The sequence below is a fragment of the Gossypium hirsutum genome, chromosome D07 (genome assembly GCF_007990345.1).
Source record: "Gossypium hirsutum isolate 1008001.06 chromosome D07, Gossypium_hirsutum_v2.1, whole genome shotgun sequence".
In the NCBI taxonomy this organism is placed as follows: Eukaryota; Viridiplantae; Streptophyta; class Magnoliopsida; order Malvales; family Malvaceae; genus Gossypium; species Gossypium hirsutum.
Window position 1 is genome coordinate 40,061,816 of NC_053443.1, and position 72,089 is coordinate 40,133,904.

At 34.5% G+C, this 72,089-nt stretch overlaps 1 long non-coding RNA gene across 2 annotated transcripts; it reads right to left on the reverse strand.

Moving 5' to 3' along the window:
* Nucleotides 1-44,672: 44,672 nt before the first annotated feature.
* On the reverse strand, nt 44,673-49,934 carry LOC121219077 (uncharacterized). 2 transcript variants are annotated; one of them, XR_005915671.1, is made up of 7 exons: nt 49,577-49,934; nt 49,406-49,471; nt 49,232-49,308; nt 45,953-47,479; nt 45,755-45,826; nt 45,624-45,661; nt 44,673-44,822 (listed from the first exon to the last, which is right to left on the reverse strand). It is a non-coding gene; the product is annotated as an uncharacterized lncRNA (long non-coding RNA). The 2 variants fall into 2 exon arrangements; XR_005915670.1 differs by having other exon boundaries at nt 45,953-49,308.
* Between the last annotated feature and the right edge of the window lie 22,155 nt (nt 49,935-72,089).

A 72,089-nucleotide genomic window follows, 5' to 3' on the forward strand; every position in this document is an offset into this window, starting at 1 on the left:
CTGCCTTTAAGGTAGACTTTACCTTCCATGATTCAACTAGCCCTTTTAGCATAAATAGCACAAATTATGATAGTGATTAACCATTCCATACCAAATGATTATAACATTATGCTCAAACATATATAAGCCATTTTCGCATGGCTATATACATTAACCAAAAAATTCTTCCGCCACTAGTCTATTTTATACATGCCATAAGACAATCCGAAACGTAGCAGTACCAAACAGTGGATAGTGATAGTGTGACTAGTTGCTGACGATCCCCGAGCCTGTAGCTTCGCAATGAGATCTATAAAATAGAGGAAACAGAGTAAACGGAGTAAGCATTACAATGCTTAGTAAGTTTTAAGCAGTGTCAACAGATAACAATCAAATTATAACATAGTTGTTCGTATTTTTATTTCACTCTTCCTTCGGGCATACCATCCCTTTACCGAATCTGCACATCTCATCATATACAATAGGCAGAAAAACTTCCACATAAAAGTGAGCTCATGTGACATAGATATATCGTATGATTTCACATCACCTCCCACACTGATCCGATGTCACATAATCATAGGAATAGTCTCATAGATTGCTCTCGTATGCATCACATAACTACCTTATGATTTAGTGCAAATCAAGCTCACATATAAACTTGGAGTACATACCTGTTTAACCTTTCGCATTGAATATATTTATAAGCAATTCTTATTACGAAGTCTTACCCGGACATAATCTCCACACGAAGTTATCGGGACTTACCCGGACAAAATCCCCACACGTAGTCATCAGGTCTTTAGAGCTCGGATATAGTACAAGCACGAAGCTTAAGGACATTAATCAGTGATAATATTCTCGCATAAAGCCTGTGGGGTTTTAACCCAGATATAGTACTGACACAAATGCCCTTCGGGACTTATCACATTTATACACTTTCACATCCATCACGTTGGCCACTCGGCCCTGTCACATTTATATACACTTCCACATTCATCACATCGGCCATTAGGCCTTATCACATATATACACTTTCACATTCATCACATCGGCCATTAGGCCCTATCACATATATACACTTTCACATTCATCACATCGGCCATTAGGCCTTATCACATATATACACTTTCACATTCATCACATCGGCCATTAGGCCCTATCACATATATATACACTTTCACATTCATCACATCGGCCATTAGGCCTTATCACATATATATACACTTTCACATTCATCACATCGGCCATTAGGCCTTATCACATATATACACTTTCACATTCATCACATCGGCCATTAGGTCTTATCACATATATATACACTTTCACATTCATCACATCGGCCATTAGGCCTTATCACATATATACACTTTCACATTCATCACATCGGCCATTAGGCCTTATCATCATTTCATATTCGAATACTCATAAACTTACAATATCACGATTTAGAATTCAAGTATGGGTTTAATCAATAGCTTATGAGCAACTAAAATAAGTTTATCAAGGTTCACAACATAATCTCAAATTCAGCACAAGCTGTTTTTCCTGAGCAATAGTCACTAAATTATTTATAACTGGAGCTACAAAACTCCAAATCACTTTCCGTTAATTTTTCCTGAATATAGACTCGTATATCTTCCATCCATAAAATTTCCAGAATTTTATGTTTGGCCAATCAATACCAGATTTTTCTTAAAGTTTCCCCTGTTTCACTGTTTGACTAATCTGACCACTCTTCACTACGAATCAAATTTCTCATTTTACAGAATTCAAAATGTGTTGTATTTGATTTCATTTGAAACTAGACTCATTAAGCTTTAATTTCAGGTCTCATTCAGCCTCTAATTCAAATCCATAAATTTATGGTGATTTTCTAAAGTCACGTTACTGCTGCTGTCCTAAGCAGACTATTTCAAATTACCCTTGAATTCCCAAGCTCAAACACTTAAGAACTTACCATTTGAGCTTAGAACATATCATGGCCACATCATATCTTATTAAATCAACTCATCATGCCCCTTTATAATTGAATTTACTCAACGTTTAATCACTTAAAACTTACCTCGGAAGTTGCCAAACGATTACGACGGCTCTTCGATCACTTTTTTCCTTTCCCTTATCCAACTTTGATCCTCTAGTCTCTTGAGCTTAATCTCAAGAACCACCTTGGCCGAACTTCCCCTCTTCTTCTTCCTTCCATTCGGCCATGTTGAACAACAAAGGAAGAATTTTGTTTTTCCTCCCCTTTCTCTAGTCACGGCAATGGGGAGTAAGGGGGAGACAACTTTGTTTTCATCACCCCTCCCTTTTCATTACTTAATTACTAACCCTTTATTTATTCTTTCTAACATAACACACTAAGCCAACATGTTCCCAACATGTTTCCACCCATAGCATGGCCGGCCACTAGCTCAAATTTTGTGTAATTTGACATGCAAACCCATCATTTTCATAACAGGCATTAATAGGCCACTTCACATTTGCCTAGCACATTTCTAAATTTTCTCACATAAGTCCTATTTAATAAAATTCACTTACAATTAACAAAATTCAAACATGAAATTTTCACACATGCATATATACATATAATAAGCATCAAATATGACAGCTAATTATTTTTATGACTCGGTTTAGCGGTCCCGAAACCACTTCCCGACTAGGGTCAATTTTGGGCTGTCACATTTCCAACTCCTCTTAGAACCCTTAACCACTAAAGCAGACATACCTTTGTGCACAGTTTTCTAACTGTTCCCTTGCTCAAGGCCCAATACTTCTAGGCCCAAATTCTGGGGTGTTACACATATCTACAGAAATCATCAGTGAAAGTAATGAAGTACTGAAATCCATCTCTGGCTTGCGTGTTCATTGGTCCACATACATCAGTATGTATTAGGCCCAATAAATCATTATCTCGCTCACTTTTACCAGTAAAATGAGCTTTAGTCATTTTTCCCAATAAGTAAGATTCACATACTTTAATTTGTTCGAAAATAAATGAATCCAAGAAACCGTCTTTATGGAGTTTGGATATGCGTTTCTCACTTATGTGGCCTAAACGACAATGCCAAAGATAAGTTTGATTTGAGTCATTTATTTTAGATCTTTTAGCATTTATGGGATTAAATTGATCTAAAATATAGAGGCCATTTACCAATTTTGCTGAACCATAGAAAACATTATTGACATAAAAGGAACAACAATTATTCTTAATTATTATCTAAAAACTAATTTTCTCTAAACAAGAAATTTAAATAATGTTCTTAGTTAAACTGGGCACAAAATAACAATCCTCTAAACATAAAACATGTCCACCAGGAAAATACAAAGTATATGTTCCTACAGCTAATGCAACAACTCTTGCTGCATTTCCAACTTATAGGTACACATCTTCTCTAGCCAAAGTCCTACTCTTTTGCATTCCCTGTACAAAAGTACAACTATGAGAATCACAACCAGTATCTAATACCCAAGAAGTAGTAGTTGATAAATTAGTATCAATAACAGAAATACCTTAAGCAGATACTCCGCTTGCTTTAGCCTTATTAACTTCCTCAAGATAGACAGGGCAGTTTTTTTTCCGATGTCCAGTCATACCACAATGGAAGCAGTTTCCTTCCTTAGCCACCCCTCCTTTGGGATTCAGTGCAACCTTTCCATTTTTAGATTTGGGCCTGCCTTCGCCTTTGGGCTTTGTCTTAACTTTAGCTTTACCCTTGCCTTGGTTATTACGGACCATCAGAATGGGCTTGGGTCTAGTGTTTTTCATGTTACCTTTAGCAGTTCGCAACATGCTGAGTAACTGTGGCAGAGTCTATTCAATTTCATTCATATTGAAATTGAGAACAAATTGGCTATAGTTATCAGACAATGATTGCAGAATAACATTAGTGGCCAACTCTTGGCTCAGTGGAAATCCAAGTTTAGACAGGCTTTCAATATAACCTATCATCCTAAGAACATGAGGTCCTACTAGGCTTTTTTTTGCCAGCTTACATTGGAAAAGGGCCTTAGAGGTATCAAACCTCTTTTTTCGTGCTTACCCTTGATAAAGTTCTTTCAGGTGCTCGATCATATCATAAGTAACCATGTCCTCGTGTTGCTTTTGAAGCTTAAGATTCATAGTGGCAAGCATAAGACATCCAATGTCTACCATATTATCGAGATGCTTCTTGTAAACATCTCTATCAGCCCTAGAGGCATTAATAGGTGGTTCATTAGGAAGGGGTTGTTAAATGACATATAATTTCTGTTCTTATTTGAGGACAATTCTTGATGCGATCCCGGCTGCATCATGTTACGACACAACTCGATGCCACCAAGATTGGCCCAAACTCGAGGGGCCCAAATGCAAAATGAAGCTTTTAATTTTAGTTTGTCAATTTGGCTGCTGGAAAATAAGGACTTTGATTCATTAATTTTTAGTTATTTTAGTTTGTGTTTTTAATTATGTCATAGTTTGCACATCATTAATATGTGCTCTGCATTTAATAAAGTCATGCATTATGTAACTTTCATGTTAGTTAAGTTCGCATCATTAAATTAAGTCAAGTTAGTTTAATTATGTAACTTTCATGTTAGTTAAGTTTGCATTTCAAACCATGCATTTAAGCATCTTAGTTTAATAAATGAGTTGCTGGAAATTTATTCAACTCATCTTAGTTTAATTAATAAGTGTTATTGTTGAACTTTATTTAATAAGTGTTGCTCTTAATTAATCTAGTTACTAGGATTATTTATTGATGCATGAGTTTAAGTTTATGCTTCTTTAATTAACTAGTTGCTAGAATAATTGATGCATATGTTTAGCTCATTTATTTAAGTTAAGTATTTATCTTTGATATGTTTAATTAGTGTTTAAATATGTTTAATAAGTTCATCTTAATGTGTTTATTGCAGGTGTCTCTTTAGCTTATAACCGTTACAATTCAAGGCTGTTATAAATTAAATAAAGTGGTTGTTCAAGTCATTTTTAGTTACAAAGTAAAGGGGTTGTTACAAAGGAGGTTTATACATCATTTAAGGAGGTTTTAAGGAGCATTATATCATCTATTTAATTTTGGCAGCAACCTTTTAAACTACCAGCCTGTTTTTGCCATTTCAAAGGTTAATTCAAGCTTTCAGATACCATTAAGGACCTGGTTAATAAGTTGGTGTCTATTCGGCTGGCCAAAAGCTAACTCAAGAGTCATTTTTCAAGCAATTAAAGTCATTCATTCAGCTGAATTGAAGTGAATTCAAGAATGGAGTTATTTGGCTCAAGAATGTGAAATGACTTGAGTTTTATTTTAGTTTTTAAATGGCACATTAAGTTGAATGTTTGTGACCATTCGGCTAGCCCATTTTAGCACTATAAATAGATTAAATCAGCCTTTGTAAAGGGAATTTTGCTAAAGTTTTTGCCAATTTGTTTAATGAAACTTTGTTTCTGTGAGGTTAACTTCCTCTCCAATTTCGTACGAGTCTCGAGTGACTTATCTAGTGAGCTAGTGGTGTCATTCTGAACTTGTTTCTGAACTTATCACCAACCCTGGTGTGGCGCTCATCCATCTAAATATACCTTCGGTTCCTACTTTGCTAAGTAACGGGTCGAGGTACATCAACCTATTCCCAACTGTCACCTTAAACCATATAAGATTGGGGCGATACTCGTTATAGTATCGAATCTTTCTTGATTTTTAAGTTCTATTATTCATCTCCATCACTTACTTTTTCTATCCTACTACTTTGTTAAACCGAGCCCATCCAAAGTTATTCCATCTAAAATCCATCTATCTTTTAGCTTTCTTGAACTTATTCCAACATGCAATTCCATACTTAACCAAAATTCATCCATTTTCGAAACCGAACAAAACTTCCTCGTCGACGATCGGGCAACTCAAACACGACTCGACTCAACACTGAGGCGAATCGTATCAGTTCTCAAGGAAATTCAAACCATTCAAATTGTCTTTCTCAAGGACCAATCGCAATGAAAGTGACTTTGAGTTTGCAACTAAAATATATCTACAACAATGAAATATGCGAGTGAGTAAACTTACCAAGTTTATATTAATCATTAAAAGGAATTTATTAAATGATGCTCCCACTATTTTATTCAAAATTAATAACCCTCATATTTTAATTTCGGAAAGACTTTCTCGAAAGTTTTTCTACTGGGTTAGGATTCATATTTCACCTCTCTTTAGTCAGCTTTGGTTTTACTCTCAAGGTTATGGTTATTTAGGTAAGCAACAGTTGCTAATTACATCACATGTAACTTCTAAATATTGGGTGAACAACTCTTGTTCTAATCATCTTATGATTTATCCAAATTTCTTGCCTCTAGGTTTCTAATCCTATTAGAGTAACCTAGTTAAGTCACTAACCAATGTTTTAATTAGCGAATACCACTTGCTTATTCTTCGCGTTTAACCAAGATAGATACTACTACTTCACTTTAGCAGAACCTACATAGTATCGGTCGAGGCCTTAACGAGGGCAATAATTGGAATGTAATGTTGACTTAATATTTTGATTGACAAAATTTTATAAAGGTTTCATCTCACCAATTATGGTCTACTTTAATCCATTTAGTCCTTTAATTGATCTCATCATTTAATCTTGTTTATAGTTATCAAATTTTAACATACTTAAAATTTGACATGTTTTAGACATCCATAGCATCTAATATATGAATAAATAAAGTAGTAAATAAATGCAATAGTTTTAGCTCATAAACTAAGGTGGTTCCTCCCAAGCCAATGGAAGAACCAAAAGGAAACCTGAAGGTGTAAGCAGCTTCACAAGCTTCTTTTGTACTTTAGTTGGCCTATCTTTCTTCTCATCTAGCCCTCAACAACTCATGCAATTTACAATTTCTTCTTGGTTTACATACGAGGGAGTGAAATGAGAAGAGAAATACAAGAGAAAAATAGTAAGGCACGACATGTAGGTTGTATTTATAAGATTTACAACCTTTCCAAATAATAAAATAAATGGGTTATCGGGATATAACCATGCATTTCCAAACACTATGCAAATCAACCATAACATACAACATACTTGTAAAATAAAATATGTTATGTTTTATTCTTTAGTCGATTATTAAAAATAGAACAGTGGTAAATCTGGGGATCTGTGAGGGCTGTAAAGGCTCGAGGGCTAACTAGGATTACTGGAACAACTATTGTTCCCTTTCAAAAATTCCATTAAGTTAATGGTTAACTTCAATGAAAACCCCACTGCTCCTAAACATATTCGTTAACCCTTAATAAACAGTGTATTAACCAACTGTAATTTTCGTTAAACAGATTACATGCATCACATATACATATAACAAATTGAACACATCAAGACGAGCAACATGCATATTATACAATTGCATCAACCATTGAATTTAATCCCAAATCTGTATCGTACAAGTGGCTCTAATACCACTGTTGGGTCGTCGGGACGCCCTGTGGCACAACTGAAAAATTATTTCGGTGATCCAAACTAGGAATTCATTCACGAAGAATGAATCGAAAATAAAAGGTTTGGAAAATATACCTTTCGTACTCTAAAAAATAGGAAGGAACCACTGCTATTTTAATCCCATTTACACGCTGCCGATCCAAAGCCACAACAGAATCGTCTCGGCCTCTACGTAGTCTGCTTTATTGCGAACGAACGAACAAAAACTCTCACTGAATATTTCAAAGGGTTTTTCCAAAAAGAAAAGCGGCAACTAGACCTAGGTTCTTTTCTTTTTGTGGTGAATGTTGGTTAAACACTCTTCTACACCCTAGAGTTTTATTTTATGATTCCTAATGTTGGTTAAACACTGTTCTGCATGCTAGGATTTTATTTTATGATTCCTTTCTTTTTATTTAATATTCCTTAAATAATAAAATGAAATCCCCTTTTTGGTGCCATAATATATATGAAAATATCACAGTGTAATATCCTTTCCAAAAGGATATTAATTTCCATATATATTTTATGTTTGACAGAAATTAATTATTATAATACTTTATTTTAATAATTTCGATAAACATATCATAATTAATATTTTATATGCATCAAATTCATACATTTATTTTAATTATGCTCTCTTTTCTTTTATAGAGAATTTGTGCATATATTGTGTTTATTATTTAACTGTCAAATTAAATTAATTCAATAGTTAATATAATTCTCGTGACAGTTAAATTTAATACCAAGTGTGTTTAGATTCTGTTCATTTCAACCGTAGGGTTTGATCGTGTAGGCTCTTGTAATATTTGTCGTAATACTAGAACACTTCTAACGTTATAAGAAATGAGTGGTATCTAGCAATGTATCATCACTACCCAAGTTACAAGAAGTCATGGTTCAACATAACCTTTGTGTGATAAATGTTCATGTATTCTATCTTTTTGTCCTTTATATCTCGATTGGACACAAATCATGGAATAGTCACACTTGTAAAGTCCAATCTCATGTTTCTTGATACCCGAAGTAGACTATAATAAACAAATAATTGTAATATCTCATATTAACTTATTTGAGCATGACCATGCATTTGTAGTCTCACTTCATCAAGTGGCCTAAGATATTGCTCCCACTATGTAGGAGGGACAAATCCTATCTTGATCAAGCATATCCTCCTACATAGATTGTGGCATACCTAATATCAGTCTTTATAGTAAACTTGTTACAGTAGACGTTTGATTGTATCAAAATATACGACTCACTATGTTGGGACAATGATGATCTCAAGTCTAAGGATCATATACATAGTTATCACTATGAGTAATGTTGTGATTATTATATAATAATCCAAGAAACATACTCATAATGGGTCAATCCAATATGTCATTCTCTAACATATACTCATGTATTGATTTTGACATCCTTATGTTAATACCAACACTTTGTCATCAATCAATTACATATTAGTCTTAATGCATTATTATTGTACAAGCCCACAATAATACTCGACTAAAGACCTTTTAAGAATAATTATATTATTCTCAGGACATTATTATAAAAGATTTTATTTATATACACAGAAAAGAAACTGAAATAATAATGGCAATACCTCATATTAATAAACAAGGTAGAACAAGTATGTTATTACAATCATCTCATTATTGGTCTTTAGGCATAATTTAACATCTGTATCATCCTAAGAGTGAGTGAGGGCATTCAAGAATTTGATGGGAGTTAACATCCACAACTCAAGTTACATAAACTTAGAAAGGGACTCCCAACACCAAAAGTTTCTTCTCCTATAGTTCCAACACTTCCTGCAATTCCTTTAGAGTCCGCCCAACCCATAGACTCCCCAATTCTGAATGTTGATCCTCCATTGGCTTAGGCCCCTAAAAAATTACCATTAAAACAACCAATGGTTCCCACCAGTTCTCAACCTCAACAACCTTCAACTATAATAAAAAAATAATTTCTTCCCATGGCGTGACTTTTATACAAAGGGCTATCATTTATTTCTTTGAATTCAATTTGTAAAATTAGTATCGTATGATACCTCATCAGTTGAAAGAGTCTCTCCGGTCTTACCTTTCATCCAATCTAGATTCGTCTCCCCTTTCACAAACGGTTAAGTTTGCATTGTCTCTATTTGTAAAGTATGGACTGTGGAGTGGAATCCTCTAAGAAATTGATCACATGATAAGGCCAAGGTTGCCAACTTAGAGGAGACAATTAAAGCTGGTAATCAAAAGATAGATGAGCTATGCTACAATGACCAAGTTCATAGGAGTAAACTTGAACATCTCGATTCTTGTATTATAGCCTGGAAAATTAAGTGTAAAGACATGAAGACCCGGTGCATACTATTGGAAAGAAAGGTTAAATCGTTAGAGGAGGGTGAAACTTTCAGGTGTAAAATGATATGTGATTTGTGTAAGTACACATGTCAGATCAAGTAATAAAGTGATATCGAGTTTGTCTCCATAGGGATCAGATTAGGTATAGAATTGGTCAAGTTAGTATAATAGAGTTCGAGTAATGTTATGTTATGGAAAAACTGGGTTAAGTATAAAGTGATTAAATAAGAATGGTGTGAAATGTATACTGAATAATATTGGTAAATGCTAGGGCAAAGAAAAAGTGAAAATGTAATGGCAATTACGAGAATAATTACGTGAATAATATCCAATGAATAAATAAATGACTAAGAATGCTCTGACAAAGCTACTACGGCAAAGATAAGGATTACGTGATGTTGAGTGGGAAGGTTGAGATTACTAAGAATCTACTTTTCCTATCAGTAATGCCTCAGCAAAAATCATACTTAACCTACTGCCCAGAAGAGTTCTAAAGAGACCTACTTCTTCTGAGTGGAGAAACCTTAAGTTACCTTACCTGTGTCTTAGGCCTTTAATATGGTACCCTACACTGTTCCCTTCTGTAGTAACACTTCTCTATGTCTAGAGTCTATTACAAGTATCTATCAAGTACTTGCCCACATCATTCAACCATAGTCTAACTAATCTAACCTTTTCAGAATTTAGATTAATTTAAGGGTATGCTATACAGTCGACTATGTCTAGGGATTACTAGCATACATTGTAAATAATAAAATAATTGAATGAAATAGTAAAATAACTCAGATTTATACTGCAACCATTAAAGATAGTTAAAGTTTCATCAAAGTAATCTCAACCTTATGAGATTTAACTCATAGGTTAGCAAATAAAATTCAACTCAAACATCGTTTTCATCACTGTAATTCACGAAGAAACAAATTAGACATAATGGAAAAACATCGGGAAGACAACGTTCGCTTGTCCAACCATATTCCAGCTATGCAGTATCTTGAGGTGGCTGAGAGGGGTTGCCTGCATCTTTCCGCTTCATGTCTCTATTGAGTCACTACCTTCTATTGTGGCTAAGGTTTTCTATCCACGATTCCACGTTCTAAGGTTCCCTCCTTTGCTTCTTTATAAATTTCTTTTTATTTCTTTTTCAAGATAATTCCAACAACTCTAAGATATATCTTCTCCTCTTTTCTGGATAGATTTATCTGGTTCAAGTAAAGTTGGGCTGAAACTAATATGCACTGAATGGTGCCTAGACACCTTCCTGGCATTACCTTGGCATATGAGCTGGCAATCAAACCACTTTTTTGCCTCGACAAAACTTCACTCCTTTATTTCTTGTTCCTTATCCTACACCTAGAAATATCACAAAATACAACCCTTCCACGAGCAATTAAAAGCACCTAATATTTAAATGTACCCAAGTTCCAATGCAATACTAAAAATACTAATAAAATGATCTAAAATCCAACTAGATGTACTTAAGTACATACAATTAACTAGGTCCAAAGGCATAAAGTATAACTCTTTTCAAGAGTTATCACACCCCCAAACCTGAGTTATTGCTTGTCCTCAAGCAAAATATGCATGCATGCATAAAAGCCAACATTTTTTTGCCAGCACACCAGACCAACTCATACTACCAAGCTATTTAAAGAACAACAAGTACATCAATTCTCAGTAATCTCCCTTTTTCCTAAAACTCATTCGAGTGTCAAAGGCTTGCTCACCAAATGTAGTGCAAATTTTTTTCCTTAACACATAATCTCCTAAGTACTCATGTATTTTCTCTTTTGGCCTATAACAACCATCTTCTAATTTACTTATTTCATTTATTACCTAAACATAAGTTACTTGCTTTAAGCCTACTTAGAATATGTTAATCATATTTATGGTTTTTTTAATCTTTTAAAATAGTATTGTTATTATTATTATTAGGGGATTTAGCATGTCATAAAATTCTTTGACTTGAAAATCATAGTGAAGCATACACCGAAATGCCGAGTACTCAATCATGTCACAATTTAAACTGAAAGTCACCCATGAAGCTCAACCTTTTGACTAAAAAGATGAATAGAGCATACAACTACCTCCTTAGCTACTTAGTCCTTTTTGCTACAGCAAAGTGCCCCTAATTTTATTTCCACGAAACACACTCTTGCTAAGACTCACCTTTCTAATCAACAACACGATGGAGCAAACAAAGTGATGCTGACCTACTTGGTAATCCTGAACATTGGAGTGCTTACTGTCCTTTATTAAATAATGCTATGGAAATATAACTAATGCTCGACTTTAAGATCCCTAAGTTCATTAAACGATACCTACTATATCCCTAAAAAACAATACACTAAGTATAAGACATCCTATTTTTTGGAATTAATTTTCAAGCATCTTAACCTAAGCTAAATTCACCCAGCCCACTGTCACATGTTCCAAGTATATCAAAAAATATAAACTTATCATCGAACATCATAAGTGTAAACTGTACTTCTTATAGACAAAATAGTACTTCGGTGGTTACAATGCAGTGGCAAAACAACCGTATTATATAAAGTGCAACCTAAATGCACAATATACCCCCAAACCCAAGGGATGCATTGTCCTCAAGATTATTAGGTTCAACCATGCTATCACAATCATCGAAGGACTCAGCATCAGAAGTCATTGCAAACTCTTCAGAAAGTAGTGTGCTTTGGTCATTATATTCTTCCTCAATTAGATCATCTAGCACATCAACAGTATGGCATTCTTCTTTGTCCTTGCATTGAATAGATTCAAAAACACTGAAGGTGACTTACTCATCATTAAGTCGCATGGTTAGTTCACCTTTGTAAACATCAATAAGAGTTCGGTCGATGCCTAAAAATGGTTGTCCCAAGATTATGGGAAGCTCATTGTCTGCCTCGCAGTCTATTATGATAAAATCAATCGAAAAAATGAATTCTTCCACATGAACTATGATACCTTTGATTTGCCCTTTAGGTTGAGCCAATGATCGATCGACTAATTGTAATGTCACTATTGTAGATTTCATGTGACCAATTCCTAACTTTCTGAAAGTAGATAGTGGCATTAGGTTAATGCTAGCTCCCAAGTCAAATAAAGTCTTTTCTAAATAATGATTGCCAATTGAACATGGGATGGTAAAGCTCCCAGGATCTTTCAATTTAGGGGGCAACTTGTTTATCAAAATAAACTACAACCTTCTGTGAGTGCAATAGTTTCAATATTAGTGAGCTTCTTCTTCTTGGACAAGAGGTCTTTCATAAATTTCCCATAACTCAGAATTTGTACCAGAGCGTCTACTAAAGGAATGTTGATCTGTAGTTGCTTCAGTGTGTCCAGGAACTACTGATACTGCTTGTCATGCTCATTCTTCCTGAATCTTTGTGGGAAAGGTAAAGGTAGAGATACATTTGCTTGTGCCGACACCTTTGATTGCGTCAACAGTTTCGAAGGTCAGACATTAGGCATATGAGTGACAATTTGTGGAACTTCTTTGTCTGATGCATCAACAAAATCTTCAGATTCAACCTTCTAACCAGTGATTACTGCATCTGTATCTTGCGGTGCTACAGTAGAGTCTATAAACAGTTCGCCAGTTTGTTTACCACTCCGAAGAGTGATAGCTTTACAATGTTCTTTCCCCCTCAGACTGGGATTTTTTGTGTCATTAGGTAATGAGCCTGGTGGTCGAGTATTTAGATTTGAAGCAAGTTGTCCTAATTGTGCCTCCAATACTCGAATGGAAATTGAATTCCCTTGTACGATATCTTCCGTGCGAGTAATATGCTCTCGCATTAACGCCTCAAGAGTTGCTAACGGGTCAAAAGTAGAAGCTTGAGTGTACGGTTGCTGTCGATGTTCTTGAACATGTTGATTTGGTATTGAAGAGTGTTGTGGCTGCATCAGATTTTGGTGTGGATGTGTCTGGCCTTGTTGTGGATGCATCTGAGTGTGCTGATTGTAGTTATGTTATTGTTGATTGTAATTCCCTTGTCTTGGATTATAATTGCCCTAAGTAGATGTATTCCCACATCTGAATGTAGCAGCATTTTGTCTAGCATTCTGAATTCCCTAAAACTATTGGTTGCATGCAGAGTTGTTGTAAGAGTTACCATAAGAATTGTTGCGGATGTTACTAATATAACAGGCATTCTATGCATGTTGTGGACAATCTTCATAGCTATGGTTGTCACTACAAATCTCACAACAAAAAGTAGGAACATCAACTTGCTGAGCGATTTGTATAGGTGCAACGCCACTAGTCCTTTGCATATTTTTAATCATGTTTGTGAGAGAAGAAACTTGAGCACTTAGTGCGGTTATTGCATCCAATTCAATAACTCTTGGAGTAGTTTTTGCTTGTGTAACTCTAGAGATAGGGTATTGATAATCATTCTGAGCAATTCTCTTAAGAATCCTCACAACATCATTATAAGTACAATCCAGTAGAGATCCATTGGTTGATGCATCGATAAGATTCCTTGTATGTGAATTCAGCCCATTATAAAAAATCTCAATTTTTGTTTCTGGTTGAATATCGTGCATGGGACAACGTCGAAGTAAAGATTTATAACGTTCCCATGTGGTGTTAAGATTTTCATCATCCAACTGATGATAAGTAGTAATATCATTTCAAAGACGAGCATTCACTGTTGATGAGTTAAATCGTAAAACAAATTGTGTTGCTAGTGCATTCTAAGAGTAATTGATCTGGTAGGTAGCCCAAAAAACCAAGTACTGTGATGACCCATTTTTTAAGGTTATCGAAATAGTGGTTTTGTAACCACAAATCTGATTTAAAGAGAAAATTATTATTAATTTTTATGAATTATCGAATGATTAGATATAAGTACTAGAGTGTTGATAAGAAATTTTATTGATTGTATGCCTAAATTGCCTATTAGGACTTAATTGCAAAAGTGAGTAAATATGAGTTTTAGATGATAAAGGATTTATTTAAAGTGCATAATCAAAGTAGAGGTCCTTAAAAAGTAATTAGACCATAAAATTTCCATGGAAAAAAATAGGCATGCATAGATAAAAATAACTAAAGTTTTAATGAAGGGTATTTTAGTCATTGAATAATAAAAAGAATAAAAAGGGAAAAAGATGACAAAAATATCATCTTCTCCAGAAAGCTTGCTGAAAAAATTTGAAGGACACCATAGCTAGGGTTTTCACACTTTCTCAAGCTCATAGTAAGTGATTCCAAGCCCCGTTTTTAATGTTCTTTACGTTTTTGAGATCCCGGTAGCTTAATTTAGCTTATTCTAGCAAGAATTCAACCTAGGGTTTATATTTGGAAAAATACCCATAGGTGAAAAGTGTTTATTTTGATGTTTTAAGGTATAATATGAAGTTAGAAATTATGTTAAGCAACTTTTGCTGGTCGATTTTAAGCGAAAACGGGTAAAACTCCATAATCGGTAAAATACCTAATGTTCATAAGTAGATGTTAGAGTGATAATTTGATGTTGTCATAGAAGAGAAAAATGTTCAGCATGTTGTAAAACATAAGAATAAGAGATGAAGTTTAATTTCTGAGCTTTGGGGAAAAAGTGTAATTATGTAAAAGTTTAGGAGTAAAATTATATTTTTCCAAAGTTTATGTAAAAGTATTAAATAAGTTAAATTTGCTATTATAGATCAAGAAGAACGAAATTTGAGGTTAAATCGAGGAAAGAATAAGATTGAAGACTAAGTGGTAGATTTGGCTATACTTGGTACCGAGGTAAGTTTACGATAAATAAATGCAATATTTTATAATTATTATTAATGCTGCTATTTTCCAGCAATTATTTATTTATTTTATGAATTTATTTGATGTTGACTAAAGTATGAGGCGATAGAGAATTGATATTAAAAAGTCCCGTTGAAACATAAGGAAGGTATTGGATACAAATGTCATGACATTTGGGTAAAGAGATCCCATGTAAGACCATGTCTGGGACATGGCACTGGCATCCTTGAGATCATGAGAGGTCCCATGTAAGACCATGTCTGGAACATGGTGTTGGCATCGAGACGAGAGCTCCCATCTGAGACCATGTCTGGGACATGGCGTTGGCATCGAGATGTGAGGTCCCCCGTAAGACCATGTCTAGGACATGGCATGGGCATCGATATGAGAACTCCCATGTAATACCATATCTGCGAGATGGCATCGGCAGTACATGAAACATCTCATGTAAGACCATGTCTGGGAAATTGCTTTGGCATGTTATTATCAGAAAGAGACTCAAGTATCCTTATTGTTGCAATGTGGCTTAACGGGCTAGTAAATAACTTATGTTCATGAAAGTTCAGTTAAAAGCATAAATGGCAAGTTCATGTGAGTTATAAGAGTTAAGAGTATATTATGTTACCATTGAAAATCAACGTTTCAGCAAGAGAAAAGTAAGTCATAATTATGAATTATCAAAGTAAAGAAGCAAGAGAACGAGTAAGGAAGTAAGTAAAAAGGAAATTAAAGATTATGTCACTTGAGTATTATTAATTGTGTTAAATGTTGCTATTTATTTACTTGTAAACTTACTAAGCATTATGCTTACTTTGTTTATTTTCTTTTTATATATCATTATTAATCAAAGGCGAGGATCCTAAAGACGTCGGAGATCGTCCACACTATCAATGACAACGACTCAGTATTTTATGATGAACTTTGTTTGAACTATGGCATGTATAGGGACTTACTTATTTTGAATGTTGTATTACGATTTTGCTAAAGAATGATGTGTAAATATCTAAAGATGAATGGCTTTCAAAATGGTTAAGTATGAAGGTTTTTGTTGTGATACATGTCTATGTGATAAATTATGCGTAGAAATCATGAAAGAGTAATAATTTGCAAAGAAACAGATTTCAAACAGTAGCAGTGACGTGATTTTGAAAAATCACTTAGGATAGTATAAAATGAATTAGAGGGTGTATAATGTATATAATGAAAGCTTGTTGAGTCTATTTTCATGGAAAAATAACGCTTTTGCAAAAGGAAGTTTATATTTTGAGATATGTGAATTTTGGTTAGACAGGGTCAGAACCGTTTTTGGAGTTTCTAAGTTTAGAAAATCACTAAAAATTGTACAAAAATATTTATGAGCTTTAATTTATATTTATAGATTCTTTATTGAGTCTATTTTCTGTAGAAACAAATTAGAACACCATATGAAAATCCTACAATGAGAAAAAAAATTTTAGTTGCAAGAGGGCAGGACAATCGGATGGTGAAATAGGGGAAACTTTAACTAATTAAATGTACTAATTGGCTAAACGAAAGATTTTGAAATATTTATGGTAAGAATATATATGAGTCTAGTTTCAGAAAAAATTTACGGATTTAAATTTCAAGTTTCGTAGGTCAAGTTATAAATGATTTAGTGACTGCTGCGCAAGCGGACAGTTTTATCATAGATAGTGAGATAAATTTTAAAAGCAAACTTTTATGCCCCGAACTAATAAGTTAAATAAAGTAATGCCTCGAGCTCGACTTCGGGAACGGCTTGGGTAAGGGGTGTTACATTTGTGGGTATCAGAGCAGGTTTAGGTGGTTCTCGGATCGAAATACTCAGTATGAGTAAGAGTTTACCTATACATGCCATACTTATATTTTGATAGTGTGACGACTCCTGACAATTTTGAAATGTTTTCTTTTATAGTTATGAATCCCGAACGAGTTGACACTGATAAAGTAGAGAGTAATGCTCCCGCTCCCGCGGAAGGGACGGTGCCACCAGATGTTAATGATAGTGAAAGGCCCATTGCAGTTAGTCAGGGAGGAGGGGCTCGAGAAGCCTTCGTCAAAGCTATGAATGATTGGTTTGCCGAGTTCGTTCATACAAATCCAGCTGTGAGACCTCCACCCCCTCATGATTTTTAGGTTCCCCAGGTAGCTTCCCCAACTGCAGGTATAGTTATCAGAGAGAGACCTCTAGTTGATAAGATTCAGAAACAAGGGGCTGAAGAGTTTTGGGCTACCAAAGACGATGCTGAGAAAGCTAAATTTTGGCTCGAAAATACTATCAGATTTTTTGAAAAATTATCTTGTACACCGGAAAAATGTATGAAGTGTGTTGTTTCACTTCTCCGAGATTCAGCCTATCATTGGTGTAAGACTCTCGTGTCTGTGGTATAGAGTGAGAGGGTTACCTGGGATTTCTTTCAGGACGAGTTTCGAAAGAAGTATATCAGCCAGAGATTTATAGATCAGAAAAGGAAAGAGTTTCTTGAGTTAAAACAAGGTAGGATGACTGTGACTGAATATAAGCGCGAATTTGTCAGACTTAGTAAATATGCCCGGGAGTTTGTGTCAACCGAAGCTAACATGTGCAAGAGATTTGAAGAAGGGCTTAATGATGATATTCGACTAGCAGTAGGTGTTTTAGAAATCAGAGAGTTTGTTCTTTTGGTAGAAAGAGCCTGTAAAGTAGAAGATTTGTTAAAAGAAAAAGAGAAGGGCAAAACTGAAGTTAAAGTGCAAGATACAAAGAAGAGGCAAATGAGTAAATCATTTCGGTCTACTTCTAAGAGGCCTAGAGAGCTCTCTAGTGGATCAAATTTTCCAGCTAGATATTCTAGCCGAAGTAGAGGCAGAAGATTTGAGGGTTCTAGAGCTCAAACCACTACAGTTGCAATACGGGCAGTACTCGACCTCCTAGGCCAGAATGTCCTCAATGTGGTAGACGCCATCCCGGAGAGTGCAGAGCAAGTGAAAATGTTTGTTTTAGATGTGGTGCACCAAATCACTTTATTCGGGATTGTCCCAAAACAGCTAAGAGAGAAGTTATACCTAGTGCGAGATCAGGAAATGCTTCTACCAGAGGTAGACCACAGAGAAACCCAGGAGTTGGAGCGGGTAATAGGGGTATGTCCAGAGACTCTGTAGTTAGATCAGATGTTAGAGCACCTGCAAGAACATATGTTATTCGTGCTCGGGAAGAGACATCCTCCCCTGATGTAATTACCGGTACATTTTCTCTCTATGATAATAATGTTATTGCATTAATTTATCCTGACTCTACACATTCATACATATGCACAAAATTATTATTTGTTAAAAATTTGTCTGTTGAACCTACTGAATTTATGGTTAAAGTCTCGAACACCTTGGGCCAGTTTGTGATGGTGGATAAAGTTTGTAAAAATTGTCCACCGATGGTAAAAGGTATTTGTTTTCCGGTTGACTTGATGTTATTGCCTTTTGATGAGTTTGATGTAATATTGGGCATGGATTGGTTAACTCAGCATGATGTAGTAGTAAACTGTGAACAAAAATATATTGTGCTGAAGTGCTAGAATGAAGAATTACTTTAGGTTAAATCTGATCAGACAGAGGAATTATCTGATGTGATTTCAGTTATGACAGCCCAAAGTCGTGTCAAAAAAGGGTATGATGCTTATTTGGCATATGTGTTGGATACTAAGGTATCTGAGTCAAAGATACAAGCAGTGCCAGTTGTATGTGAATTTTCTGATGTGTTTCCAGAGGAGTTACCGAGGTTGCCACCAAAAAGAGAAGTAGAATTTTCTATAGATCTGATTCGGGGAACTACCCCAATTTCCATAGCATCGGTCTCAAAGACACAGTTATAGGAGCTTGTTGATAGAGGTTTTGTTCGTCAAAGTCATTCACCCTAGTGTGCTCCAGTTTTGTTTGTGAAAAAGAAAGACGGGTCTCAAAGATTATGTATCGACTATTGGCAGCTCAGTAAGGTAACCATAAAGAATAAGTACTCGTTGCCCCAAATTGATGACTTATTTGATCAGCTGAAAGGTGCCACAGTATTCTCGAAGATTGATCTCCGATCGGGTTATTACCAGTTACGGGTAAAAGAACCAGATGTGCCAAAAACAGCTCTCAAAACCAGGTATGAGCATTATGAGTTTCTGGTTATGCCGTTTGGGCTGACTAATGCACCTGCAGTATTCATGGATTTGATGAACCCGATATTCAGACCGTATTTAGACATGTTTGTAGTAGTTTTCATTGATGATATTCTAGTCTATTCTCGAGATGAAAATGAGCATGCAGAACATTTGAGAATAGTGTTGTAAATTTTGCATGAAAAGAAGCTTTATGCTAAATTCAGTAAATGTGAATTTTGGCTTCGAGAGGTGGGTTTTCTCGGACATATTGTGTCTGCAAAAGGTATCAGGGTAGATTCGAATAAAATCTCAGCTATTGTCAATTGGAGTCAACCGAAGAATGTACCTGAGGTTAGAAGTTTCTTAGGTTTAGCTGGCTATTATCGGAGATTTGTACAAGGGTTTTCTATGATACCTTCTCTGATGACTCGTTTATTACAGAAAGATGTTAAGTTTGAATGGACAAATAAATGCCAGCAAAGTTTTGATCGATTGAAGAATTTGTTGACGAAAGCACCTGTGTTGGTACAGCCTGAATTGGGTAAATAATTTATTATTTATAGTGATGCATCATTAAATGGCTTAGGTTGTGTTTTGATGCAAGAAGATAAATTAATAGCTTATGCTTCAAGACAACTTAAGCCACATGAAAGAAATTACCCAGTACATAATCTCGAATTAGCTGCTATTGTGTTTGCATTAAAAATATGGCGACATTATTTGTATGGTGAAAAGTGTCATATTTATACTGACATAGAAAGATTTGAATTTGAGACCATGTATATGGCTTGAATTGATAAAGGATTATGATTTGATTATTGATTACCATCAGGGTAAGGCTAATGTTGTAGCTGATGCTTTGAGACGGAAATCTCTGTTTGCTTTACGAGCTATGAATGGCCGGTTATCACTGACTGATGATGGTTCAATCATAGTTGAAATGAGGGTTAAATCGATGTTTTCGTAAACAAATGTGTGAAGCACAGAAAAATGATGAGAAGTTACAGGCTAAACGGGTACATTGTGAATCTGGTAATGATTCAGAATTTCAGATTGGGACTGATGGTTGTTTATTATTTAGAGGTAGAGTATGTGTGCCGAAGGATACAGAGCTCATACAGAAGATTTTACACGAGGCCCATAGCGGTACTATGTCTGTACATCCGGGGAGTAATAAAATGTATAATGATATGAAAAGGATGTATTGGTGGCCAGGTATGAAACGGGATATCTCTGAGTTTGTATCAAAGTGTTTGGTATGTCAACAGGTTAAAGCTGAACATCAGGTGCCTTCGGGGTTACTTCATCGAATCACTATACCGGAATGGAAATGGGAAAAAATCACTATGGATTTTGTATTTGGGTTATCGATGTCTCCGAAGAAGAAAGATGTCATTTGGGTAATTGTTGACCGATTGACAAAGTCCGCGCACTTTATTCTGATATGTATGGATTATTCTTTAGATAAATTGGCTGAATTGTACATATCTGAGATTGTCCGACTACATGGAGTGCCTGTCTCCATCATATCAGATAGAGATCCCCGATTTATGTCTCGTTTCTGGGACAAATTACAAGAAGCTTTGGGTACTCAGTTACATTTCAGCACTGCATTTCATCCTCAAACAGATGACCAATCTGAGCGTGTAATTCAGTTATTGGAAGATATGCTCCGATGTTGTATATTGGGGTTTGAAGGTAATTGGGAAAGGTATCTACCTTTGATTGAATTTGCTTACAATAATAGTTATTAGTCTAGTATTAAAATGGCTCCGTATGAAGCTTTGTACGGTAGAAAATGTAGAACACCGTTGTATTGGATAGAGCTCAGTGAAAAGAAAATACATGGGGTTGATTTGATCTGGGAAATAGAAGAAAAAGTAAAACTAATTCGGGATAGTCTAAAAGTAGCCTCCAATCGTCAGAAGTCATATGCCGATCTTAAACAAAAAGAGATTGAATTTCAGTTGGGTGATAAAGTATTCCTAAAAGTGTCTCCTTGGAAGAAAGTACTTCGGTTCAGTTGAAATGGTAAATTGAGTCCAAGATTTATCAGGCCATATGAAATCATAGAAAGAATTAGACCGGTCGCTTATCGAATAGCATTACCACCGGAACTCAACAGAATTCATAATGTTTTTCATGTATCTATGCTATGAAGGTATCGATCAGATCCTTGACATATTATTTCTCCAACAGAAGTGGAGATTCAGCCGGATATGACTTATAGTGAAGAACCGGTTAAGATATTAGCACGGGAAACAAAGGATCTTAGAAATAAGAAGATAAATTTCATAAAAGTATTATGGAAAAAACACATGATTGAGGAAATGACATGGGAACCAGAAGAGGCAATGAGGAAACAGTATCCGAATCTCTTTACTAGTAAGATTTTCGAGGACAAAAATCCTTAAAGGGGGAGAGTTGTAATGGCCCAAATTTAAGGTTATCGGAATAGTGGTTTCATAACCACAAATCCTATTTAAAGAGAAAATTATAATTAATTTTTATGAAATATCGAGTGATTAGATATAAGTACTAGAGTATCGATAAGAAATTTTATTGATTGTGTGCCTAAATTGCCTATTAGGACTTAATTGCAAAAGTGGGTAAATATGAGTTTTAGATGATAAATGATTTATTTGAATTGCATAATCAAAGTAGAGGTCCTTTAAATAGTAATTAGACCATAAAATTTCCTAGGACAAAAATAGGCATGCATAGATAAAAATAACAAAAGTTTTAATGAAGGGTATTTTAGTCATTAAATAATAAAAAGACTAAAAAGGGAAAAAGATGGCAAAAATATCATCTTCTCCAAAAAGCTTGCTGCCAAAATTTGAAGGACACCTTAGCTAGGGTTTTCACACTTTCTCAAGCTCATAGTAAGTGATTGCAAACCTTGTTTTTAATGTTCTTTACGTTTTTGAGATCTCAGTAGCTTAATTTAGCTTATTCTAGCAATAATTTAACCTAGGGTTTATATTTGGAAAAATACCCATAGGTGAAAAGTGGTTATTTTGATGTTTTAAGGTATAATATGAAGCTAGAAATTATGTTAAACAACTTTTGCTAGTCGATTTTAAGCGAAAACGAGTAAAACTCCATAATCGGTAAAATACCTAATGTTCATAAGTAGATGTTAGAGTGAGAATTTGATTTGTCATAGAAGAGAAAAATGTTCAGCATGTTGTAAAACATAAGAATAAGAGATGAAGTTTAATTTTCGAGCTTTGAGGAAAAAGTGTAATTATGTAAAAGTTTAGGGGCAAAATTGTAATTTTTCTAAAGTTAGAGTCATGAATGTGAGTATTAAATAAGTTAAATTTGCTATTATAGATCAAGAAAAACAGAATTCGATGTTAGATCGAGGAAAGAATAAGATTGAAGACTAAGTGGTAGATTTGGCTATATTTGGTAACGAGGTAAGTTTACTATAAATAAATGTAATATTTTAATAATTATTATTAATGCTGCTATTTCTAGCAATTGTGTATTTTTTTTTATGAATTTATTTGATGTTGACACAAGTATGAGACGATAGAGAATTGATATTAAAATGTTCCGTTGAAACATAAGGAAGGTATTGGATATAAATGTCATGACATTTGGGTAAAGAGATCCCATGTAAGACCATGTCTTGGACATGACATTGGCATCCTTGAGATCATGAGAGGTGCCAGGTAAGACCATGTCTGGGACATGGCGTTGGCATCGAGACGAGAGGTCCCATGTAAGACCATGCCTGGGACATGGCGTTGGCACCGGGATGAGAGGTCCCCCGTAAGACCATGTCTGGGACATGGCATGGGCATCGATATGAGAACTCCCATGTAAGACCATGTTTGGGACATGGCATTGGCAGTACATGAAACATCCCATGTAAGACCATGTTTGGGACATGGCTTTGGCATGTTATTATAAGAAAGAGACCCAAGTATCCTTATTGTTACAATGTGGCTTAATGGGCTAGTAAATAACTTATGTTCATGAAAGTTCAGTTAAAAGCATAAATGGCAAGTTCAAGTGATTTATAAGAGTTAAGATTATATTGTGTTGCCATTGAAAATCAACGTTTCAATAAGAGAAAAGTAAGTCATAATTATGAGTTATCTAAGTAAACAAGCAAGAGAACGAGTAAGGAAGTAAGTAAAGAGGAAATTAAAGATTATGTCACTTGAGTATTATTAATTGTGTTAAATGTTTCTATTTATTTACTTGTAAACTTACTAAGCATTATGCTTACTTTGTTTATTTTCTTTTTATATAAAATTATTAATCAAAGTCGAGGATCCTAAACACGTCGGAGATCATCCACACTATCAACCACAACGACTCGGTATTTTATGATGAACTATGTTTGAACTATGGCATGTATAGGGACTTACTTATTTTGAATGTTGTATTATGATTTTGCTAAAGAATGATGTCTAAATATCTAAAGATGAATGATTGTCAAGATGGTTAAGTATGAAGGTGTTTGTTATTATACATGTCTATGTGATAAATTATGCGTAGAAATCGTGAAAGAGTAATAATTTGCAAAGAAACAGATTTCAAACAACAACAGTGACGTGATTTTGAAAAAGCACTTAGGATAGTATAAAATGAATTAGAGAGTGTATGATATATATAATGAAATATTGTCGAGTCTATTTTCATGGAAAAATAACGGCTTAGCAAAAGGAATTTTATATTTAGAGAGATGTGAATTTTGGTGAGACAGGGTCAGAACCGTTTTTGGAGTCCCCTATTCTGAGTTTATAAAATCACTAAAAATTGTAAAACAATATTTATGAGTTTTAATTTATATGTATAAATTACTTATTTAGTCTATTTTCTGTATAAACAAGTGAGAACACCATATGAAAATCCTACAATGAGAAAACTTGTTTTTAGTGGAAAGAGGTCAGGACAGTCGAGTGGTGAAATAGGGGAGACTTTAACTAATAAACTGTACTAATTGGCTGAACCAAAAATTCTGAAAAATTTATGGTAAGAAGACATATGAGTCTAGTTTTAGGGAAAATTTACAGATTTAAATTTCGAGTTCCGAATCTCAAGTTATAAATGATTTATTGACTACTGCACGAATGGACAACTTTATCATAGATAGTGAGATAAATTTTAAAAGCAAACTTTTATGCCCCGAACTAATAAGTTAAATAATGTAATGCCTCAAGCTCGACTTCGGCAGCGGTCTCGGGTAAGGGGTGTTATAAGTACGGGCTATTCCCTGTAAGGAATAAGGAAATAATTGCATCTTCAAGGCATTATCATGAACGCCTTGTCTACTAAAGGAAGCACAAATAAATAAAAAGGATTGAAGATGTTCTCTCGCATCTTCATGTGGCAGTCCAACATATTGTCTATTAGAGTTTAACATTTGAAACATTATTGGCTTGGGTTCAAAAATCCCAGCTTGGATTGATGTGCTAACAACTCTCGGTTGTAAATCATCCAAGACAGGTACTACAAAATCTCGTATAATCCTATTTTATATGTGAGCATCTCACGACAACAATGGGTTATTAACATTTTGCTGTTGCATCGGGGGTACAGCTGGATTGTCCCCTGGTAAAGCATATTCTTTATTTTCGAAGTTTACTTCGAACAGTCCTTTCAATTTCTTGATCTAAATCGGCAAGAAAATCTGACTTGCTTCGGGTCATAAAACACCTAAAATGAAGTTGAAGAAATAGCAACAAAGAAAAACCAGCTAGAGAATACTAAATGTTATATAGGGAAAATAAAGTGGAAAACACACAAAAACAAAAATAAAATTAAACAAACACCATCCTCGGCAACGACGCCAAAAACTTGATCGGCTATTTAACATACAGCAATAATGTGCAGGCGTACACTATCGATGCAAGTATAGTACACAGATGTGAGTCTATCAGATATCAATCCCACAGTGATGGTTGTCTTTTGTCTATTAATGTAACGCCCCAAATTTGGGCCTAGATGGAAATTGGTCTTGAGCGTGGGATCACATAAAATTTTTTTGTGTGCAAGAAAATGACATAAATGAACGTCTACTTCAGTGGTTAAGTAATTTAGGAAGATTTGGGAGTGTTGGAGAAGTCCTAGGTTCAAACTTGGGCTTTAGCAAAATTTTTAATTTTTTCTCTTAAGGGAATCTTGGCCTTAGCTTGAAGGCTTCATAAATATTTTTTTTGTGTAATTATGACACAAAAGAGCTTGTGGTCCAGTGGTAGGTGGCATGTTTCTAAAGCTAGGGGACTTGAGTTCAAGTCTTGGTTTGTGCAATAAGGGGATCAATTTTTGATACCTTGCACGGCTGGAGTTTGTGTTGCAGTAAAATTCTGATTGATGAGATGTTGGAGTGACATGTGGAGGATTTCAAGGATAGGATTGGAGGAGAGATTTTAGGAGGAAAACGGGGAGTTTGAGTTGTTGAAGGTTGTTGCCGAATTTGCTAAGGGAAAAATAGTATTCAGTTTTGGTCATTTCCTGAGTGTTGGTATTCTTTTCATTTGTTTAGTGGCCAAATATTGCATTTCTGGGAACTCTCTTCTTTGCTTTTGGTGCAACATGAGTTGCTATTTTGGTCTATTGTGTGAAAGTCGAACCTTCTTTTACCATTACAATTTGGTTTCTTTTCTCTATTAGCTGAATACCCCTTTTGTTTTCTTCAATCACTTCACTGTCAGTCGAATCTTTACTCATCTTTTTCTCTCTATTTCCTTTCCCTTCTCTTCCCATTTCAGTTAGCCTTGGCCAAATGTCCTGCTCATATCTTTTGTTTCATTGATTAGTTTTTGTTGGCCAAACTCACCATACCATCCTCTCTTTTTCTGTTTTTCGACTTCTTTATTACGTTTAAACCAAGTTTCTTCTTCTGCTAATCCTTAGGGTGGTTGCTTACTCTGCTTATTTTCTCTCTAAATCCCGATTGTTTTCGTACTCTCCCGGTGGTATATTGAGTAGGTAGGTGTTCAAAATTTCCCTCTCTTGTTCTCTATTACTGTGATATGTGTGCGAATCTGTTTCCTTCTATCTTTTCACTAAAAGCCAAATATTTCTTTCCTTCATGTTCTTTGATGGTCGAATGGTGATCCTTTCCTCTTGTTGTGGTGATCGATGGGTTAGGTGTTCCCAAGAAGTGAAGGGGTGAGAAGCTTACCAAGCCGTCGAGCTCCGTCCTTCTATTAATCGATTAAGTAAATCGGCAAGAGACATACAATTGTTCTTAGTCAGCGATCTAAAAGGAGTACATCGCGTGGTACTCAATCAAGGTTGGTAGTGATTATTGTTTGGGGATTAAGAGCTTTGAACAATAATATATGAAAGGTTGACTGTATGTGAAATGAATGTAGGTTGGGCGCTTGAGAAACATGGAACGGTTGCTTAAAGAGGTGTGTAATTGTACACCATAAAACATTACTGTCGTAAAGCCGAAAGTATGTGTAATCACATTGTCTCTTCAGTGAATCGGCAAAAGTCAAAAAGTCGAAAAGCCAGAAGTAAAGCGATTGAGGCCACATGGGCGTACGAACACTCGTGTGGTGAACCGAGCCCACGGAACGTGGTGTTACTATAGAGGCCACCACGAGCATTCTCGTACCCTTAGGCTGTTATAGGCTAAAATGGGTCGTGTTGGCCCAATGGGCTCGTGGGCCTCACATGAATAAAATCCATATTAAGTGACAAATATTGGTCTGGGCTATGTAGTTCATATAGTCATGACTAAATTTGGGCTAAATGGGCCGCACGAGCGTGTGGGCCCACTTAGGCCGAATATGGGTCTTGGGCCCATTTACACCATTATGACCATTTAGGTTATCTGTGTCGCTCGAGGCTACTGTAGACCTTCGAAAAGGTTGTTAAATGATCAAAATGCCCCTGTTGGAGAAAATTATTGTAATGCCCCTAAAGGGTAAATGACTATTTTACCCCTCGAGGGTAAATAACTGATTTGTGCTATGGTTTGATTAACTTAACTGTGAATGATATGACTGATTCTGAGCACGGCATACTACATACATGACATACTGCATGGGGTTGGGATCTTGTATTGGAGGAAGTGATTTATATGTGAGGGTCACACGGGTCGCATGAGACGACTGTGGACCCACCGTGGCTTTAAGCAGATTATGTGATTGGCAGCTCTGCTACAATATTGGTTAGTGCTACAACCGGTGATACATAAGGAGTGCAGGGTTGGACAGGAGACGGAGTGCAGGGTTGGTTTGGGTATTTACACATTGCATATACTGATTCTGATATTGAGATGGGCTTAGGCCCATATATATGTTATATGTGCCATTCGATATGGGCTAAGGCCCAACCGAGGTTGATGGGGGCTAAGGCCCATTTGCCATCATTACTGTATTGGGCTAAGGCCTACACTATACTTTTACTGTTAAGGGCTCAGGCTTAGACTGATTTTGTTTCTTTAATAAGGGGTTTACACATTGAGCTTTCGTAAACTCGCCTCGTTTTTAACCTTTCAGGTAATCCCCAACATTTGACAGTTCGGAGCTGCGTGGGACTCAGAGAGGGCCACACAACTACACTTGTTTTATTCTGTTTTGCTCATTTACTTAAGCAATTTGATTTTGATTCAGGTTGTAATAATGCCTCTATAATTTCTGGATTTTAAATTTGAGATTTTATGTGATTGTGATTTATATCTGCTAGAAGTAGAACACGATTTTCCAAAATAATAGCTATTTTCTAACATTATGTTTCCGCACCTCAATTTTTAAATATCACATTTTCATAGATCATTTGCTTTAAATTAAGCTTTCTTTAACAATAAGGGTTTGAAGGTAATAACTTTTTAATTAACAACGATTGAAAATAAACAAATGCAAACTGAGGTTTTATACAAGTTTTAAATGGAAAAAAGTTTGAAATTTCATGAAGGGTCTTTAATGAAAACACAGTTTTCGAAAAACACTTCAATGTGACACACCAAATTCGGGCCTAACTTCTTGGCCGGGTTTTGGGTGTTACATTTAATGTTGGTGCAATAACTAGATAGGAACGAGATATATTATGAGGATAGTTGTCAGAGCAACAACTTGAACACAATAAAATAAAATATGCTAATGATAAACTGGGATCCCCAACATGAATCTTCAGTAGAATATTAAGTGCCCACAAGGTATAAAAGGATATGTGATTGTTGACGCAATAAATTTCAATGTATATCTTACCAAGCGTCACTCCTTTATTTAATCTGAGACTTAAACATGCACATTAACCCCACCTTCCAATGATGGCAATATGGCACTATCAAGAACAAGTGGACTAAATTCCTCTAATCCTCACTCAACTTCCATTGTAATGCTTGTTGGCTCGAACTGTCACTGTACTTTCCAGTGTCAGTGATTGCAATAACACTTTCGTGTTAAGAAACATTCAAACCCCAAGGTTAAACAATAAAAGCAAGATTGAATAAGATAACATTTCACCAAGAATTCATGTGTACTTCCATACAAATAGAAAACAAAGAGTAATCACTAGCATTTAGAAAGAAATAAGAAATAATTGAGTAGAGAATACTATTCATGAAAACTCGACTAAATCTCTCTATTCCCTCTTGTCTTGCACTTAGGTCTCATCGTTAGAAGCTAACCTTTATCAATTTTAACGTTGGCTCACCCATGAGAGGCTTAAGTTACCATACCCGCAAGCTTCAAGGTAGGATGAAGAAGATGATGGTCAAGAAAAAGCCTTTTTTTTCTATTTTTCTTCTCACGTCAACTTTTTATATCCTCCTCCAACAGTACAAGTGTCCTTTCCTCAAAATTATTTTGTCCTTGTACATACAAGTTGGTTATACCAGATTGGATAACTCATACATTTATAGTTCTTATCCAAAAAACTATTAGGTGCGGCGACAATTCTGGATGCAATCTGGAATTAACTCATGCAACGACATTAATTATAAAAGGTAGCAAAATTAAGGATAAAATAGGCTAGGATTCACTTAATTATAAAATTCAATTTACTAAACTAAAAATTCTAAAATATCTGCTCAAGATAACTAAATGGGAACAATTTAACCAATAAGTAAGGAGGAAAACCTATGTTCTTTCTAGTGCTATCAATGCACTAACATGAGTTGTTGATGATGCTTAGGCTTGTGCCAAGCTTCTAGTTGGATTGTATCATGTTTAAATTATAAGGTTATGCATTGAAATGGTACGTTATATTCATGATATATGAACTTACTAACCATTATATGCTTCAGTAATTTTCTTTCCCATGTTTTATAGATAATCGAAAGCTCGATTGGTTTGGAAGCTCATCGAAGATCTATCACACTATCCAACAATTATATTGGTAGTTTTTGATGTTTCGACCAAGGTTATAATGACATGTATAGGTTGACTTGTTGTTTATGTTAGTTGATAAGTTTGACTTGTATATGTGTTATTATGGTTAGTACACTTTTGGTACTTATGGCATCTTGTTGATGTTTGTTAATATAGGTAAGTTGATGCATGTTTCAATAGCCAATATGGTATGTGGTGGAGTAGATGCAATGTGGCATGTTTTGTTATAGAATTGAGTTAGATGTGTATGATTGAAGTATGACCAATTATTCATAAGTTTAGTTATATTTTTTTGATTGTGATTGAGGTGCCTATATGGCATATTGGTTGAATGAAATTTGGTCATTTGAATTGGTCATGTTATGCATGTTTTGGCATGTTTTGGTGCCTTGATCATAGGTGTAAGTTGCTTGTAGGTACATGTTTGAAATGGGTGATGGAAATGGCTTGATTTTGGCCAATTTCATATCCACGTGGCTTAAGACACGGATGTCTGTCTTAGCCATGTGTGACACACGGCCATGCGACATGGTCATGTGTCCCCTGTAGTTTTTAAAGGTTACAAGTTAGGCAGTTACACGGCCATGTGTCCCTATTTCGATTGTTACACAGCCTGAGACACGGGCATGTGTCTCAGTCGTGTGACCTCTGCAGCTCAATTTTTCTAAATTTTTCTTAAATATTCTAAATGTTTTTGATTTATTCTCTAATCATTTATAAAGTGTTTCTAAGGCCTCGAGGCCTCGATTAAGGGACGATATTCATGTCTATAAATGGATTACGATTTTTTATATTAAAGTTTGAAAATGTATGTTTTAAAGTTACATTTTTACAATAATGCTTCGTAACCTTATTTCAGTGACGAATATAGGTTAAGGGTGTTACACTTGTCATTTACCCCATATAGAGTTTGTCCTTAAATAAGAATCTCTGCTAAAAAAGGATGCTTTAGAATATTATTTGAGTATCTTGTAGCCGCAACAGAGTTGAAGAATGTCTTTGGTTTAGAAACATTAGTGCGCAATGACTCTGCGGTTTTAGAAGCATTCTTGACTCGAGCTATTAAGAAAGAACAAAGAGAAATCTTTGAGAGATGTAGTGTAAAGGAAACGAAGTAGACGTTAAAGATAAAAAAATCACGAAAGTGAGACCTTTATGAGAAACGTAAAACGTGAACAGTTGGGGAGAGGGAAATAAGAGGTTTAATGATGATAGTTTTAGGGAAGATAAAATGTGCTAGGGAAGTTTGTGATGTGGTGAGAAGAAAAGAAAGAAATTCTTGGGGGGAAAAATAAAATGACCTAGCCCTACAATATAGGTTGACTTCCTAAGGCTCCCAAAAAATATTTATTAGGTTAATTTGCTCAAGGACTCTCTTCTTTGGACTTTTCTAATCGGTCAACCCTTGATAATTTAACACCTCATCACCTAGGTTGTCACAGCATAATGCTCCTCTGTAATGCCACAAAAATCGTCCTCCCAGTACACACTAAAAAGTTCAGTCTTTTATCTTGCCTTTGAAAGTCTATTCTCCATATATGAAAGAACTCAACCTCCAATATACTTTGCAGCGGCATTTCATGTCTCCTAGATAGATTCCCTGTTCTTTAACAACGGTCACACGATTGACATAATTCATGAGCATCTTTGAACAAATTTGACCAATAGAATCTCGATTGAAGTACTTTTTCGGTGCTTCTCATTCCTCAAAAATGTCCTCCATATGGAGCTGAATGACATTGCTGCAAAATATTGTGTATTTTGTTGTCATGGACACACTTTCAAATGATTTTATTAGTAGAATGTTTAAATAAGAAGGGTTCATCCCAATAATAGTGCATAGCATCATGAAGAAATTTATGCCTTTTGTGGGTGTTTAATCAGGTGGCATCACACCACTCACCAAGAGTTGTCAGAAACCTCTCTAAAAGAGCAACTCAAAACTTAGGAGCTAAGTCATAAAGGTAAATTGGATAGTCTTCGCCAATCCAATGAGAAAGTCTTTAAGTAATTTCAAGAAGATACCACAAGAAACTTAACTAAGGCCCTACTCGAGTTAAAATCTAATCTGGTTCTTCACACTCAGGTACCTACTAGCCCAATGACTTATGTCAGGTAGACTTTGATTTTCTTAAAGCCATCCCTACTGATTCGCTGAGGTTTATTGTGTATCATCCCAATGGTAAAGATGAGAAAATTTTTTAATTGAAATAGAAATAAACATTTGGTTTCTTTACCCTTAATACGCTTGGAGTAAAGGATGAAGAAAATTCAGAAGGGTTAATTGACTTAGAACAAGCTCTAGTTAATGTGGAAAAAACATAATAAATCCTTACTATAGAAGATGTTCCTACAATAGAAGAGGTTCCCGCCAAACCCACTGAGTAAAAGAATAGATTTTCTTTTTATTTTATCTTTAATTTTGTTGTTTTTTTCAAACAATGTAATATCTTTTAATCTTTACTAATGAATCAATTCCTTGCCTTTCATCACTATCTTACTTATTATATTACAACAATAACTACCTTTCACACAAACATAATTTCCACATACTTGAGAGACTAAGCTAGGTTTGGCGTATTATGCATACAAGGTTCCTTTCCAGAGTAACTACCCGAGAACCGGCTAAATCAGGCTCTGATACCAACTTGTAACAGCCTCCACCAAACCCGATTTATTGGGTCTGGATCTCAGGTGTTACTACACATATTATTAACAAATTTAATAAAATAGTCTAATATTTCTCATTATCTTAAATATTTTATTTATTATTGTAAGTGAATAATTTAACGTTCTAAAACGAGAGAAATATATTAAAATAATTAGTTTCAAAAAATTTGACATGAATCGTTACAAAATAGAGGTTTATGGAAGGCATATATAGATGACGTAAATCTTAAACTACATCACTTGTCCACTGTATGCATAATAGCCCATTCCAACACTCGATTAGTGTGCTCCTAGCGTTGTCCCTCCAGGCCAAGTCTCTTCCCCATATACCTGAAAAACAATAAAAAACCTTGTAAGTACAATGATACTTAGTGAGCTTCGTTACAATGTGGGATTTCTTTAAGGAACGTATGTGGGCTCAAGTTATGTGGACGTCCGAAGAAAGGAATTTTTGAGTTTGATCCAGGGGAATAAAATTGTGGCTGAATATAGTGGCAACTGAATATGAACTCTGTGTGCGATTTGAGGGCGGCCTCCGGGATGAGTTATGAGTCTTGATGCTCTGCACAGGGAGCGAGATTTTGCTGCCCTTGTTGAAAAGGCAAAAATCGCTGAGGATGTGTAGCACTCTAAGTACCAGAAGTGTAAGAAAGATAGGGGCAGGTATAAGAGGGATCCAGAGCCCTAAGTTCTTCTAGAAGGCCTAAAAAGAAGGTCAAGATTGATGGGCCAGTCCAAGTTGGGGTTTCTATTGCAAGACCACAGCCTTGTGCTGATTGTGGGAGACATCATCTAGGTGAGTGTTCGAAAAAGATTGGGGCATGTTTCAAATGTGGGTTTATGGAGCATCAAGTTAAGAATTGTCCTCAGAGGTCGGTTTAGATGCCATTTGTAGGTTAGGGTTTTGTTCAGCCAGCAAGAGGTGGTCAGTAGCCATAGAGAGGTCGTGGGCAGGTTAGAGGTGGAAATGGTGTGGGACGAGGTCGTGGAACGTCAGGAAGAGGTGTTGGTAACATTGAGGCGAGATAGCCAGCACTGGTTTATGCTGCTTTTCGCTGAGAGGATGGTGATGCTCTAGATGTTATAACCAGTACGTTCCTAATTTATAATGTACCTTACACTGCTTTAATTGATATAGGGTCTACGCATTCTTACATTGCATGTACTGTGTCTGGCAACTTAGGTATCATGCGTGAGAGTATTGTTATTGAGATGACTGTGTTAAGTCCACTAGGACAATTAGTAAGGGTAGACAAATTGATCAGAGATGTGCCCCTAGAGGTTCAAGGAGTTATATTTCTAGCAGATTTGATGGAGCTACCGTTTGGTGAATTCGACCTAATCTTGGGAATGGATTGGTTGGTTAAATACCTTGCAAGTTTGGATTGTGCTACTAAGCGAATGGAATTAAAGACTATTGAGGGTAAGGAGGTGGTTGTGATTGGGGAGCGAAGGGCCGAAAAACTGGTTCACAAGGGTTGTGAGACGTTTCTAGCCTATATTGGTACATCTGATTCTGAGGGTCCTTCTGTTGGAGATATCTGAACTATGAAGGATTTTTCTTATGTATTTCCTGATGAGCTCCTTGGGTTGCCTCTGAACCGTGAAGTTGAATTTGGAATTGAGCTCCTGCCAGGAACAGCTCCAGTGTCCATCGCTCCTTATAGCAGGGCACCGAAGGAGCTGGTGGAATTAAAAGCTCAAATCCAAGAACTATTGGATCGAGGATTCATTCGACCTAGCGTGTCTCCGTGGGGAGCACCAGTGTTGTTCGTAAAGAAGAAGGATAGGTCCATGCGTATGTGCATCGACTATCGACAATTGAATAAACTGACTATCAAGAAAAAGTATCCTTTGTCGAGGATAAATGATTTATTTGATCAGTTGCAAAGAGCTTCGATTTTCTCTAAAATAGATCTTCATTCTAGGTATCATCAACTGAGGGTTAAGGAGGTTGATGTGTATAAGACTGCGTTTAGGACTCGTTATGGACATTACAAGTTCCTAGTGATGCCGTTTGGGCTTACGAATGCACTAGCAGCCTTCATAGACCTGATGAACCGAGTATTCCAACCCTACTTGGATCGGTTCATGGTGGTTTTTATAGATGATATTTTAGTGTATTTGAGAACCGAGGATGAGCATGATGTTCATCTCTGAATTGTTCTACAGATTTTAAGGGAGAAACAACTTTACACTAAGTTTAGCAAGTGTGAGTTCTGTCTGCGAGAAGTGACATTTCTGGGTCACGTGGTGTCTGCCAAGGGGATTAGAGTTGACCCTTAAAAAATTGAAGTTGTATTGAAATGGAAACCACCTAAGATCGTATCTGAGATTCGAAGTTTTCTGGGTTTGGCAAGGTATTACAGACGTTTTGTTGAGGGGTTTTCCTTGATTGCTGCACCTCTGACTAAGTTACTATGTAAAGGGGTATCGTTTAACTGGACTGATAAGTAGCAAGAAAGTTTTGAGAAATTGAAAAAAGTTTTGATTGAGGCCCCTATCTTGATACAGCCAGAGTTTGGGAAGGAATTCACTGTCTAAGTGATGCATCACACATTGGTTTGGGTTGTGTGCTGATGTAGGAGGGTAAGGTGGTTGCTTATGCGTCTCGTTAGCTTAAGCCTCACAAGGTGAATTATCCTACTCATGACTTGGAGTTAGCCCCTGTGGTATTTGCACTAAAAATTTGGAGGCACCATTTATATGGTGAGAAGTGTACTATCTACACGGATCACAAGAGCCTTAAGTATCTCCTAACTCAGAAGGAGCTGAATCTTAGGCAGTGAAGATGCATAGAGCTGCTTAAGGATTATGATTGCTTGATTGAATACCATCCTTGTAAGGCTAATGTGGTAGCTGACGCACTGAGCTGTAGGACTGTATCTGATTTGAGAGTGATGTTCGCTCGTCTTAGCTTGTTTGATAATGGTAGCTTGTTGGCCGAGTTACAAGTTAGACTGGTGTAGACTGAACAGATTAAGAGTAAACAGTTGTTGGATGAATCGCTGGTTCCTCGATTTCGACAGGTTAAGAGTGGAGAAATTTCAAATTTTGGGTTGAATAGTAAAAGAGTACTATGCTTCCATGGGAGAGTCTGTGTACTGAGGGATAACGATTTGAGTCAGTCTATACTGCGAGAGGTGCATAGTAGTCTTTATGCTATGCATCCCAGTGGGAATAAAATGTATCGTGACCTTCGTGAGCTATATTGGTGGCCTAGATTTAAGCGTGAAGTTACTGATTTTGTGGGTAAGTGTTTAACTTGTCAGCAAGTGAAGGCTTAACATCAGTTACCTTTAGGGTTACTTCAGCCAGTTAAAATTCCACTTTGGAAGTGAGAGAGAGTGACCATGGATTTTGTGAGTAGGCTGCTCTTAACGCCTACCAAGAAGGATTTGGTTTGGGTTATTGTAGATCTATTAACTAAATCTGCCCATTTGATACCAATCCGTACTGATTACTCTTTGCAGAAGTTGGCTAAACTGTATGTGGCTGAGATTGTAAGATTGCATGGGGCACTAGTTTCTATGATATTAGATAGAGATCCTCGATTCACATCTCGATTCTAGAAGAAGTTACACAAGGCTTTGGGTTCAAGACTGAATTTTAGTACTGCATTTCATCCCCAGATAGATGGTCAATCGGAAAGAGTGATTCAAGTATTGGAGGATTTGTTGAGGTGTTGCGGATTTTCGAGGTAGTTAGGAAGTCTATTTGCTGCTAGTAGAGTTCACATATAATAATAGCTACCAGTCAAGTATTCAAATGGCTCCGTACGAGGCATTATATGGCCGTAGGTTTCGTACTCCTACCTGTTGGACTGAATTGAGACCATATGGGCGTGCGAAAGCTCGAGTGGTAAAGCCAACTTTCGATTCGTGGGCTAATGATCGAAATACCCTCGAAGGGTAAAATGACCGAAATACCCCCGAAGGGTAAAATGACCGAAATACCCCCACAGGATAAAATGACTGAAATACCCTCAAATGATAATATGACCATTACACCCCTAGGAGATTAAATGACTATTATGACCTTATGTATGTAAGTCTGGTTTGCTCTATGTTATGCATGACATTCTGCATACACGTATCATTTATGACATGGCATACTGCATGGGGTTGGGGATAATGCTCCACTCATTCTAATTTAATATGTTTCTTTGGTGAACAAATGATGGGGATAATAATAGAAAAGGGAACAAAAAAAATGGGTGTCATACTTGCCATCTCCTAGCCGAAAAACCAAGAAAAAGAAGGGGAGAAAAGAACTTGGAAGGCATTCGGCCATTGCTTGTGCCTAGGGAGAGTGTTTGATGCTGTGGCATGAAAAATGAGGGAGTTTGAATGCTTAATAAGGAGGGAAGAAGGAGTGTTCATATTTTCTTTCTTTTGCAATTGTTCTAACTAGAGGAAGAAGAGGAAGCAAGATTCGGCCAAGGTGGTCCTTTAGACCAAGGTATGTTCAATGATATTTTTGGAAGCTTACCCTACCTTTGGGGTGATGAGTCTAGATTCTATCTATTCCATGGTTGGATTTGGGGTTGTTGAGAGTTAGGATTCGGCTAAGGAGTTTAAAAATAAAAGCTAGTTGATACCTTGATGCTATTAGCATGCTAGTTATATGGATGTGTTAAGTTGCTTGTTATGTTAGCATGAAAGTTGAAAATTGTTAAGCTATTTTGTTGGAGGTGCCGAACTTAGGACTAGGAAGAGAATGAGTATTCGGCTAACATAGTGGAAAGGTGGTGTTGCCGATTGCTAGATTTAGACTAGGGGAGTGGCTATAATGGGCATTAAGATGTGGGACTTAAGAAATGTAGTTATATGTGGACTTACATGATGTTACAAATAGATGTGAAAATATGCTAGATTAGGAAAACTCGATTAAGTGTTCATGAGATGAAATTAGGTGTTTAAATGATGTTATAGTTGACATTGTACATGTATACATGCATTTCGGCCATGGTCTTTGCTTGAATTTGAGATTTGTAATGTGATTTTCCTAAATTGTCTATGAATTTTTGGTTGTTGATTCCATGGTAATGGTATACTGAATCCATGAAAATTTAGTAAGGTTGCATTCGGCAACTTGCTTGGAATTAAAAATTGATGTCTAAACTTAGGTGATTTCGATGATGATATATATATATATATTCATAAGTATATTTAGTTGATTCGGCTTTGGTAGTTGCATGAGGCTATTGGCCGAATATACTAACATACATATACATGTGAAATTGGATTGTAAATATTTAGCAAGGTGGTTAAACTAGTTAAATTATTGATTTAGCTCAAGGAGTTAAAGGAGGTGAATCGAGCAAAGGCAAAGAAAAGGTTATCGAGTAGCCGAGTTGGAACCGTCTTACCCAACACGAGGTAAGTCATTAAGCATGTAGTTGGTATTATTTCAAATGGTCATAATGTGTATGTATTGATGCTGAATGGAATGAATAAATATACATATATATATATGCATTTACGTATGTGATGATGAAATTGTTGAATGAAAGAAAAGAGGTAAGATGTACTGAGTTGTTGATCTCGGCACTAAACGTGCGGGATAACCATTTATGACCATGAGATTGGCGCTAAGTGCGCGGGATTAAATTGTACAGCACTAAGTGTGCGATTCGACTATGTTGCACTAAGTGTGCGAAATGAATATGATGCACTAAGTGTGCAAATTGACCATGCGGCACTAAGTGTGCGAGTTTGACTATGTAGCACTAAGTGTGCGATTTGATTACGTAGCACTAAGTGTGCGAGTTGATTATATAGCACTGAGTGTGCGGGCTCAATATACATTCGTGAATCATTATGGACACTATGTGTGCGACACTATTGAGTCGATCGCGGACAGCGGATCGGGTAAGTGTCTTGAGTACATGGCTAATAGGTGCTATGCTTATACTTGGTGTTGAGCTCGGTAAGTTGAACCTATGTGACAAATATACTTGAAGTCACGTACATAAAATTTATCATAGAATGGGTGAAAGGCCGTTTAGTTGTATGTTTGTAACGAAAATAAAATGATTTATGAAAATGCCTCGAATATCCTATTGATGAGTATGTGGATTGTGAATGCATCAATTGGTATGAAATTGAATCGATAGGTTGGAGGAACTATGGTATGGTTCGGTATGGATGGAGTAAATTGTCTCATTCCATTTTGTTTCCTCTTGTGATAATGTTATTGATGTATAGTAGTGCATTGCTTATGACTTACTGAGTTATAAACTCACCCGGTGTTTCCTTGTCACCCATTATAGGTTGCTTGGACTCATCTATTTTTTTTGCGGGGTCGGGCCGTCATCGAAGTCATCACACCGGATAGCAAGTTTTGGTATTTTCTTCTTAGTTGGCTTAGAAGAACATTTTGGCATGTATAAGCTATTACGTTGTGTTTGAATTTTGGCATGTAAACTTTAAGCCATGCGAAAATGGCACGAATGTTCGATTGAGTTGGATCAAGGGTAGGCATGAAATGGACCTAGTTACTTTCGTAACAGATGCTGGCAGCAGCAGTGTCATGAGATTGAAAAATCACTAAAAATAGTAGGAGTGGAATTAATTGATGAATAAATTATGTAATCGAAGCTCGATGAGTCTGCTTTCATGAGGAAGTAACGAAAAGATCATATGGGCAGTATATTAAGAGATAATCAGATTTTTGTGGGACAGGGCCAGAACGGTTTCTGGATTCCCTGCTCCGACTTTGGAATTTCATTATAAATTAACCAGAGATAATTAGGGGTCGTACCATATATGTACAGATTCCTCTCTGAGTCTAGTTTTCATAGAAACAAACGGCATCAGTATTGAAGCCCCGTGCAGGGAGATATCCAAGTCGTAATGGGCAAAGGTCAGTGTAGTCGACCCCTGCAACTTGGGGGACTTTGACTAATAAACTGTACTAATTGGCCCAACCAAAAATTCTAGAAAAAAATACATAGATGGGAACATGAGTCTAGTTTCTGGGAAAAATTACGAAACTGATTTTCGAGTTACGAAACTCAAGATATGATTTTTAAAACGACTAGTACACAGATTGGGCAGTGTCTGGAAAAATAAATTTTGTAAGGGGTTAAAGCCAGTTAACACCTCGTGTTCGACTCCAGTGTCGGTTTCGGGTTCGGGGTGTTACAGTTACTGGCAGCTTCACTGCGATACTATTACTAGCAGCTCTGCTGCGATATTGGTGTGTTGGTTGGGTGGGTTAATTTTATCCCCACATGGTGTGTTGGTGGTACGGAGTGGTGTGTTGGATGGATTTGGATGGGTTGCATTATCACACTGTTTCTGTTTTAGGCTAAGGCCCACACTGTTACTGTAATGGGCTAAGGCCCACACTATTTCTGTATTGGGCTAAGGCCCACATTGTTTCTGTTTTGGGCTAAGGCCCACACTGTTACTATAATGGGATAAGGCCCATATTGTTTCTGTATTGGGCTAAGGCCCACATTGTTACCGTATCGGGCTAAGGCCCACACTGTACTATTACCGCGTTGGGCTTAGGCCCAGTGCAGACTGTTTGGTAGGGAATGGCACACTGAGTTTCGTAAACTCACCCTCTCCTTTTAACTGTATAGGTAATCCTCAGCCTTAGGCAATTCGGTGCTGCAAGGGACTTGGAGGTGGCCACACATCTACTGCTTGTTACACTTGCTTTTTTGTTAATTTAATTTATATGTTGGGTTTTGTTTTTGTAATAAGGCCTTTGAGTTGGTTTAAATTTTTAATTGAGCTTTTGCTTACCTATTTTAAAACTGCGAGTTAGGAGAAGACGAGTTTTAAAATTATTATTGTTTTCAAAGACACGGGTGTTTTTATTAAACAATAGAATTTAAAAAGCTTCCGCGATTTAAAACTAACTTATTAAAACGAAATCTAATAACAAGACAAACATTTTTCTTTAATAATAAAGAAGTTAATTTTAAACTTGGAACCAATTTTTTACCAACGAGTCTAATCATTCGATAGACACTTCAATGTGACACGCCAGATCCAACCGTAACATCTAGGCCAAGTTTGGGGTGTTATAGAATCAACATTAGAGTCTCGAATTCTCAAAATTTTAATTTTTAAATTTAGTAGAAAAAGATTTTTAATATACTCTTTAAAACAGCGATGAATACCCAATTAAAAATCTGTAGTCCAAGTTTTGAATTCGGCTCTGATACCACTAAATATAACCTCTAAACTCAGCGTAGATGTTATGGCCAAATTCTGGAAGCCACATTAAAAACATTCAAAACATTTACTTGTTAAAAACAAACAAATTTAAGTTGTTTTTTTACGAAAACTTTAAGCTTTAAATACTAAATAAATTAGTTTTTGAAAGAACCCTTATTAAAACTCAAATATTTGAAAAGTTCATTATTTTATCGAGAAATCGTCTTACTTCATTAAAACAAATAATTTTTAATATGTTAATTATTTCTTAAAAATGATTTTGGCAAAGAAATTTTGCAACAGACTTTTGAAAATTCTTAGAAAATCATAAATTTATAGGTTTATTTTAAATTAAATAAAAATCATAATAAATTAAATAAAAACAATTCAAAATATTTATAAATTCATCAAACGAGCATGCATGGCAATTGTAACACCCCAAACTCTGTGACAGCCCAAAATTGACCCTAGTCGGGAAGTGGTTTCGGGACCGCTAAACCGAGTCACAATAATAATTAGATGTTATATCCTATGTTTATTTCATGTGAAAGTGCATGTGTGAAAATTTCATGCTTTGATTTTGCCAATTGTGAGTGAAATTTTGAAATGTGACTCATGTGAAAATTTTTGCAAATGCTATAGGCTAATTTGTAGTGGCCAAATAACTTATAGTATGAAATAGGTGGATTTGCATGTCAAATTTCCCACCTTAAAACAAGGTGGCCGGCCATGATGGGCATGATGAGCAATTGTGCAATTTTTTTATGGAAATTATGGCATAAGTATGGCACAAATAAAATATGTTAATTTGTGTCATAAAATGTTGGGATAAAACAAATAAAATAAGGGGCATGGGCATAAAATAATGAAAAGGAGTATGGTGAATACAAAAAAAAATGTGTGTGTAGTTGTTTGTCCCCCCCATTGCCGTGAGCTAAAGAAAAGAAAGGAGAGAATTTTTGTTCATCCTTTTCTCATCTTCATACTTGCCGAAACTAGAAAGAAAAACAAAGAAAAAAAATTTCTCATCCTTTGGTTCATCCTTGGCCAATAATTTTAAGGAGGAAGGAAGAAGAAAGGTGAAGAGGTTCGGCCATGCATGTAGCTAGGCTAAGGTATGTTTGATGATGTTCCATGAGATGCATGCATGTTTTAGTTGTTAGCTTGAGTTCTACCTAGCCCATGGTCTAAATCTTGCTATGTGATGGAAATGACACTTGACCATGGATGCATCATTCTTGGTTGATGTTTGATGTGGTGGTGATGAGACATGAGGATGAGTTAAGATTCGACCTAGGTAGAGGTTGTGTTAATGCCATTGCATGCTAAATATGAAGCTTGTTAATGATGCATGTGATGATGACTTGATGATTCTTGAACCTCCTTTTTAGCATTTTTGTGTGAGCACATATGTGCATTGGTTGCTAAATGGAGAAGAATCGGCTAGCAAGTTGTGTGCTAAGGCCGAATGTAACTTTGCATGTTAATGAGCAATGCATGTGTTAAATTGATGGAAAGGGGGAGGATGCTTTACTAGTGTGTATATGTGTGTATTAAGTGTTGAAATCGACCCCAAAAATAGACATGCATATTCGGCCAAGGGGGAAAAATTAGCTAATATGTTGTGTTGATGCATGATTTCACATGTATGTGACTTTAATGTCTAATGTATAAATATGGGCTAAGTGCCTTGTGTTCATCTTTTCGATGCCTAAATGATGAAATCAATTTATTTGTTTAATTAAGCTCAAGAGCAAAGGGGAAATAGATCCGATAAAGGGAAGAAAAAAGTGGTCGAATAGTTAGCGGAATCGTTCGACAACACCCGAGGTAAGTTCTTGAGTAAGAGAGCTTAAATTACGATGTGATTAAATCATGTTTTAAGCAAATGAAAATCATGCTCTATGTGTGGCTATTGAGCCGAATGTGCAAGGATGATATGTGCCTTGTGTTTGAGTTTTGCAAATGAAAATGAAATACGAATGTGCCATGAATTATTGTTAGATGTGCATGATTAATTGAATGCTGTCCGGGCTAAGTCCCGAAGGCTTTGTGCTAAGTGACTATATCCGGACTAAGATCCGAAGGCATTTGTGCGAGTTATTAATTCCGGGTTAAGTCCCGAAGGCCTTTGTGCGAGATACTAATTCCGGGTTAAGTCCCGAAGGCATTCGTGCGAGTTTTAAAATCCGGGTTAAGTCCCGAAGGCATTGTATGAGTTACTATAACCGGGCTATGTCCCGAAGGCACTTGAACGAGGAGCTATATCCGGTTAAATTCCAAAGGTACGTGATTTTGGTAATGAATGAGCTTGCTGTAAAATTTCAGCTAATACTCGAAAAACATCCCAATATTGGGATATGTTACGTATGTGTTGAATTTAATCGAGCCCTTACAAATAAATATTCGCTCAGTTGATGAACGAGCTACCGGCCTTCGGCTAAGTTGGTCTTTTGTGTATGTACATAAGGGTTAACGTTGTGAAGTAAGTTTGATGTCGGAAATTGTGTATTATGAAATATTCCGTTTAGCTAAATGTGTGCTATTCTTTCGTTATGCTGGAATTCCTTGCTCAAAACTTACTAAGCATAAATTGCTTACTTCGTTCCATTGCTCCTCTGTTTTATAGATTTTTGGTTCTCCAGCTATCGGACTCGGGATCTTGAAGTCGAAGTCGTCCACACTATCAAAGGCTCTTTTGGGTACTCTTTTGGTTGAATTTTGATATGGCATGTTTAGGACGACCCATTGTTGTTTTTCGAGTACTTTATGTGATGTATAAGTTTTGGATAGCCATGTGAAAATGGCTTATATGTGTTTAAGTATAATGTTATAATCATTTAGTGTGGATATGCTTGACAAGGATTGGCCACGGGGATGGTTAATCACTTTCATAAATTGTGCTATGTATGCAAAAAGGGCTAGTTGAACCATGAAATAGGTAAAGCCTACCTTAAAGGTAGATGCTGACAGCATCAGTGACGTAGATTTGGAAAATCATTAAAATAGTAGGAATGGAATTAAATAGCGAATAAATTAAGTAAACAAACCTTGAAGAATCTACTTTCATAGGAAAGTAACGAAACAATCATACGGACAGTATGTTAAGAGATATTAAGGTTCTCGTGAGACAGGGTCAGAACGGGTTCTGGGTTCCTTGTTCCGACTTTGGAAATTGATTATAAATTAACCAGAGATAATTAGGAGTCATACCATATATTTATAGATTCCTCTCTGAGTCTAGTTTTTATAGAAACAAACAGCATCAGTATTGGATCCCTGTACAAGGAGATATCCAAGCCGTAATGCGCAAAGGTCAGGGTAGTCGATTCCTGTAACATGGGAGACTTTAACTAATAAACTGTACTAATTGGCCCGATCAAAAATTCTAGAAAAAAATATGTAGATGGGCATAGGAGTCTAGTTTCAGGGAAAAATCACGAAACTGATTTTCGAGTTGTGAAGCTCAAGATATGATTTTTAAAGCGACTAGTACACAGATTGGGCAGTGTCTGGAAATTTTTCAAAGTTTGTTAACACCTCGTGTTCGACTCCGATGTCGGACTCGGGTTCGGGGTGTTACAAACTCGGCCCAGATGTTATGGCCGAATCTAGTGTGTCACATTGAAGTGTTTCTCAAACTTCAAACTAGTTGGTAAAACTCGTTTCTTAAATTTGGAAACCTCTTTATTAAAGTTTAACTGTACAATTAACCAAATGTTTGCCTTGTTAACTGCTAATGTTATTTTAGATTTTATTTAAAATGTGGAAGCATTTGTTAAATCTAACGATTAAAGTTCGTGTCTTTGAAAACAATAATTATTTTGAAAACTCGTTTTCATATAACTAGCAGCATAAAATATAAAGCAATAGCCCAATTAAAATTTTAAACCCAATTAAAGGCCTTATTACAAAAAAAACCCAACTTATTATTAAATTAAAAAAATAAAGGCTAATGTGAACCGCAATGATTGTGTGGCCATCTCCGAGTCCCTCGCAGCACTGAATCGCCTAAGGTTTTGGATTACCTGCATAGTTAAAGGAGAGAGTGAGTTTATGAAACTCAGTGTGTAATCCCCTTCTAAACAATCACTATGCAACATGCAGAATCAGTCTGGGCCTGAGCCCTATACAGTATCAGTATAGTGTGGGCCTTAGACCATTACAGTAACAGTGTGGGCCCTACCCAATACAGAAATCAGTATAATGTTGTGATGCGACCCATCCCAATCAAGTCAACACAGCACTCCGTACCACCAACACACCATGTGGGGATAAAATCGACCCACCCAGCCAACACACCAATAACGCAGCCAAGCTGCCAATAACAGTAACACAGCAAAGCTGCCAGTAACATTATATGTGGCAAAGCCACCAGTACAGTATACTTCCCCTATATCAGAATCCCAACCCCATGCAGTATGTCAAGTCATAAATCATACGTGTATGCAGTATGTCATATTCAGTAACAGTCATGTATATATATATCATAGAGCAGATCGGTCATACACATATTTCAACTCCTAGGGGTATAATAGTCATTTTACCTTATGGAGATATTTCAGTCATTTTACCCTTTGGGGGTAATTCAATTATTTTACCTTTCGGAGGTATTTCGGTAATTTTACCCTTTGAAGGTATTTCGGTAATTTGTGGCCTATTTTGACCTAAACCCATGAAAATGCTCATGGAAGCCTCTCCAGTCCAACACCATGTTTCATGGGTTTGATTTACCACACGAGTGTTCGCACGCTCATATGGTCTCAACGTTGTCTTTTTCGGCTTTTTGGCTTTTGTCGATTTACAATTAAAAGGGTGTGATCACACACCTGATTACGAGAAGAGCGCAACCTCCACGTACACCAACCTAGATTCAACATAATTCAATGCCAGTCCTTTAACCGTTAGGGTAAGACACCCTCTCTTTTTCTACACACAACCCAAAAATCACCATCTTTACCTTGCTTGTATGAGGGCAACCCTACTATTCCAAACCGCTAACCCAAAAGCAATCACCTGCTGCAACGATAATCTGCACCACACAATGACCTTCATAGACTAAATTAGGCCATAATAGTGGCCAAGAGGGTATTCAGCTTAAAGATAAAGAATGGAAAAGAACCAATTAAAACAAAAAGCAAGGAGTATCACGACTTACCGATAATCTACAATACTTGCAGCACTCGAACAACAACCGCGGCAAAAAGAAGATCAGCGCAGGGAGTGATCAAACAGAGGAATAACAATCGGCTAAACCCCACACAACAAAATGAGATAGTTCTCAGTTCAAAAGCAAAATAAAATAATATTAGGTAAGAATCAAAATAGAAAGAGAGAGAAGAACATTCAGTCAAAGAAAAAGAGGGGGAGAGGAAAGGGATTCGGCTAAGAGAGAGATGGAAAGGGAGAAGAGAAAGGAGAGTTTGGCAGCAAAAATGAGAGGGAAGAAGGAAGGGATATTCGGCCAACAGAGAGAAGAGGAAAAAGAAAACGAAATAGGAAAGTGTACAAACCCGAGAAGAAACTTGCCAAAAACCAAAAGCTGCAATATGAAATTGACCAAAACTGAGACAAGTAGAGAAACTAATGCAAGACACCGATTACCCAAGATGCCAAAGACCAAACTCAGCATATCCACACCCCTAGCTGAAATTTCCAAGGTGAAAACTCCCCAAACTGCACAACTCTCCTCTCAACCCACTCTTAAATTTTCTCCTCAAATCTCTCCCCTTATCCCTCCTTGATTTTCTCCATCAAATCCTCTTCAACTCTTTCCATGACCAATTCAAACTCCACTCAGCAGTATTCTAGTCCAACTCCACCACCTACCCAGCTCAAGCAACAAGATAAATATTCCATTACGCAACCCAGGACTTGAACCTCAGACCTCACAGTTACTCAACACGCCATCTTGCCACCAGACCACAAGCCCTTTTTGTGATATAAAACCAACACTAATATTTATAAGGCCTAAGTGCCAATGTCCAAATTCAATTAAGAGCAAAACTAAAAATTCTGCAAAAGCCAAGACTTGAACCCAAGCTTCTCAAACACCCCCATACACACCCAAATCACTTAGCCATTGAAGCAAATAAGTAATTTGTGACAAAACATGAAAAAATAAAAAAACTTGAATTTTGGGGCATTACAACAATTTAAAAATTAAAAGTAAAAATAACCCATAAAAAGTTCAATGTCCAATGTCCAAAATAACAACATGAATAGTTTATAAACCATTTATTAAAAAACTGATCTGAGAGACTCCTCCATATGTTGAATCTAAGTATTAAGCTCCTGAATCATCTCAAAGGTTAATAAACTAATGGGGTAAGCTTTTAAGATTAGTGTGAAATTTATAACACATTAAATAACAATAAGCACATACTTAGCATATGCAATAACAAATTTTTATGCACATGATTATGGTAATGCACCTTTTTGTAAAAAAATTATACAAATTGTTTTAAAACATTCTACCCATCACTGCTACACACCAAAAGGAGCTCCCTAGAACTCATTCATCCAAAATACACTGACATTTATGTGGACAAAGCCACCAAATTCCAAGACAAGCTGCAAGTACATATAGTTGTGGGGAATGCCACCAAATTCGTAGACAAGCTGCCAAAACATGTAGGTTGTGGATTGACTACGTCCAGACATACCAGCGTCCAGAGTAGAAATCCTGCACAAAAGATGTGGAAAAACGATATTCGCAAGTATATGGGTCAGGTTGTAATATAGTTACAACAGAGTAGGCGAGTACTTTGAGGATCGTACCTAAGGGAGGCGAGCACTAAATTAATTCTAATTCTAACATAAATTGATCTAATTAATAATTTAATCAAAATAATAGTACGAAGAATTAAAATAAGAGTTTTTGGATTATAATAATAAAATAAATAAAGGAAAATTAAATGAATGAAAGTAGCAATTAAAGAAATATGTATTAAATCTTGGCATGGGTGATTAGTTCGCTTCGATAATCTTAACAACTTTCGTCTTGAGTTTTCTTGTTCAACCAACTAGTCAAAACCTAGCAGGATCTTTTGACATGTCCATTAAAATACTGAGTCAGCAAGAACAACTTATCTTCTGACCTTACAGTCCAAATCAGTTCAGGGATAAGGTGTTCACAGATAGGCCATACCAATTTTGGGTTAATTCCTACCTTAATGACTTCCTAGGGTTGTCAGGCCTAGGGTTTATATTCTTCCTATCTGAACAGTTGATTCATTAAGAAATCCCTACAAACTAGTTAATTATTTATACCTCCACTCACTAATCCCCCACAGAAGGATTAGTTCATCATGGGTCTAATAAAAAATATAAACTTGAATAGGAGAATGAGCATAAAGAATAATTTTAAGAATAGAGTTTAAAAGAAGCCTAATTGTATTGAATTAATGCGTAGAATCCTCACAGAGTTCGAAAAAAGTTCTAGAATCTAATTTCTTCCCGAAAGTAAATAACAAGAATGGAAATAAAGTCTAAACCCAAAAAGAAAATAAAACCTAAAATCTAAAACTAAAGAGAAATTTATACAAAGGAAAGGTGTCCATAACATGTTTTAGTTGAGCCTATTTATAGACTTAGGTTGGTCATCGCCCTTAACTAGATCAACTAATGTTCTTGAGCTTAAAGTTGGATTGAATGGTTCAAAATGCCCCTGGCTCGTATTAATTTCCCGTACAGAGGTGATGTCGCGACACACCAAGTCTTGTGTAACGACATTGAAGACAATCTTGGGTTTCTTCAACTCTGCTCCCTATGTTGCAACATCTAATGCTCCGTGTTGCAACCTAGCAACCAATATTGAGTTATTATGCCTTCTAATGGTCTCCTACACACTCACAAAGTGTATTAGCTCACCCTTAGGCCTCTTTCAGCCCCTAAGGTCAATAAAAGACTCGAATAAAACATTTTATTATACTTATCTAAACTTGCTGAAAAGTAATTAAAACATAACTAAAATGCTTATGTTCAAATTCCTAAAGTGCGAAATCTAGTTTAATCTGCTATACCGAATTACGGCAGATCATGGATAGACCACCAAATTTGTAGATTAATACTACCACATCTTCCTCCTTACACATGTCTCAACCCAATGTAATGCATCATGGCACACAAATCACATAGCAAATCAATTAACATGATAATCATGCTTTCATGTACATATAGGTTTCATTATCCATGGTATTCCATATTATCACAATAAATAAATAGCCATGATTTTTGCACAACATAGGATTAGAAAATATTTATCAATCATAATAATATTTGTCACATCATATAATAAAAATCAAGTAAGAATAACTTTCCTTAAAACCACAAAGTCCCTCTTTTGTAACAATAAAAATAATATGTTTTCCTTTGTATAATAGATTGATAAATTTTAATTAAATCCTTACGTATTTAACTTGTATAAAATGCACACCTTTTTCAATTTGAATCGTAAATCCAACTAAATCTTGATCATCTCTAATCCAAAAGAATTAGGACTTTGATTTTCACCTAAAGAAATTGTTCATGTAATTAGTATTCTTTTATCTCCAGTAAAAGAATTATCCAAAATAAAAATCATCCACAACTTCACAACTTATATACTTACTCATTTATTCCAAAATGATCCAAGATGAACACTTCTAAAGTTGATGACTTGAGTTTGTGTGAAGATCTAGTTTAATGAAAATTTTGAATGAATTGGATTAAAGTTCATGAAAAGAAAATAAAATAGATAAGAGAATAAAAATTAAAAGAGAAAATAAAATATAGTAGTTACCCAAATATTGACAAATATTTCAAAGTTTGAAGAAGTCTGAAAGAATCACTTGAAATTTCGGTAGAAGAAAGGAAATAAAGTTTCTAAATGATCATCAAAGAAACTAGAAATAGAAGAGAAGAAAAACAAGTAAAGAAATGTGTTGTGGTACGGTTTTGATGTGGTGGTGGTTTGGTGGTGATAGGGTGGTGATTTGGTGGTTGTTGGGTGGTGATTTGGTTTGCGATACAAATATTAAGCAAAAATAAAAGAAAGAAGATGAGGTGCAACCTTAAGGGGATGGCACAAGAAAGAGGAAAAAAGAGAGAAACTTTTTATGAAAACAAAACAAAATGATAGAGTGAAATGGAGTGGAGTGGACGGTCACCTAGTCAAACACCCCAACAAAGCATTCAAGACGGGCGCAAGAGAGTTAGGGTGAGTAAAGCACAATAATTTTAAAAGTTTCACCCTTTTCAAATTTAAAATATAGAGTTACAAAAAAATAAAGAATAGGAGTTCATGCTATAAGGTGGATGGTTTTTGCAGAGGAAGGTTGTCTAAATTTGCATGAATTAAAAAAAATAAAATGATGTTATGGAGGCTATAACTTGGGTCATTTAGGAGTTATATAAGGTGCTTAGCCACTAGATTACTTCTCAAGCTTGTTTAATAATTAACAACACTTAATAACAATCAAACATATCCATTAAATACAGAAACAATCGAGACTGTTACATAGCAATAAGGATCAACAACATGGAACAATTTAACCGAAAGAAAGTTTCCTTCCAAAACTTCCTGTGAAAACTTATATATACAACTTCAACCTCTCTTAAATTTCCTAATATTTAAACTAAATGAGGACTTAAGAAATTACTAGTAATTGGCTCTAAATTCAATTTATAAATAGGATATAATGGCAGGGTCTTCCTTTAAGCAACGAAGAACACTTCTAATTTTCTTCGGAGATAAAAAAGAACTGAGAAAGGAAAATTAAAGTCTTTACTCTTTTATACCTTTATTTTTAATATAAAACTAAACTCTTTCCACTTTAAGCAAGATCCCTAATCACATTACATGCACACACGATTCCAATAATTAAACACAACCAGTAAGACTCTCTAAGTGTCATGCATAGTGACACGTTTCTTTCCCTAAGGTTTGACACATAACTGGTACGTGTCCCACCAACTGTGAGTTAATAATTGAATGATTAACTTTGCAACAATTGAACTCGCCACTAGTGTGTTCACGCACGGAAGAGCTCACCAAAACACAAGAGCTCGCCAAACACGGAATGAAAGGCCACAAGATGGTAGAATACAACAAAATTGTTCGCTAGAGGATACACCTAAAGAAAACTAGTCTAATCTTGTTAATTAGAAGGGTCCACTTACAAGTTCCTTACCAAATCCACTTGGTAAACCATTCAAAATACAGATTAAAAAATTTGGGGTGTGAGATTAAGTAACTCCCTAAGGAGCTCTACTTAAGTTGCAAAGATGGCCAAATGCTACACGATTATTAGTATGTGTGAATGCCTAAGGAATTAGGTCCATGTGCTAATTGGATGGAAACCCAAGTTCTTACTAGTTGGTCATGATCACCCTAAAGTGTCTTAATTCAATAGGTGTAAGAATTATCATTTTAACAATTTACAATGTTTTCAAGGTTTAATGTAAGACACATGCATCATCCTAATGCATATCGTAATGTTGCAAAACATTTTCAAACATTTTCTTAATACGAATATATTAATATATGAATATTTTATTTTCAATTCAAAAATAGCACCAACTCTCTTATTAAACAAACTCACTGGAAACAAACTAAATGAAAATAACTATAACGAATGGAAAAGGAACCTGATAAATGTCCTGGGCTATAAGAAACTTAAAACAGTTCTTGATAATAAGTGTCCTCCGACCACTCAAGCTAAGGCCAAAAAAAGCTGGCCATGGGCAATGAGGTATACAATTATTTTATACAATCAATCGATACTAAACTTTTTCATATTATGCCATGATATGAATAAACCTATATGAATTCATTTTGTTAATACCTTAAAATTTTACATTTTATTCAATTTAGTTTTTGAATTAAAAATAGCCATAACGTCGAAGTTTGAGCCTCGGTTTAAAATATAATTTAATATACATTCATTACGGGCCCTCTACTTCCTATTCCTACCAAATTTTATAATAATTTTCATTTTATTCAATTTGGTCCCTAATGTATTAAACTAACAATTAAACTTTATAATTTAGTCATTTCCTTAAACTCAGCTTAATTTCTAACAATTTCACAGCAATTTCATCTAATTCTCAACACCAAAAACTTTATAAAGCTTTAACAATTTCAAAAATTAGCACATGGGCTAGCTAAATCAAGCTCATATGACCTAAAATCTATAAAAATTACAAGAAAATGACTTAAATTGCATACCCAATTGTTGGTCGAATGTAAGAACATGAAAATGGCTTCCTTCCTTATGTTTTCTTATTTTTGGATGGTAAAAAATGGGAATGAAAGAGATGATACTATTCTCTCTGCTAACTTTTATTTTATACTAGGACTAATTTGTTAATTAAATTTAATTGACTATGTTTTAATTAAATAAACCTTTAATTATTTAAGCTAATCCTCACCCATTATTTTTGTACACTAGAACTAGATTAAAGATGGTTAATTAACCATTTTGGTCCTTTAGATAATTTTAATTTAATTCCCTAAGACTTTGGTCATTTACCTAAATTAATATTTAATTGACATCATTGATGGAACATGTAACAGCCCGCTTTTCAGTGGTTTCGGGGCCACAAATTCGACAAGTAAGTTCGTAAATATTATTATTTAATATTTACGAGTTAAATATAGTTTTAAAAAGGTTTTTGTTATAGTAATTTATGTGATATGAATAGTTATATAAGTTTAAGTGATAAGACCCTAAAGTTAACTAGTTTTAGAAAATGAGGTATCGGGACCTCGTGTCTATAAACTGAGTCATAAATATTTTTATAAATATTTACGGAGTGTTATTAAGGTTGTATTAAAGTTTTGTTAATAAATTTTAAGATTTCGATAGTTAATTAATTAAAAAGAACTAAATCATAAAACATGTAAAATTTTATCACTATTTGATTGGAGTGATTAAATGGCTTATTGAATAAAGGAAAAGGACTTAAATGGTAATTAAACCATTTAAGAATTTATTGGACGATTTTGGGCAACTAAAAGCATGAAATTTGGATGATTTTTAATATGGTTAAAATAGTAATTTTATAATTAAATTAAATTAAATAAAAATAAAAGTTATTATCATCATTTTTCATGTCTTCTTCACCGAAATTGAAAGAAGAAAAACTCCATGGAAGGGTTCAAGCTTTAGCTTTCTTTTTGAAGATGCATGTAAATCCGTTTTAGCTCCGTTTCTAATAATTTTTATGATTTTGAGATCGTTGCAACTAGGTCCAACTAGCACGTACCTTCGATTTTGAAACTGTTAAAGTTATTACATGTAGCCATTAATGAATTTATATGATTTTAGTTGTTAAATGATGAATTCAAAGTGTTGGTTGATATTTAAAAGTATTTTGTTAAGTAATTTTGATAAATTTACTGATTAAGGACTACATTTGTTGAAATAGTAAAAATACAATGATTTGTTCTGAAATTATTACAAAGTTGGGCTGCATTTGATGCCATGAACATTCAGCTAAGCTTGAATTTTGGGAAAAATGGTTAAATTGCAAGTTTTAGGCTCAGAGACTAAATTGAATAAAAGTAAAATGTTAGGGGCAATTTTGTGAAAATGTCAAAAAAGACTAAATTTCATAAAATAATTTTTTAACTATCTAAATTAATAATTTTAATGAAATTAATAATTTAGATCAACATCGAGTGGAAAATCGAGGAGAATGGAAAATTACCAAAATGCCCTTGTACTTTGACATTTCTGCAATTTAGCCAGGTAAGTTCGTATGAACTGTTATCATCTAATGGTTGATTAAATTGAATGATTAATGTATGATTTTATTGAAGATGAATCAATATATATATATGATATTATGCAAATTATCATGTCATGGAACGTCGTAAATCCAACGACGTACGACGATTATCGAGCCCCGTTTGAACCTCAGGAATTCGTAGGATACAAATGACATGTCATTAGGGTTTACATGTTTGGGGTGCTGGTCTTGAATCTCCTACTGGTAGCTGAGTTCCAACATTTGTTGCGGATGCTCGACAGCTTGTGGAGCAGCATCGTGTAGCTACGTTTCGACCCACAACTCGTGTGAGCATGCCCATTTCACAGCTTGTGTAAGAATACTCATTTCATAGCTCGTGTGAGCATATATGTACCGAAAAGGATAGACTACGGTTATATGTTTAGCACACTTCGTGTGAGCTATCTCGCATATCCAACAGTATTCTAATCGGTTCAACGAGCATGAATTTACAAGGATATGGTAAGTGTTCTATATGAACCAAGACATCTATGTATGAAAGACTTTGAAATGGTGAGCTACATGGAAAATATGTTATGTTGAGATGGATGATAAATCCAATTGAATCATGCTCAAGTATAATAATTATCCATGTCAAATTTATATGAATCATGTTTAAATGAACTAACATGTGTTGTTGATGTGCTTAGGCTTATGCCAAGCTTGTGGATATGATTGATGTTTATGATTATGCTTGTATTTATATGTGAGCAAACTCCTTATGCTATGGATGAATCTACCTATATCATGGATAAATACACTGAGTTGGGAATTAATAATGTTTTTTTGGCTTATGATAAGCATTGGAGACGGAATGGAAAGTAAGTAAATAGAAATATATATAATCTTATAAAAGGATGATGGTTACATATTATGTCTCATGAAATCCTATCATGTTATGAATGGTCAATATATATACGACATTAATGAACTTACTCATTTGTGAGTTGATGATTATGGTTTGATAAATCTTGAGGCATTGGTGTAGGTTTATATTTAACCTTTAAATTTAATTATTGAAATGTAATATTATGCTTATGGTTTATACTAGCTTACTAAGAATTTATTGTTTATGTGGTTATCTTTCTATATAGGTTTATATTTAACCTATAAATTTCATTATTGAAATGTAATATTATGCTTATGGTTTATACGAGCTTACTAAGCATTTATTGCTTATGTGGTTATCTTTCTCTTACTTTACATATTATCAGAAGCTCGATTGGGTTGGAAGCTAATCGGAGATCCATCACACTATCCATCTATTTTATCAATAGATTTTGATTCTTTGGTCGCGGTTATAATGACATGTATAGATGGACTTATGTCTAATGGTTAGTTAACGACTTTATCATGTAATGTTGCTTTGAATTTGTGAAACCTATGTCATTTTGATGCCTTGATGGTTGGTGTCCTTTTGGTACTTTGATGCTTTATGGTTGGTGTTTATAAGATCAAATTGATGCATGGTTTATGGCCAAAGTGGTAAGTGCTGGCATGGTTGCAAAATGATCATTTAAGGCATGTTTTGATATGGAATTTAGTCAAGTATGTTTGGTTAAGCTATGACCTTTTGGACAAAAATTTGGTATGTATATATGTTGGTTGTGGGAACCATTTGGAAATAGCTAGATTGGTGACATTTAAATGGTTATGATGCATGTGAGAAGTGGTTCAAATGGTAAGATCATTTTGATATGTTTTGATATGGAAACAAGTTAATTGATAAATGGTTAAATATGCATATGTTTAGGTATGTTTAATGAATGTGTTTGAGGTGCCTTTATGGCATATTGGTTGTATGGAATTTGGTCATTTGAAATTGGTCATTTTATGCATGTCTGAACATGTTTTAATACCTTGATCATATATGCAAGTGGCTTGTAAGGATGTACTTGAATTGGGTGAATGAAATGGCTTGAATTTAGCCTATTTCTTGTCCAGACGGCGTAAGACATGGGCGTGTGTCTCACCCGTGTGCGACACATGGCCATGCAACACGGTCGTGCGTCCCCTGTAGGTTTTTAAAGGTTACATTTCGAGAGTTACACGGCCTAGCACACGGGCATGTGGCTTGGCCGTGTGACCCAAGACAGAGAGTTACATGGGCACAAACACGGGTTGGGACATGGCCGTGTGTCCCTATTTTGAATGTCCACATGGCCTGAGACACGAGCATGTTTTTCAGCCATGTGAGTCACACGGTCATGTGACCCCTACAATTCAAATTTTTTGTCTTTTTCCTAAACTTTCTAATTATTTATGATTTAGTTTTGTTTCAGCTGTATGAGTCACACATCCGCGTGACCCTTGCAATTCAAATGTTTTGACTTTTTCCTAAACTTTCTGATTGTTGCTGCTTTAGTCCTGAACTGTTCCTATAGTTTTTCTAAGCCTTGAAGGCTTGATTAAAGGATGATATGCATGTGAACAAGTGGACTCTGATATGTTTAATGAAATGATTGGAAATGTATGTTTTATGTAACGCTTTTACGGTAATGCTCCGTAACCCTATTATGGTGACAGATACGGGTTAGGGATGTTATAGAACAAACATCAATATATTTTTATATTAACCCTGTAAATATTCAGACCTATGTTTCTGTTTGTTTTATAGCTCAGAGTAACAAATTTGTGAAACAGGGCTGTGTGGAAGTGCTTAGGCAGTGTAGGGGTCAAAATGCCCATGTAAAGGAGACGCACACCCGTGTACAAGGGCACACATCCATGCGAAATGAGGCACACGACCGTGTAGTTAAGGCACATGCCCGTGTGACCCAAGGACATGGCCATGTGAACAGGTCGTATAACTCTCTATCCAATTGTTAATCTAAAGTGCAGGGCACACACGGTCGTGTGAAGGTCTCACACGCCCGTGTGCCCACCAAACACGACCGTGTGTCCAGAACACACACCCTTGTGGAATCCTTAAATCCCCAAATTGGTCGTACGGCTGTGTCGCTCGGCCGTGTGGCTCCAAATCAGTCAAACCCTAGTTCCCAAATGCACATGCTCGTGTGCCCAAGGGACACAACAGTGTAAAAATTGACTAATTTCCCCAAATTAGCCAAACGACTGTGTGGCCAGGCCGTGTGGCACCCAATCTTGCCCGACAACCCTTGTTCCTAAATAGAAATGGCCATGTGAGCCGTCCGTGCAGCCACCCATGTGGTCACGAAACCACACCGAAACGATCGAGAAACCATGAATTTGCAGCCACAAAGAAATCCCTAATTACTACAGGTTCAGAAACACACATTTAAATGAATTCTCAAGCACCAGAAACCGACCAATTCGCCTTCTCAACACAACTCTGAAATCTCAATTACACAAACAAAAATCAATATTATCACCATACCAATCTAACACAAACGAATAGCCTAAAATTGCTTTTCCAAAACACCACTTACATCTGCTCGATACCTTGAACTATCCAAACACCATCAACGAAAATTAAAGGGGAAAATTTAATGGCAAAGAAACGTATAATTTTAAATTCTGAAGAAAAATAAAGAGAAGAAAAGAAAAGTAAAAAAAACTGATATGAAAGAGTGGGGGAGAAACAAAGAGAACGTGAAAGTGACTTTGGGAAGTTTTTATCCAAAAATAATAAAAATTAAAATTAAAATAGGTATTTTGGACTTTAAAGCAAAACCAAATTAAAACTATTTCCCCAAACCACACACATGACGACTCGAACCCAAAACCCTAAGCCAACCTAATACACAACCAACCACCAGACCAGCAGGCCCATTCTAACACTAAAACGCGAAAACAACTTCAAATACCCGATCCAGCCACTAACCTTGCCTACAAATCACAAAACTTCTAACCCCAAAATCTAAGGTGTTACATTTTTCCTTGTAGGAATGTAAATTAGGATTAAAGCATTTTTCTAAAAGATTTTAAAAAGGATTTGAAAAGGTGTTACAAAATTACATTGAACTAGAGGTTTCTTATTTAAAAGACATTTAAACAAGCTCATAAACATGTTCAATCTTAATATAACTTGTTCATGTCATTAAATAAGATACTTGAGAAGGTACTTGAACTTATAATAAGTTTTCATGTCATTCTATAATATCCTTGGTTAGGATAAAAAGATACTTGAGAAGGTATTGTCACAAATCCTTTATTAGGATTTATTGATTTGAAAATGTTCCCTTTGTTGGGCCTTTTATGAATAGTAGTCCATTCATCGACTTTTTCTAGAGGTTTTTTACTTCTATCCGTATGGCCTGCTAAGATAATCAGCAATAATATTGTCAGTTCCTTTTGCATATAAAACATCAAAATTAAAAGTACATAATTCATTATACCATCTAATTATTCTAGGTACAGCTTCCAAACTTTTATTAGTAAGGAAATGTTTTACTGCCTGATTATCAGTTTTTATGATAAAATTTTCAAGTACTAAATATATAAGAAAGTTTTGTATACCTTTCTTTATTACTTATAATTATTTTTCATATATTACATAATTAATCTCATTTGGTTTAAAATTTCCAGAACTATATCCACATATTAAGTCTTCGTTATTTATTGTTCTAGCTTTTAAAATACAACCCCAATGATTTTGTGAAGCGTCTCTTTCTAAAATTAATTTATCACCTTGTTTAGGTAAATAAACTTTTGGAACTTAATTAATTTTAGATTTTAAATTTTTTACGATTTTTGAGTTTGTTTTAGACCAGATAAAGGGTTTATCCTTTTTAAATTTTTCATATAACATACCTATTTTTCAGATAAGTTAGGAAAGAAATTTCTTCCATAATTAATAATTCCTAAAAATTATTGAAGTTTTTTTTATCTTCAATTTTTTTCAGGAAATTCTTTAATTTTTACTATAATATGATCTTGTAGTTTAAGACCATCTACAGATAATTTAAATCCTAAGAATTCTATTTCTATTTTTTCTAGCTCTATTTTCTCAGGACTTAGTATGATTCCATGTTTTATGAATTCTTGGGAAATTATATTTAAATATTTCCTATGTAATTCTAAGCTGTCTGAAAATATCAAAATGCCATCTATATAAACTACACAAAAATTTTTATATTTATTAAAATATAGATCCATCCATCTTTGAAAGATTTGTGGTGCATTACATAATCCAAATGACATTACTTTCCATTGATGATGTCCATTAGGAGTACTAAAAGCTGTCAAAGGTTTGGACTCTTCTGTTAACATGATTTGCCAGAATCTTGATTTACAGTCAAATTTACTAAAGTATTTTGCTTGTTTAGCTTGATTAATTAAAACATCTTTTCTTGGAATAAAAAAACGGTCAAAAATCATACTTTGATTTAATCTTTTATAATTAATAACCATTTTTAGTTTTTCCTTTTTTTATTTCGGCATGATTTCTAACTATAAAGGCTGGACTAGAATGTAGATTATTAGTTTATTCTATTAATCCTTTTTCTAATAATTCTTGAATTTGTATGTCAAATTCCCGATGATTGGATCTGAGTATGCTGTGCCACAATTTAAACTTATACGAGTTTAACAAAGGTATTTGAAATTTATTTAAAACATCATATTTTTCAGTGTGGTCTTCAATACGACAATGACAAAACAATCAAACTATTTACGCCTAGACAATAGCACTTTAAAAACAAAATAGTTAGCGGAAGCCTTATAAAGTCAATAGAGTTAATACTTTTATGAAAGCTTCAATGTACGTAATTGGTAGTTAAAAACAAAAGTCAAACAATTTGGCGTACACGCTTAAAGTACCATCACTTAAACCATCTCATTGCATAAAAACACTTATATATATCACTTGAGTTAACAAAAGATTTCATAAAACAGAGTCTAACAAAAATTTCATTACATAAAAAGAGTTGGAAAAAAAAAACATTTCTGCAAGCCATCTTGCCCACGGCGTGCATGATACATAAATTTACTAAAGGCTTGCAATTAACACTACTCTGGTGTAGTCCCGTCAAAGTCCTCTTCCTTCAATAAACAATCCTGAGAAGGAAAAGATAACCGAGTAAGTTCATACGAACTTAGGGAGTTCTAAAGTTAACAAGAGAGTACATACGAGTCATACATATTAAAACTCAATAACACTAAACCTCTCAGAAGGGTCTAAATAGAATGATCATAATACGTCCAATGGCATTTAAAGACTATAAATAGATCTGATATACCAACTTACATAACACATGGTAGTTACTATCTCCCAACCAAACACGAAACATATAACCCATCCTCATGCTAGCCTCATACCCAGAATATTGAATCAGAGCATATCAGACATTCACATTTGTATACATTTTTAGGACAGCCATTGCGCCTCGCGGCGCAGTAGAAAATTTTATTCCGACGATCCTCAACCATGAATCCATGTACGAGGAATAAAACGGGTTGAAATAAGGTTGAAGATATATCTTCTTAACAAAAATGTCCCAACCTCTACGTAATCCACTAAGTCAAAGAATGAACAGCAAAATTCTCTTAAACTTTTGAGAGAGAATTTTCAAGAATGGCTACTAGACCCATTTTTGTGTTTTCTTGGTAACCCTAACACACTAAGGGATTAATTTCCTTTTTATTTTCTTTGATATCATATCTAAAAAATAAAAAATGAGATTATTCCCTTATTATTAGAGAAACAAATAGACAACCCGTTTTTAGTGGCGTCAGAAGTAGTGATTTTGGGACCACAATTAAGACCAATGAGTCAGTAAATATTATTTATTTAATATTTACAAGGTTATTAGATTGTCATATTAAAGCTTGGTTCAGTAATTTAGATGTTGGTTAGTTAATTAAGGAAAAATGACTAAATCATAAAAATCATAAAACTTAATCGCTATTGATTATTATTAGTTAAATGTCTTAAAAAGTTAAAGTACAATGGTTTAATTGGAAATGAAACCTTATTCAAGTTTACTAGACGGTATGATGAAGAAGAAGGGGATATGTTTTTGATGCCTTCGGTAGGGCAGCTAAAATGCAAATCAGACCGGTAGATCACGTGAAAACATACTTAGATGAAATTATTACCTAATAATATATCTCCATGCATCTCTAGAAAGCATAATATTTTAGGTATCACAAATCTTACATTATTCACGTAGATTGGTACGTTTCTAGCTTTATATTGAATTATGGTTTCATTACCATCTCTTTCTATGGCTCTTATTGGATGCTTCATAGGTTCCCATTTTTCTAAATGAATGGCATCTTTTCTGCAACTACTAGTTGTAGCTCCAGTATCTAATAAAGCATGTAAAGAATATGTTTTATATTCTCTAAATTGAAATGTAATTTCAATATATGTATAATATTACCTGGATTGGAAAATTGAAAATGTAATTACTTGACTTGTTCCAAGTTTCATTTGGTGGATTATTATCGAAGTTTGTATTTCTTCCATTCTAGTGTTTCTAGAAGATACAGAGTTTCTACTTGGTTTTGTGGAAAAATAGGAATATGAATTGTTTTCATTCCTATCAGTGTTGAAGATATAAAACTTCTACTTGGATTTTTCTCATCTTCCTCTATTTGAGTATTTGAGGGTAAAACCAAATTATTATCTGTATTTGTTATAACTGTATTTTTAAAATATAATTTATCACCGGACGACACATATTCTATTGTACTTACGAGTTTAGAAGTACTTGCATATTTATCATATCTATCATCCAATTTCTTGGATTGATAAATCTCTTAAATGTAATAATTTTGGCTGTATTTTAGTAGTGATTTTATTAGGTTCAAAAAGTTTAATAATTTTATTATTAATTTTTTTGATTTCTACTTCCGCTGCATTAGTATACTCATTAATAGAAGTCCAACTGATTGCTAGATCTTCTGCTAAATCATTAATTTCAGAATTTTTTGTCTGAATTCTTAGACATAAACATTCTTCTATCAAAGGATTTGTAATAGATATAAAGTAATTTGGTTTAACTTTAAATCTTATTACTCCTGTATGCAAATTTGATTGAATTCCTCCAATAAGTGCTTTTATTGGATTTTCAAATCTTTTATCTAATAAAACTGCTATTATTGGTTTATCATGTCCTTTTCTAACTAAAACTCATATAGTTATCATTATTATTCCTAAATGTATATATCTAACTTGGGGATATTTCTTTTTAATCCTCTTAATTTTATCTTTATTAAATAATGAGATTTTTGTTAATCCACCTCTAGTGTCTTTTGTAATTGTATTACCACTTATTTTATCTATATGTCTTTGACACCATATCTTATATTTAGATATTTTATAAATTTTTTCGTTAGAAATATGATTTTTATTAATTTTTCTATCATTTCATCAGAAAAGTATTTTTCTTCTTCGATTATATTTCCTAATTTTATATCTTGCTGCTCATTCTTACGAATTTCTTCTAACTGAATATTAGAATTGCTTCTTATATTAAACATAAATATATATTCTTCTTCATTTGTATCAAAATCCGTTTATGATATTAATTCGTATAATATTTCCTCAGGATTTCTTTCCTCTTCTGAACATATTTCTAAATCTTGTTCTTCAAGTGTTTTAATAATTTTTCTTGCACTTTTTCCTTTATTAGGACAATTTGGTGCTATATGTCCTTCATCACATATAAAACACTTACATTTTTGTTTTTTAGGATTTTTAGAAGTTTTTCTTCGAATAAATCTTTTCTTTTTTATTATAACCAAAATTTTTCTTATTTCCTGGTTTCCATTTAACTAACTTATATCTTCTATTTTTCTTTTTATGTTTTTTATAAGTATTTAGACGTACTGATTTACATCCAAATTCCCATTCATTTTCTAGAATTTTTGTACAATGCTTATTACTTAATTTATGCTTAACTTGTTTAGAGGCCTTACTTTGTAAACAATGCATAGTTATTCTTTCTTTTGCAAAATTAATTCTATTTCCTATAGAATCTATACTTTATGATTCTACACCAGCTAATTTACTATGCTTTTCTAAATAAGAATCGTACATTTTTATACAAATCTCACCCCATGGTGGTGGTAATTTATGGAAATATTGGTTTTTCCAGAAATTTATATTTTCATTTTTTTAGTTTTTGATAATCATGAAGATATTTTTTAGAAAATTCTTCTAGGTATCTGATGTCATATAATTTAATTTTTGACAACAATACATAACTAGACAGACAATCTTGATCTTTTTTTATCAGTATATCCACAAAATTATGCTTTTAGAATAAAATTTAACCTTTTTAATAAATTTTTAGGAGTTCCAATCTGGTTGATTAACTACCCTTTCTGTTCTTTTCCTTTTTCTGATTCTTCTCATCTTCTTAGGAATTGTTCTAGTTTAGAAAACCTAAGGAGGGCATCGAAGTTAGTTTAGAAAACCTATAAATAGAGATGAAGGAAGCCTAAGGAGGGCATCAAAGTTAGTTTAGAAAATCTTTCCCTAACCACTTCTCATCCATCACCTTCTCTTCATATCTACTTTTATCCACCAACCACTCTTTCTTTGTAAAAAACCTTTTCCTTATTACTAGTTTTATTTTGTAAATTTGTAATATTATTTACTGTCTTCCGTATCCCTTTGTATTTGGTATCAAAGCGTCAGTGTAACGTTATCTGGAGAAATAATATCGTAGTATTCATCGTAAGTTTTTATCCCTTATTTTCAATTATGTTTATTTCATGCTTGTTTATCTTAAAACCCATATATTTGTTATTCTGTCTTACAATAGCCTATTTATGTCTGGGTGAGACTATTAGCTTTTTAAAGTAAGAACATATAAAGATAACAGACGGTTTTAGGTACCTGAGATAAATTTCATGGAAGAAGTTGATTGTCTATATAAGGATCAAATTTGCAATCATGCTATGCATATTGATTCTAAAAATGAAAACAATATTTCATGTAACATCCCAAACCCAGCCTAGACGTTATGACCGTATCTGGCAATGTCACACGATAGTGTTTTTGAAACCTCGTTGTTACGTTGAAAACATTCCATGTTATTATCTTTAGTAAACCTTTGTTAGAACTTAGGAAGTTGTCTTTATTCATTTAAAACATTTTTTTTGAAACATCCCTCGTTGCGGAAGCTTTAATAAAACAGTCTAAGTGATCATGCATTTAGAAACTACTTTAACTTTTTAAAACCTGAATTTCCTATGACCAGCAAGTATAAATCCATAAAGTAAAATAAATAAATAAAAACTTGAAATTTAAAACCAAGTACCTAGAGGGTTCTTAAATTACAACCCAAATAATCAATAATAATTAAATCATAAAACGTAAATTGAAAACCATGAAGTCCAAAAATTTCTGTGGTCACTGTTGAGTCCTCCGTCGCACCGATCCATCTAAGTTTGGGCATTATCTGTGCACATTAAACAAAAAGGGTGAGTTTACGTAAACTCAGTGTGTAATCCCGCAGAAATAAACAAACAATCAGTATTCACAGTGCACAGTTGAACAGTCTTAGGCCTAAGCCCTTTTCAGTATCAGTGACAGTTTGGGCCTTAGCCCATCTCAGTACAGTGTAAAAAATGCAGTAGGGCCTTAGCCCATCACAGTATCAGTAGCAGTAACAGTTATGCAATAGCAAAATCCTACCCATCCAGCCTCTACACACCATCTCCGTCCAACCCTACACTCTATGTGGGGATATAATCAACCCACCCATCCTTACACTCCAAGTAGTACCAAATGCGGCTCAAAATAGTAGTTTGCAGCTGATATGCCAGTAAATTAGGCTTAAAGCCTTTCAATACACTTCCTCCAAATAACAACCCCTAACCCAATGCAATGCAACATACAATGGATGATATGCTATAATATAATTTCAGTACATATATTCGGTTCAGATATTAACATGCTCAGTACAGATACCATTCAGTCAATTTCACACATTTAGGGGTTTAAGTAGCACTTACCGACTTTACAGTAGGTTCACAATCGACTTGGGCAACCCGTGTAACCTTAGAAACATTCCGACAAAAATGGGCCCACACGCCCGTGTGTGCCCGTGTGGCCCACTCGGCCCAAATTGGCCTTGGCCGTGTGATCCATTTTTAATGTAACACATGCTAGCTAAATACTCATATATGTTTTCACTATTTACTTATATATTCATTCAAAGCTGTCTACTTGAGTCATTGTCCCTAAATTATTTATATCTTGAGCTATAGAATTCCAAATTAAGATCTGCTTGATGTTTTCAAAACTAGACTTAAGTACCTTTCTACCATAAAATTTTTAGATTTTATAGTTTATCAAATAAGTACAGTAAGATCTTCAAATCTATCCTGATTCTGCTGTTTGACAACTTCAACCTTTCCTTACTAAAAATTATTTATCTCTTAGAACGGAATTCGAATGATGTTTCCGTTTTTTTCTCTTGAAAATAAACTCGTTAAGGATTTAAACATATAAATTTAAGCCCCTAATTATTTTTTACAATTTTTGATGATTTTTCCAAAGTTAGAACAGGGGAACCTGAACCCATTCTGACATTGTCTCACAGAATTCATTATATCTCATAACTTACAATTTCATTACTTACACTGTTTCTTCCATGAAAAACTAGACTCAATAAAATTTTATTTCATATTTTATTCTACCTTTAACTCAATTTCCACTATTTTTGATGATTTTTCAAAGTTAGACTACTATTGCTGTCCAAAACTATTTTAGTGCAGAATGTTGATTTCCAAGTTTATAACACCCTTATTTCCCTTCTCTACAAATTTTCGCATCATTTTCTCTTATTTCTCGACAGCAAGCAATTTCAGCTTTTCGTCAAATCCTATTTTTTGCATTTCGGGTACACACTTGGTACCGTTTCTGATGCGTAAGCACTCCTAAGCCTCCAGAACCTAAAAATCGACCAACAAATCTCCAGATTAATCACTTAATTCGGTTTTAATCAACCAATTTTGGAAGGAACTTGACTAAAAACCTAACAAAACCCTTACCTCGCTCGAGTAACCATGAATTCGCACAATTATAGTGTCGATTCAAAACCACCAGCCCCTTGATTAATCCTAAACACCAAAAAGGAATCCCCCTTTCAGAGATTAACCAAGAACGATTAACAATAGACAAAATCGTTACTTACTGAACACACACAACCAACGATGAACAACCAAATCAATTGGAAAATAAAGAAAGAATCAGAAGGGGAAAAATAATGGAAATTTTGGCAGCAATTAGGGGAAAGAATCGACAAAGGAGGCAAAAAAAAAGAAAAAAATCAGAAAAAGTTTGGGTAATTGGAGAGAAAACCAAAACTCTACTTTTTTTTGCAACAAAAATATAATCAGATTATTTTCTGATAATCTCACCTCCATTATCTCCTAAAATCACTCCCTATTAACCCACTAAAACACAACTACTCAGAATTTCTCCCCAACACAACTCTTAGCTGAAATTGGAGCAAAAATACTGTCTCCACGCCATTACAGAGAATTGAACACAAGATTTCCTTCACACCAACACTCCACTTATCTATCAGACCAGCAAGCCCATTCTGTTAATTCTTTTGCCAACTTTTACTTAAAAGCCTACTGACCTAAGATCGGGCTTATTCATAAAAATACCAAAATTTGCCCAAGTCCTGGTTTGAACTTGGGACCTCTCACACACCCAAAACACTTAACCACTGAAGCAAATACACAGTTGTGTCACTGATACGACCATGCCCCGGGCACACTTTTGGATCAGCTCCCTAAGCATTGTTTGCAAATCCATGCGAGCTGAATTAGTTCAATTTCATTTCGTTAAGCTCCGTTTAGCTCGTTTCCAGCTCACTCGAGCTCAAGTCAACTCACTCAAGCTCAATTCAGCTCAATCTTAACCCAATGAGCTTATTTTTAGCTTTCTTTAGCTTGCATTTATTTTGCTGAAATAAACCATTTAATTTGTCATTAGTTAAATTAGTTGTTTATCTTAAGTTAGTTAATTTGTTAAAATCTGGACAAATAATTAATTAAGTGTTTTAATTATATCTAAATTAAATACTTAATTAATTATGATGTTTTAAATATGTCTAAAATTGTTAATATGTATGGCCAAATTTAATGTGCAAATTATTGAGTTCATATGCTGCTAATTTAATGTGTTTGAAATGCATTTAACTTGCTGATTTAATTTGCTGCAGGTTCATGAACGGATTGGTGCAATGTATGGGAGTGTGCATGCACAATTGAGGTTCAATGGATGGCATTTAAAGGAGCACATGCATTTGGGACGTTCATGCAAGAGGGAGTTGCTGAAAGTTCATGTATTTGAAGATTCATGGATCATATTTATGGGGGAAAATACATGGGACGTTTCATGCATGATTCATGCATTTTCAAGATGACCATTCAAGTATTTTAGGCACATTAATGCCTCATTCAGCCAAGGGAGATGTAGGATCATTAAAGAGCTGCACATTCATGGAATTATGGAGATTCTTCAAGGCTAAGGATGCATGAATGCATCAAGTGAAGCATCATGATGGTTCGGCCAATTCATGTACCATCTTCAAGCATGAACTGGATTTTAATGCTATTTGTGTGAACATGTTAAATACCTGTGTGAACAGAATTTAAGTTAGTGTGAACAACATAGATGCCGAATATCAATAGGCATTTTAGGCTTATAAATAGCTTACTTGTTTATTGTAAAAGGTTACAGAATTTGATTATTGAAAACTTGATTGTGAGGTTTCCTCCTCTCCTATTTCGTACGAGTTTCGTTCTGACTTATCTAGCTCGCTAGTGGCGTCAACCCGACTTCTTGAACTTATCACCATCCTGGTGTGGCGTTCATCCACCTTTTTATACCTTTGGTTCCTACCTCTCTATAGGTAATGGGTCAAGGTCCATCTTCGACAATCCATTAAACCCACCTTAAGCAATATAAGTCCCGGGGCAATACTTCATATAGTATTGAATCGTTCTTCGCTTGAGTTCTATTTTTTCCATTCCATTTTAACTATTAAATTATAAACAATATTTCTTTATTTCACTGAGCCTATCAAACATCTATCCAAACCATCTTTTGAACCCATTTTCTCAACTTCCGCTATAAAAAATCATCTAACTCCATCTATCTACAAAATCGAACAAACTTCTCGTCGACGATCGGGCAATCAAGTGAATCGACTCAATCAACCGAGCCGGATCACATCAGTCACACCTTCGCAAGAACAAAAATAAAATTCTGGGGCGTTACATTTCAGCTCTCAGAAAGGGTTTTAATAGTTCAATAGATTTTACTTCTATATGTTTTCATAAGTTATATAATAAAGTAAGTAAAATAGAACAAAAAATAAATAATCTAGGAGAAGTTACAGAATTAGATTTGAACAACGAATCCAAAGAAATATTATCTGAAATTAATAATAAATTAGAACAAGTTCTTATTAATAAAAATATAGAACAAGAAATAGATTTTGGACCTTTATATTATGGAAATAGTAACATAATATTAACTTTGTCAAAAGAAGAAGACACTTCCTCTGAAAAATCGTATTCTAAAAACAAAAGACATAAAAAACCTAAAAAACAGAATAGAAAATATACTTATCAACAAAAATATGATTTCTAATCCTATAAACAACTTATAGAACATCGGAAGAATAAATTTACTAAGACATTTGATAAAAATGAAAGAATAGAATATCTAAAACTAATAGAACAACTTTATGAAAAACATAAAGATCTGTTTACTTTATTTAATTATCATTATATGTTAAACTATGACACTATAGACAACAGTAGTAGTTCTAATAATTCTAATAATAATTCTGATAATTCTATAAACTTAGAAGACATAAATGTTACAAGTTACAAATCTGTTGAAGAAAATACTTCAACAGATGAAAAAGAAAATATAGAAATACCAAAACCAATGGATACTGATCAAACATATTATAATCCTTATTGAAAAAGAAAAATAGAGCCAAATCTTCAAAAAGATGATTATTTAAGATCTTTTCATAAAAACTATGAACAAGTTGAAAATACAACTAAAATTTTTAGTAAGCAAATCGAAAATATTACTACTAATGAAATAAAATCTGAAAATTTAGGAAAATCATCTATCCTTGGTTAAACAAGTATCTTATTTAATAAAATTTTTTATAAACAATTATCTTTTTGATAAACTTTTTCATACACATTATAAGAGATCGGGTAAATCAAAACTTACCTTTTGAACTTATAAATTCACTTCTACTTTCAAAGTAATCAAAGTAAATGGCCATCATTATAAATTCATTTTTACTTGTATCACAATTTAATTTAAGAATGTCAAATGGTTACAATTCTCATAAACTTGCAAACACAAAATTTGATAATTTAAGTTTTAAAAAATAGTTAAAACTTACATTTAAAATAACAAAACTTAAAATATTACAAATTTTTTAAATTTATTTGTTTAAGAAAGTGTAAACCCAAAATATTCATACCATTTTGCAATAAGTATTTGTTAAAATAAATTTCTATAATTTTAAACTTTCATTTGCAAAAATATTTTCAATAAAAATTTAGAATTTTAAAATCATTAAAATTATTAAGGTTTGTATGCACCCCTAAAGATGCGCATAAATGCAACTTGTTAAGTTGAGCATACATCTTAACCTCTCTAAACATGATTCTACTAATATCAATCAATTAAACCACATATCATGCTTGACGTCATGCTCTAATATTAACATCTCAATCATCAAAATATATCATCATTAAGCACTAAACTTCTCGGCATTAAATGCACCAATCATGTATTCAATTAATCACATTACTTGTGCACTAAAAAAACAATTTAAATAAAAATGTAAAACATTTAAACTCAATATAAAACAAGAATAGAAACCAAAAACTCATAAAATATATGCTTCTTTGTTTGTGTGTTCAGAACATTCAATTTTCTTTGCTTTTCTCATCAATGTTCCAACACACCTACAAGAGACAATCATTTTGTTTTTGGTGCCTAAATTGCTTTGAGTCATTGAAAATTAGTTACCAAGTCTCTTATTCCTTTTGGAAAACATACTTGGTCATCTCAATTCATCATCTGAAAACTCATCCAGGACTATTTTGTGGACATTCATACTTTGCTCATCGGCATCTCTCCACCCTTGAGGAATGACGCCCTCGGTGTTGTGGTCCAAGAACTTTTCCGCCCTGAACAGAAAAACTATGGAAGCAAGGCAACCATATTGTCTTAAAAAATGACAACCATTGTGTGGCTGTTGTTGCTAAAAGCTGGAGTTGAGCAAAATCTATCAAACTGAATAGCCAAGAAGATTATACATGGCAACAGAGAATTGTGCAAAATATTGGATGGAAGCATCCTGATGCTAATTGGATTAAGTTAAACACAAATGGTGCAGTAAAGATGAACCTGACAAAGGCTTATTCAAGCGGTTTGTTGCGGGATCAACAGGGTAATTGGATAGCAGGGTATAATAGAAGCATTAGGATGTGTAAGCTTTTATAGTTGGATTATGGGCAATCTTTGAAGGTTTAAGTATGGGTTGGCACAAAGGGTTTAGAAAGGTGGCTCTTGAGTGTGACAACATGGAGATTGTGAGATTGTTGAATGAAGTTTTTGATCAAATAAGCAATATGGGAGTGTTAGAAACATCAAGGAGACCTGCAATTGGGCCCTTGGATGCTTAAGTCCCACATGTATTTCAAGAAGCAAATTTTGTACTGGATTTATAGCAAACTGCTCTACGAATATGGAACCAGGACTGTGCTTATTCGATTATCGTCCTACTGGAATATGAAACCTTCTTATGAATGATAGTTTAAAGAGTTACATCTGAGAGGCACCGCCTTGTGTAATAAATTTTGCTTCTAATTTATAAACTCCTACGTTTACCAAGAAAAAAAAAACACTCAAATCATTCATCTGCTTCAAGCTTTCAAAGGCTCTTCGTTTTTGTGAGCTAAATTGTCATTACATTCTTATATTCCTTTGTACTTCAATCTTTGTTTATACAACCATGGAAGATTTTTATTTATTCAAAAGCAGAAAGATTTATATTTTAATTTGAAAAGATAAAAGAAAAAGATTAATATCTTAATCTAAATAAAAGGCAAAGATTATAAATGTTATACATTATTCTTAAAAGATATAAAATATAATGGTAAATTGACAAGTAAAATTAAAGGACAATAATTAGGCATGAGAGTAAATCTTTATACCATATGGCTTGATATTCTATTGATTATTTGGTTGATTTAATTGCTTATTGAATTGGTTTTTGAATATATTATTCAAAATTCAACATCTACGCATTAAATACTGAATTTTTTTTACCCTATTAATTTATTCATCACCTTAATTTAGCAAACTACAACATTTATCAAAGTCGCCAAACTTTGTCCTTAGAAAGAAATCCTCCTGGAAAGCGGACGAGGGATGCAGATAAGATGTTTGCCATCCGTCACTATTCAGTAATAATGGGCCTTGCGAACGAGTCACGACTTCAACATGACTCAGTCATTGGCGTCACGTGCTATGTCGCTCAAATCTCACCAACTCACTCCACCCGCAACACGCTTACTCCTTTTTTACTTTTTCTTTTTTCTTTAATTTCTTATTCCATGCTTTCATTTCCAATTTTCCATTTTGTTTTGCGCCATTCTTTCACTTTTTTTCTATTAAATTTATATGTCAAATATATCAAAAAATAAATAAATATGTGAAATATAAATATTATATATAAAAAAAGTATATCTAAAGAATTAGTTGATGATTTTAAAAGTTACTTACATATTTATTATATAATTTTATAAATAAAAGAATTATTAATTAAAAATAAAAAAAACTTGAAAACAATATGTAATAAAAAATACAAAAATGAGTAGGAAATGAATCTAACCCAAAACCTAAGGATAAAATACTAATATTTAACCATCCAATCAAAAGAATTAATTTGTTAATTTTCAGTGAAAATGTTGTAAGACACATTTTCAGCTGACGTGGCTGAAAGCGTGCACTATAAGACGTATTTTCTTTTCCCTCTTCAAAAACAACATTAATCGATAAATTTAATAAAAAAGAAATCTACTTTCTCAAATAATTTTTTTTCAACATATTTCTAGCAGAATAATTAACATATATAAGACCAATAAGTAATTAACATATATAAGACTAATAACAAAAAAATCTAACTTGAACGATACTGTATTAAGAACTAAATTAACTAAAGGTATGGGTCATAATTATTATGGGGAACCGATATAGCCCAATGATCTTTTATATATTTTTCCAATAATAATTCTCAGTACTATTGCTTGTAATGTGGGCTTGACTTCTAAAACCTTTAATGATTAGTGAACCCGAGAATCCATTTGCAACTCCTTTGAAAATATTACGTGAATGATATTTCTTTTTTATATTTTAAATACTTCGTAAACCACCTAACAAATTAATAGATGGTTTTTAATGATTTCAATAGATGGCCTTTTAATGATTTCAGTACCCGCCAGATTATTAACAATACCGCTTTTAGAAAATGTTAATAGCTTTGGATCAGATGATAAAGTAGCTACTCTTCTAC